Source organism: Haliotis cracherodii, unplaced genomic scaffold, assembly GCF_022045235.1.
Source record: "Haliotis cracherodii isolate W230 unplaced genomic scaffold, xgHalCrac1.p SCAF_7, whole genome shotgun sequence".
NCBI classification, from domain to species: Eukaryota; Metazoa; Mollusca; class Gastropoda; order Lepetellida; family Haliotidae; genus Haliotis; species Haliotis cracherodii.
The window spans coordinates 12,407,405-12,468,352 of NW_027266330.1; the positions used below are offsets into that span (position 1 = coordinate 12,407,405).

Sequence of the window (60,948 nt, forward strand, 5' to 3'; positions counted from 1 at the left end):
ATGACAGGTCATAACACACACATAGTAGTCACATATGGAATAATGACAGGTCATAACACATATATTGTAGTCACATAGGGAATAATGACAGGTCATAACACATATATTGTCGTCACATATGGAATAATGACAGGTCATAACACACATATAGTGTAGTCACATACGGAATAATGACAGGTCATAACACATAAAGTGTAGTCACATACCGAATAATGACAGGTCATAACACATATATTGTCGTCACATATGGAATAATGACAGGTCATAACACACATATATTGTAGTCGCATACCGAATAATGACAGGTCATAACACGTATTGTAGTCACATACGGAATAATGACAGGTCATAACACATATATTGTCGTCACATATGGAATAATGACAGGTCATAACACACATATATTGTAGTCGCATACAGAATAATGACAGGTCATAACATGGATATATTGTTGTCACATACGGAATAATAACAGGTCATAACACATATATTGAAGTCACATACGGAATAATCACAGGTCATAACACACATATAGTGTAGTCACATACGGAATAATGACAGGTCATAACACATAAAGTGTAGTCACATACGGAATAATGACAGGTCATAACACATATATTGTCGTCACATATGGAATAATGACAGGTCATAACACACATATATTGTAGTCGCATACGGAATAATGACAGGTCATAACACATATATTGTCGTCACATATGGAATAATGACAGGTCATAACACACATATATTGTAGTCGCATACAGAATAATGACAGGTCATAACACGTATATATTGTAGTCACATACAGAATAATCACAGGTCATAACACATATATTGAAGTCACATACGGAATAATCACAGGTCATAACACATATATTATGGTCACATACAGAATAATGACAGGTCATAACACATATTTATTGCATAGATGCGTAATGTTACCCAGTAACTCATCTGGGATACAACACTTGTATTGCAAAGATGCGTAATGTTACCCGGTAACTCATCTGGGATATAACACTTGTATTGCATAGATCTGTAACTAAACACAGTAACTCATCTGGGATATAACACTTGTATTGCATAGATCTGTAACTAAACACAGTAACTCATCTGGGATATAACACTTGTATTGCATAGATGCGTAATGTTACCCAGTAACTCATCTGGGATATAACACTTGTATTGCATAGATGCGTAATGTTACCCAGTAACTCATCTGGGATATAACCCTTGTATTGCATAGATCTGTAACTAAACACAGTAACTCATCTGGGATATAACACTTGTATTGCATAGATCTGTAACTAAACACAGTAACTCATCTGGGATATAACACTTCAATTGCATAGATCTGTAACTAAACACAGTAACTCATCTGGGATATAACACTTGTATTGGATAGATGCTTAATGTTACCCGGTAACTCATCTGGGATATAACACTTGTATTGCATAGATCTGTAACTAAACACAGTAACTCATCTGGGATATAACACTTGTATTGCCTAGTTGCGTAATGTTACCCAGTAACTCATCTGGGATATAACACTTGTATTGCATAGATGCGTAATGTTACCCAGTAACTCATCTGGGATATAACACTTGTATTGCATAGATCTGTAACTAAACACAGTAACTTATCTGGGATATAACACTTGTATTGCATAGATGCTTAATGTTACCCAGTAACTCATCTGGGATATAACACTTGTATTGCATAGATCTGTAACTAAACACAGTAACTCATCTGGGCTACAACCCTTGTATTGCATAGATGTGTAATGCTACCCAGGAACTCATCTGGAATATAACACTTCAATTGCATAGATCTGTAACTAAACACAGAAACTCATCTGGGATACAACACTTGTATTGCATAGATGCGTAATGTTACCCAGTAACACATCTGGGATATAACACTCATAGTGCAATGATGTTTATTGGATAATATTAACATATTTGAGATCTGGTTTCACCTTTATAACTTATTAACTATTTTACATGGCAATTTCAACCACATATTTAATGCATCTTCTCTCTATTTTCAGGCGTGGGGTTTGGCTTGAGTTACGCTCCTTGTGTGGTGATGGTCGGGCATCATTTCGTCAAGCGCCGATCTTTAGCCAATGGCATCTCTGTGGCAGGTAGTGGCGTCGGTCAGTTCGTGCTGCCCAACCTAGTCCGTTATCTGCTGAATGAATACAGCTACCAAGGCTGTATGTTGATTATTGGGGCGCTGATGCTCAATGTGTGTGTCTGCGGTGCACTCATGCGCCCATTGTCAAGTTACAAGAAAAAAAAGAAAAGGGAGACTGTCAATCCAAAAGTAGACAATGTCAAGGAGCTCCTGGGTAGTAGTCTTGAACAAAATGACCTCGGTGGAAGTTTGACCGAGAAGAATAGACTTCTTGATAAAAGAGTTGCACAGTTGACAAACAGTAACCAAGAAATGTCAGGGTCAAGTCATTCCTTAGAGTCTGGATCCCCTGACCGCTATTTACGCCACAAGAATCGCCTGATTGACAGCAAACAGCGCTACTTCTCCGAGGACGTGCCTGAGCTTCATGGCTCCAAGCAGTCTCTTGACAACAAACGGCAGCCACCCCAGAGGTTCTACTCCGTCGAAGAGGTCCCTCCTCCTTCCCCAGTACGACATCGTCGACTGAGACATTTATCAGAAACCAATTCATTCAAAAGCGAAACATCGCTCTTTGCCAGCACAGGAGACCTTGTGATAGCTTCGTTACAAAATATACCCGGTTCTGAGGTAGATGTTGTTGAATCTGATGAACCTGTGACAAAATATCGCTGTTGTGATTTGTGTCGTGTGTCCGAAGCCAAATCAAAATCCAGTGTGCCTCTGTTTGACTGGCCGCTCTTGATGAATCCAGTTTTCCTTGTGTATTTATGTTCAGTTTTAATCACCAATTTCGGTTATCCGAATGTTTTCATCATGCTAGCCTCGTACTGCCAAGAGTTGGATCTCAACAAAGACACAGCAGCCTTGTTATTTTCATTAATTGGATTGTCTGACTTATGTGGTCGATTATTTTTTGGTTGGTTTTCCGATCTCAAATTTTTTCCAAGAAGGTATGGATTTCTCGGCACCATGGCAATCAGTGGCATGTTGTCAATCCTGCTGCCCCTCGTTAAATGTTATGAAATGTTGATATTCTTTTGCTGCACGTACGGATTCTTCGCAGGGTCATACATAGCTCTGATAGCAGTGGTCCTGGTGGATTGTTTAGGGATTGAGAAACTGTCCAGTGCTTTCGGATTCACAACGCTATCGATGTCTATATCTCTGCTGATTGGGCCTCCAATAGTTGGTGAGTTTCACAACAAAGATGATACAATTACATGTTATAAAGTGTACCTGTGTGATTGGCTAGCCACTGTCTTGTCAATACCTGTACTCGTTTAGCTGGCTGGCCTTACAGATATAATGTTGTCATAATGTATGATGTATAATGTGACGTCACTCGCCTTCCACGTCACATTTGACCCTGTTTCCTGTTTGAGTTGTAATATCTCGTAACTTGTGAACTTGGAATGATGAATTTGTTATGTGTATCATGAGCAGTATGTTAGGTTTTATGAGCAGTGACCAATTGTCTATAAAACTGGATGCGACCCGTGAAGATCCAGGCTAGAATAGGTCTTCAGCAACCCATGCTTGTCGTAAGAGACGACTTACAAGATCGGGTGGTCAGGCTCGCTGACTTGGTGGATGCATGTCATCGTATCCCAGTGGCTTGGATTGATGCTCATGTTATTAATCACTGGATTGTCTGGTCCAGACTTGATTATTTACAGACCGCCGTCATATAGCTGGAATATTGCTGAGTGCGGCGTAAAACAACCACATTCTGTTGATAAGGCTAAGGAAAATAATAGTCTTGGTTCTCAGGCACCGCCCGCATCATCATAAAGTTCACTGCATCTTTCGTTTTTATATCCATTTAAAAAAAAAAAAATCCTTAAATATTCCAAGTCCAATGGTTATTCCAATACTGTGTTCCAGTATTTTACTCATCAAGGAATACATTTATGTAGGGAGGCCCTTTGATTGTACACAATTGTAATTGGTTACATACTAGTTTGAACAACCAAAATAAAGAAAGAAGACACACTGCCCGCCTGCTATATATTTTCAAAATCCAGTGCCTGAGAACAATTCTTTTATTTTTTTAAGTCTAACGTAAAGAGCTACCCCAAGCTCATCTTCAACTAGCCTTTGTATCCAAGCCTTGTTTCTGCCCTTGACACATCAAGCCCACTTTCCTGTGTTAAATATAATTGGTCTATCGACATAATGTCCAATCAGAGAACGTTTCACAAAATCAACATCCACGACTGGTACACCTTATGAAAGTGGTTTACCACTGCCTGTCTTTGTTGACACGAAAATGTCTTTTTCATCTTTAAAACCCACAACAATTGCCTATGTTTTTGTGTCAGGGATGAAATCGTGAATGTTTTCCATATCTGATAGGTCGTTGCCTATGGTAGTCACAATTTTTGTGAAGCTCTACGAGATAGGAACAGCAATCTGATTGGATATCATGATGGGACCGTTTACCATTTTGTCAGAGATAATCATTGACGTATAACCAGCCAGTCAAATGTCCATTCACAATAACCAAATCAGTGTGCCCGTAATGTTTGATGCCGTCCTGCACATATCGATCATGGTCAAGAATTGTTAGTAAGATGTTAGTAAGATCAGCATATACACACTAGTCCATAAACGAAAGAATTATGTGGAAACTAATGCCAAACTAAATGGAAGAGGCAAAAAAATGTCTAAATATTAAATTGTCACATTTATTCCTCGTCTGATAAAGAGATGCTTCTGTTTCAGGTGGTATACGAGACCAGAATCAGTCTTGGGACCTATCCTTCGTATTCTCTGGTATTTCGGGAATCCTTGGGGCGTGTATCGTACTTCTGGAACCCCTAGCTCAGAGGAAGTTGAAAGCATCAGAGAAGAAGAAATATGACAAAGAACTTGAGCTTAAAGCTGTGAAAACGGAAGAAACGTTGTTAGAGAAAAGTTGATGTTAGCTAGAGTTAATTAGAATAGAATATATAGAATAGGCATATATTTGTGAGGTTAATATATTTTATCAACACTTGACTTAATTAGCAATGATAATGTTGTAGTGAAATTAGTGAACTTTTTGCTGTGGTGAATCGTTTTGAGCATATAATGACTTGCTACACATTATACTTAATGTATACTTATAGGGGCACTGATCTAAAGCATTTGTTATTGATTTTTCACCGTGAGTACCCGGATGATACGCAACGCAACTGAGCATGACCAGAGACTGGGCTACCGTCTGCAAGGACAGCAAAATAAACTTGGAGGCAATATTTGTTTTACCCATTGGCTGATTGAACACTGATTGGTTAACCGTGATCTATAAAGATTTCGACAAAGGGCGCATGTTAATTAATTTCTTCAGCCTAAACAAACAGACAAAAAGAACGGCGGAGCTCATCGGTTGTACTACTCCCTTGTTGTCATCCATGTTTTCTGGTATAACCCTACACTTGTGTATTTGTCGTCATTCACTTGATGCTCAGTTAATGAATTTATTACAGGTATAATTAGTGTTAGTACCACTCTGAATACCTGACGAAGGTTCCCATTTGGCATTTTTTGTGTCTGGGGTAATTTTTCAATCTAAGTCCAGGTTTGAAGTGAGGTGAAATATTTGTTGTGTAGTATGCACGTGTCAGCCCACCAAGAGATGAATGTTCAGTTGATATACTTTTTTTGTAAATCAGCGGAGCGTTCGTAGTCATCAACCCAGCAAACAATTCTACGTTGTGACAACGTTGTGACAACGTTGACTTTTCGTTGCTACAACGTTATGATGTAACGTTGTCACAACGTCAATCTGTAGACTCCCAGAATGGTTGCTACAACGTTGTGCGTATACCAAAATACAACCAAATCAAGACGTTGTCACAACATCCATTTTTTACGTTGCTACAACGTTGTGATGTAACGTTGTCACAACGTCAATCTGTAGACTCCCAGAATGGTTGCTACAACGTTGTGCGTATACCAAAATACAACCAAATCAAGACGTTGTCACAACATCCATTTTTTACGTTGCTACAACGTTCATCCCAAACGTCGCGACAACGTAGGTATCGCATACATATGGCGACACTACAGACTTTGCAGCACGTTGTTGCAATGTCCGTGTCTTATTCCTCAATACCTCCCAGGCAGCCTGAAATGTTTGTACCAATCTAGTTAAGACATCAGGTACCAAGCAATACATTCTGCAAACTGAATTCACTTTAACCATATCCGTGAAACAGCAAGTCAATGAAATGCACTCTCTTTTGGCAGAGTTTGAAATACGGCCGAGATAAAAATCTAAATGTTTTAAATTACATGATTGTACAATTTGGTTATATATTTATTTTCCCAAACAGTTTTCAAGGCTATGTGCAAATTGTTCACAAATGTTTCAACACAATTAAAAGATATTTGATTTCCCCACGAATTTGCAAATTAAAAAACCATCAAACAATAAGCCCTGCACAAATTGAAACATTTAAATTTTCTTGGCCTTACCCCATACATTCAGCATTTAGAGCAACACTGTGACAAACAGAATAATCTATGCATCTGATGTCCTAAGATCCATTTCCCAGCAACGAAATGACAATAGAATTCTGGTTGAGGTGACCTTTATTTATTTATTAAATGACAAGTCAGAACTTGGGATGAGTGGCTGAGGAGCCTTTTCAGTCCTCAAATGAAAAGTCACAGGGATGATCTTCAACTGTATCCATAGTCTCTCCTTAAGCCTTGGTAACTGAATAAAAAATGACACAAATGTTATAAAATGGCAAGGCAAGGGACATATTTCTGACATAACAAAATAATGGTTGCATTCCCCAAATAATATTTTGATGTCTGATGTCAGTCTTTAAACAGTTAAAAACTGCTGAAAGTGCGAAGGCGCTGACAGTAATGCCATGATACTCTTGGATCATACATAAGCAGAAAAGCTTTTAGCACTGAATCATTGGTGTAACTTTATACCCCCGCCCTTTAGACTTTTGGTATAATTAAATAAGAATCATCTAAATTTTAATTCTTGAAGATGTTTGTATATATTATTGCATCATACATACCTTTCTGTCAGTGATGTACTTTAAACAAATATGCTCCCACAATACTGTTTTCTCCACCTAAAAGAAAAACAGAAACCACAAAGTATCACATTTTTAAATAAACCAGTCTTGTATAGATAAATCACATTTACTTAGAGTATGATGTAACTAGTGGTAGTATTGGCAAATAGTTTTATCAGTCAACAGATCAACTGTAGTTATTCAAACGCAGTAACTTTACCTCTCTGCTGTACATCACAAACTAGTGATTCAAGTGAATATGTTGGCCAAGTTTCTAAAACCTTATTTGAAAAATATATACATAAATGAAAAATATATATTGCCAAATAAAATAAATAGTTCCCATATTTGAAGCATGAATGTTGAATATGAATTATGAATAGAAGTGTTAACACTTTGGGGTATTTATCCTAATTAAAATTGTGATTATTTTTTTTAATACTAACCTTAATATTTTCCATATTAATATGCCAGGATAATTATATAGAATCTATGTTGTAATATTTACAAAGATAGATCTAGAAAACATGGGAAAATTAACAAAATGCAATAGCTTATACAATACCAGACGAAGTTGAAACAGCTCAGTAAATATTTATTTTTATCATTTAACTAAAGCATTTATCCATGACATAAGCTTATGACATAAAAACATGTATGTCATACCCCAATGACATAAGTATGCAAATTAGATAGCCGGAAGTGGGGCTTTTTTCGCCGGTGCACGTGAGTAGGTGTTTACAAACAACATGGATACCTTTGATGTTGGAGACATTATTTCAATTATTCTGCAAAAGTCTGTTCAAGTATTTTGTTTTAAATAATCCGAGGAACTTTTTTTCTCAGCGAAGGAATATGCCATAAAGGAGTTAAGAGGTTGTTAATTTTGGTTTACACGGCTTTTGAAAACATGTATCACTACGCACGATCTATACGTAAGATTTCGATAAGTTGCTGATGTTAATGTTAAATGCCATTATTCCTTAATTGGGAAGCAAAAATGTGAAAATGATCAATAGAATTCATCACTCGTGTTTTTTTAATATGGGAAATATCAACCTCGTCCCGTTAATCGGTATTTGCCTCGCCAAAGGCTCGGCAAATACCGATTAACTAAGACTCGGTTGATATTTCCCATATTAAAAAACACTCGTGATGAATCCTCTATAAATTTATTTGTTACTACGTCTATTAACATAATACAGTTTAATATCGTTATATATAATTCTGTAGACCTAGTATGGTAGCCTATACGTGGCAACATATGGAGATCGAAAACCGAACGAATAGGGTTGCTATCAATTCCATTGTATTTTTCATTGGTGCACATTGGCTACACCTATCTCACCTTAATAATCAACAAACGATGACCAACTCACTGACAATATATGGTGATATTTAACTTTTAACTATCGACTAGCTTATCATCACCAATATGACAATACCGCAAACACCCCGCTATAGCGCGCGACGAGAGACTCGTTTTACTATTTCTCGTTTTCATTAGAAGGGAGTCGGACATATATCTAGTTATCGGAAAATGATGAATTGATTCTTTTTTTGCAAATAATAAAATTACACCATGATAAGAGCCTTGCTCAAATAAAATGTATAGTCAGCACCAACAACCTGATGGTCCACATTTAGGCTACTTCAGTCTGTGCCAATTAGGCCTTTTCGGAAACGACAAGTATGTTTCTATCTCTTCCCGAAAATACAACTTTTCATAACATCATTGAGCGCATTAAGACTAAGGCTATAACTAGTAGCCTACAGAGAGTCGATCTGAAAATACTTCCATTGTTTTGATTCCCTCTCTTCGCTGTATAAGAGAAATCTACTCAACCTTTCCCATGGCCTGGATGAGCCACATTGTTTCACAAAAATCAAAGTCAGAATATTAGAACATGTCAACTTTCAGATTTCAGAAATAACACGGAAGAAATGGCAATAACTGTCAGTGGTCAGTAGGCGATGCATACGTTAGGCCTATTTAGGCCTACAGACCTTATACCCTTACGATCGAAACCCGAACATAATATGACGACCGCAAAACGCCGCCAGACTGAATTCTGGTCAAACATATGATATACCTACTGCTTGCCCTTGGTAATTACCCTTGGTATCCATAAAATGATGATATGGTAAAAAGTCATGGGCTTCCTTCACCTCTATATACATAACGTTCTGTGTATCAAATATTACTATCAACACTGACGCTCAGCTCATTGAAAGTGACCGGCAAACTACATTCTAAACCCCGCCACTCTGAATAATACGATACATTTAAATCATTTGACTATCTGCATGTACAGAAACATATCAACAAGCGGAGACTGCTTTTGAAAAAATAACTTACCTTACCCGAATTCACAGATCATCTGTCCAGTTCCCGTTGCTGCACAATCACTTGGTTGTAATATATCCAGAGTGAGTTTGAACTAAGATGGCTGGTGATAACAAATCTTCCGCGACAATGTGACGTCATTTTGACGTCACTTCACGAGGCAACAGGCTAAACTTTTCAGCAGTCGCTCTCACGCCGCAAAAAATGCGCGCCAAAGTGTTTTTAACTGTAATTTTGCTTTAGACAACATTTAGTAGATAGATAACTTCGTTCTTATGTTTAAAAAAAATAAAACTACGAGATGGTAGATCTACAAGTGGTTTCCTAAACATCATTTACGAAAAGTGTTGTAATGTCCAAAGCATAACGTTATCACAACGTTAATTTGCAACGTTGTTGTTACGTTGTGGAATAACGTTACAATGTAACGTAATACTAACGTTGTAATAGAGTTCGCAATTACGTTCTGGAAATTTTAGTATTAAGAGATGAAAATTCAAATGCCGAATATACAGAAAGGTAATGCATTACTGCCTTGATATTCTGACAAATTCATGTTGATTTTGATAAAGCAGTTCTATTCCTTTATGACTATCAAGAAGCAAACTTTATAACGTTTCACCGACGTTTCAGAAACGTAGTTACAAAACGTTGTGCGATGTCCGATGCACAACGTTTCCACAACGTGAATGTGCAACGTTGTTATAACGTTGTGAAATAACGTTGCACGTTGACGTTATAATAACGTTGTGACAACGTTATTTCACGACGTTACCAATCCACAAACTTTCCACAACGTTGTGACAACGTCGTGTGTTAGCTGGGAAAGGATTAACAGAAAATACATTGATTAATCACTGTTATCTTGCACGGTGGATATGTCAAAAGTGAGTGTTTACATGTCTAGGTTTACTAAAACAAAAAGAATACACTCATATCCTTGCGTGATGTGCCGATGTAAAAACAGCATACTTTGTTCAAAGGGTTTGATAACACGTTGATTAATTGCTCATTGTTATCGAACTCAATGGATTTTTTTAGGAACCGTGGACGTTATGAAAATAGTTGTCACGTGGGCTTTCTCAGCCGACCCTTGAGACTTGACACCTATGTGAAACACCTGAAACAATCCAAGTGATCAGTTGAGAAACGAACACAGGTTATAATATCCCGAAACGATATATATATTTTAAAATATTTGATTGTTACAGAGACACGTGACATCGAATACGTTTCTTTGTACAGCTGCAGACGTTTGGGATATTGTTCCTTTGTGTGGATATTCACGGATACATTCCTCGAAAAAGGAAGCTGTCTAAAATAATACACATAAATTTGGTAGGTTGTAATTATGATATTCGCATTTTGTTTTCCTTCATTTGCAGTAGCATTGGACAGATTCATTCTTGTTCCTCTACGTCTTAGTTGGGAAATTCTTCGATGCGCGATAGACGTTGTTTTCACAAGTCTTCTCCTTTGTATATTACAGTCAATTTGTAAAATGTGATTCTCTCAGGCAATTTATAAAATGTGTAAATATTTCAGTCATTTTTACTGAAAAATCTGTCCATTTCTTTAACAGATTGACCAAAATTGATTAAGACGATCAATAGGGCCTAAAAACATCACAATAGATTATTATGTAGGATTAGAAGCCAAACAATATAGAAATGTACTTTTTATTGTAACATTTTCAGTCTCTTGGTGATGATATTAAACATAAAAATGTTTGGAATTCGTTGTCATAATAATACAGATGAACATATTTTTCAGTCAGTTTGTAAAATAACTGAATATTCAGGCGTTTAATAAATTTCCTAAGTGAAAATTTTGACTGTAAAAATATAAACATGATGAAATAAGCAATGCTCAGGAGAAATATTTACTTTGTGTTGCTTGTCAAAATAGTGTAAATGTAAATCGCACAATTACCAAGCAAGTGACTTATCAAAACTTCGTCACCATTACCGATCCTACCCACAAAGCTACTCACATTTCCTTATTATTTCCAAACCTGTATTTCATTTTGTTGATCAATGTGACCATACGCCCTTATACTATCAATAAAAGTGACAAATGCGCTTACAAATTGCGCAGCACAGGTTGCGAACTAGTCTAGGTTTCTGCTATATCATCCAGGTACTCACGGGAAAAAACAATAACAAAGGCAACAACCAGTCCCGGGGAATTGCGTTAGATCTTGACAAAACATAATGATGTATACTGACAGAAAGAAATAAGGGAACACAGTTTATTTCTGCCTTCAGTATGAGTGATTGAGTATGGTTTTACACCGCTTTTAGCAATATTCCGGCAATATCAAGGCGGGGGACACCAGAAATGGGCTTCACACATTGTACCCATGTCGGGAATCGAACCCGGGTCTTCGGCGTGACGAGCGAACGCTTTAACCACTAGGCTACCCGACCACCCCGCCTTCAGAATGAATGCTCCATATCAACAAAAGAAGACACATGGTGAAGGTTATTTATGTGTCACAACACTAAAACAAACACTAGTCACCTGGAGTGAGTGAGTGAATGTTGCTGTTTTCCAGCTGTATGTCAGCAGCTTGTGTTTGGGCATGACAAAACATCTTCGCTGTGTGAGGTACATGGGGAATATCGTTTTAAATTATGTATATTTAAATCTATATCTGTTCCTTTATTTATTTCCATGAGTATATTTACCAAACATGATAAAAACAATTGATCAATTTGTCAAGAAGCAAGGAATGCTGGATTTCATCACATGTCGGGTGAACTGAGCAGCATGTCAGACACCTGTATCTCAAAAACGAAAGTAAATGGGCAGTTCTAAATTGGAATAATAATGTTGATACTTTACACACTGGCATTCCAGTTGCATCTTAAGAATTTATTTCAGCCATGTTTTCATTTCTGCTGCACCAAGCCAGTTTGACAATGAAGCCAAAATATTTGATATATCTCGAGTATTTTAGATTTTTATCGAAAAGATATAGTTTATTGTCAAAGATTTTATTTTAATGGAAATGACAGACCAGTTGAAGAAAGAAATCCAGATGAGAGAGAGAGAGATATTCAAAAATGGACTTATCTTGTTTTGCTCAGATGAACAATTGACTTGCAAACATGATATCATCAGTATTTGATTATGGTTCATAAAGACATATTTTTCTTATTTAAACATATTTATTCACAAGGAGTGGACGGGATTGGGGGACAAGTTCTTCCAACTTAAATTGCCTTCTCCCTAGTATTTGCAGAAATTCACAAAATCAAATTCAATATATATGCATACAGCACTATAGAGGAGACATAAAATGAGAGAGAGAGAGAGAGGAGGGGTGCTGCCAAACTTAGGAACATCATCAGGACAGATGGATCTGGGATTTGATTTAATGATCATAAACAGCACCACCCATGTCCCTAACTCATTATAAAGAATTATATCATAAAGAATTTATTTCAGCTGTGTTTTCATTTCTACTGCACCAAACCAGTTTGACAATGAAGCCAAAATATATCAAATATCTCGATTATGGGATGACTGTCTCCTCTGGGGGACTGTACAAAATCTGGAATGCTGCCAAACTTAGGAACATCATCAGGACGGATGGATCTGGGATTTGATTCTATAATCATAAACAGCACCGACCATGTCCCCAACTCATAATGAATAATACACTATATATGAGGTCAATATCACGAATGCTTTTTCTCTGGTCCTTAAAAACAGGTGTGGACCTCATGTAAAGTGGCTTGTAATCTCGGTAACATGGCGGAGAGACAGTAGTCCTGTTGAAGATAATCAATATGTTTTGTAATATTAATGTTTACAAATGTTCTTTATGGCTAATTGTTTTAGAAATCCAATATGTTTGTTCAGTTGTGGGGACATTAATGTTACTGATAGGTTATGTATCTAATTATTAACACTGGAACACTGCCATGGCAACAGATGGACTTGAATATGTCAGTTATTTATATAAAAGAATTATGATATGAAATACCTATGAGTTTATGCAACATACAGGTCATGTTTTTTGTAGTTGCTTTTTTTCGTTAGTTTTTGTTGTGTTACATTCAACAACAAAGCTTACCCTGTTTACAAACTTGAAAATTGTCTAAATGCCAAAAGGCACCACTGAATTACTATTTCCGACCCTAAACCAATTGCTCAGTCATAGGTGTATTCTTGTCAAATGTGTTATCATACCTCCATTTCAAAATAATTAGATCTGATTAATCTTGATAAAATACTATATCCAGCCTTAGAGGGAAATCAATATCTCATCTGGTGAATAGATTCCTTATACCCTGCCACGAGCAAGTCAGGCTGCACGTGGATTTCTGAGAAGCAGAATAAATCCCTTATACCCTGCTTCGATGCAAAATGACGCAAGTTATTTCCGATTCAGTGAAAGTCACATGATAGCACAAGTTAACCTCAGCTCAATCAAACAGCTCTTTTTTTATCAATTTTCAATTTGTTTTAATTGTTTTACAATGTCATTCCAAAACATACTGGTAAGTTAAATTTGTTGCAGCAGGATGACTCAGGGTTCGTGGGGTTTCTGCATTGCTCGTTAGGCTTTATACCAGAGTTTTCCAAGTTTCATGACAATCAATTAATGTTTCATATTTTGCTCAAAGAAAAACAATGTATACAGTCTGTTTGCTGTTGACAAAGATATCTCAAATAGTATGTTCATTATGTCATAAGTCAGAATTCATGTTATCTTTAAAGAGTTTAGTTTATTAGAGATGTTTTTTTCAAACAGAAATATATAAATGTTGTATTTTGATGTTAATAAAGTTTCATATCACCCTGGTGCATCTTTGTGTACTTTATACCATATAGTTGAGGTAATACACAAGTCATCCATACACTATTACAGAGAAGACGCAATGTTTGGATAACAACTTTATTATACTATTATGGGGATGTTTCGGTATAGATCATTATACCATCGTCAAGCAAGACCTTCTTGATAATGGTATAATACCGAAACATTGGTATAATACATAATATAATAAAGTAATTATCCATAAATTGTGTCTACTCTGTCTTCCATCAGCTTCTAAGAAATGTCTATCAAACAATTCAAGTCATGCCTACTGCACAACTTGGATGACAAGTTCAAGTTTGATGTGGGCCGCCTCTGTGATGAAGTGTTGGAGCATAAGGTCCGGAGTTTGATACCCGGCTTCATCATACCAAAAGATATTAAAAGATGGTACTTGTTGTTACCCTGCCTGGCACTTGGCATTAAGGGGCTAAAACGAGGACTGGTCGGCTCGGAGTCAGTATACTGTGTCTGAGTGGGGTATTCATGTTAAACTGCAGCATGGTATCTCTGAGGGCTAGCACTATAAAATTGGCCTTAGTCCGAACTAGTACAAGCCCACACACACACATGAAAATACAAGTTGCTTTATAAGTGCAATATTCTTGGACGCGACATTAAACCCCATTTCACCTCACCTCAAGTTTGATGTTCAAGGATAGACTCAAAAGATACAGATTCAGTTTAGTCCCAATGGATGTTTATACACTGCAAGTACATGCTCCTCAGACTGGAACTGGCTGCCACATCTTTTGATGGCTAAATACTGAATTTACTGTAAGTGGTACAGAAACTACAGGCTGCAGTTTGTTTCAAAACCTTGGAAGTCAAGTTGCCCAGTGTCACATCCCAGTGTTCTACACTAAAGGTCGGGGGAAATGAGTTTAAAGATCTGTCATCCATCAACTTCTAAGAAATGTCTATCAAACAATTCAAGTCATGCATACTGCCCAACTTGAATGACAAGTTCAAGTTTGACGAGGGCCGCCTCTGTGGTCAAGTGTTGGAGCTTAAGGTCCGGGGTTTGATACGTTCAAGATTAATGCACTCATATAGAGTGAGTGAGTATGGTTTTATGCCGCTTTTAGCAATATTCCAGCCATATCATGGCGGGTAACACCAGAAATGGGCTTCACATTGTACCCATGTGGGAAATCAAACCTGGCGAGACAAGCAAATGCTTTAACCACTAGGCTACCCGATCGACCACACACGCATATAGAGACATGCATGCAGTAGCGTATAGTGATGGGCGATACAGCAATGCATCAAGATACAGTCTCACACTAAGTAAACAATATCGATTCTTACCTTCAGTGTTTGCTTTAAACATAAATATTTTCATCCATTGTTTATTTGTTTTTGTTGTTTAAGGCCGCACTTAGCAAGATTCTAGCTATATGACGGCAGTCTGTAAATAATCGAGTCTAAACCAGACAATCCAGTGATTGACATCATGATGATCATCGATCCACGTAATTAGGATCGATGAAATGCGTCAACCAAGTCAGCGAGCCTGACCACCCGATCCCGTTAGTCGCCTCTTACTACAAGCAAAGTCGCCTTTTATGGCAAGCATGGGTTTATGAAGACCTATTCAAACCCAGATCTTCACGGGTATTTTCATCCAGTGTGCCCTACTTGACACTGACAACTGTGAATCGCCAATGTGCGAGGTATTTGGCCATCCTGTGTATGATGAAAAAGGCTTAGGAACCACAGATAAGAGCACATGCGAGTATCGGATCATGAGCAAGGTATCAGATCGCACAGTTGGTGTATCGTCCCAGTCCTAGTGTGTGCGTGCATGTTTTCTTGTACTTTTCTGGACTTATACCGGTTATATAGAGCTAACCCACTGAGATACCATACCAGTCCTTTTTTTTCTCCATTTAGTGCAAAGCATTAGGCAGAGAAAGAACAACTACCTTGTTTTAACGTCTTTTGGCATGTGTGGATTTAACCACTGACCCTCTGTTCTCCAGGCAGATGCTGTATAACCAGGGTATTTTGGAGAAAGGCTTTAGTATTAACTTAAAATGTTGTTTCTGAAATTCTATAAAGATCTAAGGCAAATAGGTAAATGGAGACAAGTAGGGAGAAGACTGGGAAGAACCATCGACCTGTGAGACCGAAGATTGATTGCTTCTGTTTCTCTTTAGAGTAAAATATTTATTCATGTGTCAGGAGAAAAGTAGCAAGAATGGGATTGAAAGTTGTCAGTTTGACGTGACCAAATAAGGTAGGAACGTACTGCTTAACTGTAATGGTCAGTTAGGGGTTTTCTGGCGCCTACTTATCTGATATCAATCTCATTAAAATCAGATCTTAGTTCTCGCTACCCATTTCTCGTTCAAGCAAACACACTTCCCACTGTGCCATCATGAATATTGTAGGACATTTGTGCTGAGAGCTCAGAGGATTCAGATGTTGACACAGTATAAGGTTTAAGACGATAGTATGTCAACTAAAGCAGATTTGGGGCAAGCAAACACTAGCCACTGAATATCACTGGTCACTGTTTTGCATCAAACAGTATTTCTATGAAAGTTTCACGGACAGACTAGCCCATGCGTTGTAAATGCAAAGTAAACAGGGATACCTTTCCGTTCTGTGTCAACACTGGCATGTCGGCATATAAAGTTGATAAACAACCTCTGCGCGAGTGTTGGGTAACAACAATGGTAAACAACACTGTTTGTGTGTTGGGTAATAATCATGACTGTTTAGGTCTTGCGTAATAACAATGATAATCAACACTGTTTGTGTGTTGGGTAATACTCATGACTGTTTAGGTCTTGTGTAATAACAATGATAATCAACACCGTTTGTGTGTTGGGTAATACTCATGACTGTTTAGGTCTTGTGTAATAACAATGATAATCAACACTGTTTGTGTGTTGGGTAATACTCATGACTGTTTAGGTCTTGTGTAATAACAATGATAATCAACACTGTTTGTGTGTTGGGTAATAATCATGACTGTTTAGGTCTTGTGTAATAACAATGATAATCAACACTGTTTGTGTGTTGGGTAATAATCATGACTGTTTAGGTCTTGTGTAATAACTGATAATCAACACTGTTTGTGTGTTGGGTAATAATCATGACTGTTTAGGTCTTGTGTAATAACCATGATAAACAACACTGTTTGTGTGTTGGGTAATAATCATGACTGTTTAGGTCTTGTGTAATAACAATGATAATCAACACTGTTTGTGTGTTGGGTAATAATCATGACTGTTTAGGTCTTGTGTAATAACTGATAATCAACACTGTTTGTGTGTTGGGTAATAATCATGACTGTTTAGGTCTTGTGTAATAACTGATAATCAACACTGTTTGTGTGTTGGGTAATAATCATGACTGTTGAGGTCTTGTGTAATAACAGTGATAATCAACACTGTTTGTGTGTTGGGTAATAATCATGACTGTTGAGGTCTTGTGTAATAACAGTGATAATCAACACTGTTTGTGTGTTGGGTAATAATCATGACTGTTGAGGTCTTGTGTAATAACAGTGATAATCAACACTGTTTGTGTGTTGGGTAATAATCATGACTGTTGAGGTCTTGTGTAATAACAGTGATAATTAACACTGTTTGTGTGTTGGGTAATAATCATGACTGTCTAGGTCTTGCGTAATAACAGTGATAATTAACACTGTTTGTGTGTTGGGTAATAATCATGACTGTCTAGGTCTTGCATAATAACAGTGATAATTAACACTGTTTGTGTGTTGGGTAATAATCATGACTGTCTAGGTCTTGCGTAATAACAGTGATAATTAACACTGTTTGTGTGTTGGGTAATAATCATGACTGTTTAGGTCTTGCGTAATAACAGTGATAATTAACACTGTTTGTGTGTTGGGTAATAATCATGACTGTTTAGGTCGTGTGTAATAACAATGATAATCAACAGTTTGTTTGTTGTTTAATAGTCATGACTGTTTAGGTCTTGTGTAATAACAATTATAATCAACACTCGGTGGTGGGTAATCCTCATGACTGCTTAGGTCTTGTGTAATAACAATGATAATCAACACTGTTTGTGTGTTGGGTAATACTCGTGATTATTTAGGTCTTGTGTAATAACAATGGTAAACAACACTGTTTGTATGTTGGGTAATAATCCTGACTGTCTAGGTCGTGTGTAATAACAATAATAATTAACACTATTTGTTTGTTGTTTAAAAGTCATGACTGTTTAGGTCTTGTGTAACAACAATGATAATCAACACTGTTTGTGTGTTGGGTAATACTCATGACTGTTTAGGTCTTGTGTAATAACAATGATAATCAACACTGGGTGTTGGGTAATACTCATGACTGTTTAGGTCTTGTGTAATAACAATGATAATCAACACTGGGTGTTGGGTAATACTCATGACTGTTTAGGTCTTGTGTAATAACCATGATAAACAACACTGTTTGTGTGTTGGGTAATACTCATGACTGTTTAGGTCTTGTGTAATAACAATGATAATCAACACTGTTTGTGTGTTGGGTAATACTCATGACTGTTTAGGTCTTGTGTAATAACAATGATAAACAACACTGTGCATTTGTAGAATAATAACGATAATCAACACTTGTGTATGTGTTGGATAATAATAATGATAATCAACATGTGTTTGTGTTAGATAATGCTAATCAACATTTGAGTATAGGTTGGATAATAATAATGATAATAAACTCGTGTTTGTGTTGAATAATGATAATGATAATCAACACTTGTTATGTGTTTGATGATAATAACAATCGACACTTGTGTGTGTTGAATAATGATAATCAACACTTGTGTATGTGATCGATAATAATTTTGATAATCAAAACTTGTGCATGTTGGATAATAATAATGATAATCAACACATATTTGTGTTGAATGATAATAATGATAATCAACACTTGTGTATATGTTCGATAATAATGATAATCAGCACTTGTGTATGTGTTGGATGATAATAATGATTATCAACACTTGTCTTTGTGTTGGATAATAAATAATCATAATCAACACTTGTGTATGTGTTGGATGATAATAATGATTTTCAACACTTGTCTTTGTGTTGGATAATAAATAATCATAATCAACACTTGTGTATGTGTTGGATAATAATAACAATCAATGTGTGCATGTGTTGGATAATAATAATGATAATCAACACATGTGAATGTTCCAGTCATTCCCTTTATTGCCTCACTAGAAATGTTACAATAAAACACAACATTCTTCTTCTAGTCATGAAAGTGCAGTGATACATGGACCTTAGCTATGACAATGGTTGTCACAGTAACTAACATGGTGAAGCGTTTCATAAAACTGTTGATAGGATAATATATTAACGTGTCAGTATTAGTTTGTGTTCAATATATCAAACCTATGCTTTAAAATTATACTCAAATTCATATGTAAAACATTGATTTGATAAAATGTTGAATTAGTGGGGAGTGTTAAAATTTAAGTACATGAGAAAGATAGGGGACAATATTAATTATTTCAACTACAAATATTAGGATTTTAATACGTTAATCACATTATTGATCAATGCTTATCTTATTTTGGATACAAAACAAATGGGGAAATCAATGTTATTTAGTTATTTCTGTCCTTGTTATACTAATTAGGAACAGCAGAATATTATTATGATCATATCCGTGAGATATCAAAGTCTGTATATGAAGGGAATAAATTATTGTGCCATTTTCATTTCTTCACAAAAACAATTCAGTCAACAGTAAATATGTCCCAATTTATCAACTTCATTTAGACACACTATAGTTACCATGGTTACAATATCAATGTTTAATATTTCTAAAATATCAAGTCGACTAAAATAACTATTTATCTGAGTTTTTTCCTTTATGTCTAGAATACACTGAACACAATGGGAAAATATTTGAACATTCATATAATATCATAGACATGCCTGCAGAACACACAAATCCTTGCTGGCTATGTTTCTTGGCTGTCTCAGAAATTCCACAATGAGTTTTCCTAATGATTGAACTGTTTACCTGAAGACCAGATGAGACTGGTTAAAAAGGAAATACACATTGTGGAAAAAACAGCTCTCGAGACAGCATGTACATAATTTTGGCAATCCAAGGCATATGGCTAAAGTTTGGAAAGATTCTGAAATGAAGAGGTATATAATAAATTATTATATCTGGGTCTGGGCCCACTTGCACAAAACGATCTTAGTGCTAAGACTATTTTAAGCCTATGTTAAAGTATGGGAGCACTAAGATCACTTTGTGCAAGCGGCCCTGGGCCAAGGAGCCAATTCCACATAGAGTGAGTGAGTAAATGTTGTGTTGTGGGAGCCCTGACATGGAAGTGCCAGACATTTACAACTTCGGTGAAACCCATGAGTATGATGCTGGCAAACCTAGAAACATAATCAGGGCAAACCAGGATGAGAGTGACTGAGTTGGGTTTAACGCCTCTTTTAACAGTATTCCAGTTATATCACGGCGTGTCAACTTAATGTGGGAGGAAAGCCCGAAGTGATGCAGGTCTCAGACGTTTACCCCTTGGTGAAACCATTCCACATAGAAACCCTGGCACTAGGACAATCATAACCCTCAAACAGACTTACAGAAGGAGCCTGGAGACCCTCTAGACTTGGGCCATGAGTTCATGTCCCATTGCTCTTGGTGAGTGGGAGTGTTATGGTTTTACGCCGCTTTTAGCAACATTCCAGCAATATCACGCAGGGGGACACCAGAAATGGGCTTCACACATTGTACCCATGTCGGGAATCGAACCCGGGTCTTTGGCGTGACGAGAACGCTTTAACCACTAGGCTACCCCACCGCCCCTGCTCTTGGTGAGTGAGCTGACTTCAACTCCGCTTGAAACAGTATTTCAGTTATAGCCCAGCTTGTGGATGTTTACCACGTCGATGAGACTCAGGAGCACGGAGATGGTGTGGGTGATACAAAAGATCACAATAAGTCCGAAGCTGGACTTAAAACCATTATCATAGGATCCTGGCATAGTTAGGGGACGCAACTCTGCGTCACTGATTATGACACGGTTCACAAGGGGGCTCCTCAGGCCCCCCTTGACTGTTTATAAGGAATATAAATGTACATTTCTATGCAATGATAAACTTAACAAATGCTTAACAAAACTTGTACCCCAAAAAGAAGCCAGTAATCTTGCTTCAAAAAAGTTTCTTTACATGAAACATCAATTCTCTGTTTCCAAAAGTCCATGAAGACTAAAGTTGTATGGTGTACATTATGAGTGTTTAAAATACCCGCCTGCCCGACAGTCCGAGACAGTCAATTTTGCTGATGGACGGACAGTTTTCTAAAGATGCATGCCCGAAAGTCGGAAGTTAGAGTTACTAAGTTGACAATCCACCAGTTTATTGTTATTTTCTGAGAACTAAAACTAAACAGTATTATTCTTATGTTTACCATTTTGTTACTTTTGTTCGATGGTCTAGAAAATTCTGGACTGGCATCATTTTATCTGGTCTGGTAACTTTGCAATGTTGCCAGTTTGGTTGTTGGACTGAAATTTGGGGGAATTTGATACACTGACATTAATGTTCAAACAGCTAATATTCAAGACCCTGCCACAGAGCTCCAGGGTATATACCCTGACCACATGCCCTGGATTGCCAAGGATGGTTCATATGATGAAATCCACTATAACACACCTTCATGTCAACATGACAGACTAACTTGTTCACACAACACGGGTGAAGCTGGAGAGAGCAGCTGATGTTCACAACACATCAGGTGACTCTTTACACGAGACGCAGGCAACAAGCGATGAACTCTAGCTCACGTACCACACTTACACTCAGATATCACCCGTTCATGAGGGACGTCCTAGAGGGACATCCTTGTGAGGGACAACAATGATTCGTGTTCGATTCAATAAACATTTAAAGAGGGACAATGCTCAAACCATCCTCAATTAACCAGGATATTAGATCTCCCTTCCATAAATACCCCGGACCCATTACAGCTTAATTTCAGAAGTGACATCAACGCCTCCATCGGTCATATCTTACTGAGTATAGAATATCTCAGAGAAATCAGTACAGCAATTTGATTGGTGGCCACATTTAGTGTCAGGTAATACAAATCGGGTTCAAAACAAAGTAATGGTGTGGAATGGATCCAGGGTATTTATCCCAATAGAATGGAAACGTAATTCCCTGGATGACCGAGGATGCTGTTCCATGGTCTGCTGCCATTTTCAAGTCTCAATTGGTGTATGTAACGACATGTAAGACTGAGAGATCTCAGAGAAATCAGGGTTATTGGTGACTGCCAGATTACATCATAAACTTTCAGGTAGTCAACAAATCGGATTTTAACATCTAAAGGGACCGACCATTTGATATTCTGGGGAAGGGAAAGAATTTTTTCAAAGAAAATATTTTCTTCCAGAAAAAATTTGTTTTGCTGCACAAACTGGTTGAGGTGAAAATAAAAAATTGTTCGTCTCCTTTCACAGATTAAATTTATATTAACCTATAAAGTCATCAAGGCCAACCATTTTATCATTTGAACCACAGACTTATTCATGTTGGACCCTGCAGATGGACAAAAAATAAAGAAATGGGCCTCAAAGAAGCAAAGAACATTAATTGTGCTGTTATCTTTGCTGACTAAGTACTTATACAAACACACTCTAATGGCCATCTACACCATCACCCTATACTTCCCCGTTTGTATACACTACGTTCCTCCATCAGCCGTGAGTACGCCCGTGTAGCCGCTATTCCTAACCAACCAATCAAGTCACAGTCTGGTTCCAGCAATAGGGAAACAAATGAATGCTCAGACCAATGAGCACCCAGACAACATTGGCAATATTTCTTTCGCAACGTCATAGCCTTGCACACGACACTGCTTCAATGTCAAGTAATTGTTATGTTTTGTGGGAGCCCCAGACATGGGTGAGTGAGTGAGTGAGTATGTTTTTTTACGCCGCTTTTAGCAATATTCCAGCATTATCAAGGTGGGGGACACCAGAAATGGGCTTCACACACTGTACCCATGTCGGGAATTGAACCCGGGTCTTCGGCGTGACGAGCGAACGCTTTAACCACTAGGCTACCCGACCGCTTCCCCCCTGACATGAGGTGCCAGACATTTACCACTTTGGTGAAACCCATGAACATGGTGCTGGCAAACTTAGAAACATAATCAAGGCATACCAGGATTAGAGTGAGTGAGTTGGGTTTAACGCCGCTTTTAACAGTATTACAGTTATATCACAGCGTGTCAGCTTAATGTGGGAGGAAAGCCCGAAGTGATGCAGGTCTCAGACATTAAACACTTTGGTGAAACCCACGAGCACGGGTATGGTGCTGACAAACCTAGAAACATAATCGGGGCAAACCGGGATTCAAACCCACAATCATAGGTTTCTTGCGCGCCAAAGAGACACAACTCTGCACAGCTAATGGCGGCACCTTAAACGACTGGGACACCCGGGTGTCGCTATTGGAGGAATATAGTGTATACAAACCTATATTGTATTGACAATGTTCTCGTTCAAACTGTTTGCAAGAGTTGAAGATACAAAAAGGGTTACAAACTAGACCGAAATAAAACCAAAAGCTTATCATTTTTCCAAATTCATAAATCGAGAGAGTGGATCCATGATCAAATTAACAAAATGCTGTTGGTCCAAATGCCTTTAATATTGTTGTGACTCTTGTTGAAATTGTAATGAAGTAATACAGATTATGTTTCAAAGATGTTTCGAACACCCGATTTTTTTAAATTACTTTAGTTAAGGCTAAAAAATAATAGTCTTGGTTCTCAGGCACCGCCCGCATCCTCATAAATTTTGCTGCACGTTTCGTTTTTATTTCCATTTAAAAAACAACAACACCAAAAATCCTTCAATATTCCAAGTCCATCAGTAGTAAAAAATACTGTATTCCAGTATTTTTATCAAGGCATACATTTATGTAGGGAGGCCCTTTCCCAGGTTGATTATACACAATTGTTTATTGATTACACAACTTTTATTGGTTACATATTAGTTTGAACAACAACAAAAAAAGACACCACTCACTTGACGCAGAGAACCTGAGAACCAATTCTGTTATTTTTTTAAGCCTTATCTGTCATGCAAAAACCATTGGGTGTCCTTTAACTTCTTTTGAGCAATGAATCTCTACTAGTATGTGTTGGTGCAATTTCCTTATAGGCTCCTTATGGAAACAAGATGAAAAACAATATTTTTCATTAATGAAGCAAAAACAATTATAAAAAATAATTATCAGTTATTAAAATATTTGAAATATTGATAATTGTTGATCTCAGTTCATAAGTGAATCGTTCATAAATAGTTGTAGTTTGTTGCCACAATGAAGGAACATGGTCGTTGCCACAACGTGTTGATTGTATGGCCATTGGATGGTTTAATGAGGTGAGGGAACCACTCAGACAATAGATAGAAATTTACAGCCAATCACAACTCCTGATACATATAATTGATGGATGTTGGATCAAGGCACAAAACGAGGTGACATTCTGTAAACGACTATATGATATATGAGCATGACTTGAGTCAACAGTGTGCATAGTGAGAATGTGTTAGTTATCTCCCTTTGTAGTGCCAGGACACAAGACGCTGGATGCTGCTGAAACTAAAGCCATCCAGTGATGCACAACACACACACTGATGGTCAGAGTTCCAGTGTCCATTTGATGGTAATGTATCCAAATAGATGATAATTACAATTTTGGTCTCAGAAAACATGCAACATAAATATTCTATTAATAATCTTTCTTGCAGAATGTTGTATTGTGCAAATATGTTTTGGGACGAACAAATTCAGAACAGGTTTTTTTGTTGTGCATGTAATCTTCATAATCTTGATAAAGTCGACATAACATAAACCCCAAATCCACAACATCCCCACAGTGTTAACCTGCTGAAAAGTCGGTGCAAGCGGGTTTTGTTTGATGCCACTGAAAGTATTTCAATTCTACGACTGAGTGTCAGCTTAATGTGGGAGGAAAGCCTGAAGTGATGCAGGTGTCAGACTTCAGTGAAACTAATGAGTAGGGGTTGTTGATGACAGACCAGGGTCATTATCTGGGATTTGAACCAATGATTAGTGAATCCTGGCTGAGCCAAGGGGAAGAACTCTTTACATAATAAAATGATGATTTTGTTTAAAACATTTACATGTCTCAGACGTTTACCACTTTGGTGAAACCCACAAGCACAGGTATGGTGCTGACAAACCTAGAAACAATTGGGCCAAACAGGGATTCAAACCCACAATCATAGGTTTCTGGCATGCCCAACTCTCAACAGATAATTGCAGCGCCTTAGATGGCTAGCGCTAAGGTATCTCATTTGTGTTACTACAAAGTTCTGACATAGTCTTTTGTTTTGTTTTGTTTGTTTGTTTGTTTTTTTGCTTATAGCCGCACTCAGCAATATTCCAGCTATATGACGGCGGTCTGTATATTATCGAGTCTGGACCAGATAATCTAGTGACTGACATCATGAGCATCGATCCTCACAATTGGGATAAGATGACATGCATCAACCAAGTCAGCGAGCCAGACCACCCAATCCCGTTAGTCGCCTCTTACGACAAGCATAGTCGCCTTTTGCAGCAAATTGTTTTCATCATTTTAAAATGCTGTCTTGATGAAAATATAATTTCTGATAAAATGTTATGTTTGAAATAAACCTTGGTTTACATTCTTAAATAAAATATCCATTAATATCAAGTATTTGGCAAACAACAGCATCCATGCCCAAGTGGTTTGTTTACATGAATGTGGATTATACCCAAAAGCACCCTTCATTACACAATGCTCATTGGGGACTTCTTCTCAGATGACATAATAATACCGTATTCAACGTAATAAGTGCCCTGCTCTAATAAGTGCCCACAGCGATATTTACTAATGTATTGGCTAGTGAACAATCCCAATTAGCACCCCTTCCAATTGATCAATGTACAAAAGACTTATTTATTCGCATATAATACGCACTAGCGTGCTTATGGGCAATTAAATTCTGGAAAAATATGTCTGGTATAAACATTTCAGGCTGTCAGAAAAATTTATCTTTCAACTTTGGTGGTTTTTTTGCACCAAAATAACATTCTAATAATAATCCCCTATTTCTAAATTTGAGAGCGCCCTGGATGCTTATTACGTCGAATATGGTAATCTTTTTTTAGTAGTTTGTAAATAATACAAAATATGGCCTAAATGTATCTAAATTGTCTGAATTCTTGCATCAAATGGACACTCACATCAAAGCGAAAAAGCATACACAGCCAGTTTATGGAAAACGATGATCGTGATAATATTGTCTAAATCTGATCACAACTTGCAAATAACACCAGAGACAGTTTTTAAAATTTGAACAGAAATCTTACCAAAACCTCTTTCAGATGATGTATTTCCAAAGTTTTAGAATACATTTTCAAAATCAGTATTTAGAGAATTTTTATCAGTGACTTCCAAGTGTTTTGTAACTATTATTCGATCAGTTATATCAACATATTTTTTAAATAAATCAGAAATGCTTGGAAACTGGAAATCAATATATTACTATATCAAATTTCTCACAGTTGGCCAAATTGGGATTTTCTTAAAATATTCCTTAAATACCTTCACGTTGGTCCTTCTAATTGAAGACTAAAACCTCTTGATTTCTTTTTAAAAGTGTCTGAAGAGGGATGTTTAAAATCTGATAACCATTATATGGTCTCCGACTAAGTACGATGACTGACCATTCTCTCTACTGCCTCTGAGATCAACCAAACAATAGCGAGACAATCGGCAGTTGTTCATGAATAGTAAATGCTGATAGTAAGTTGACAAACACAACAATGGTATACATTTCAATTTCTGCCAACCAAATTCTTGAAAAGTGCTGCCTTAATTTGAGTGCATAACAGAAAAATAGAGATAGAAGCTTTCTTGTGTTTTTTTCTATCACAATACACAGAAACAGTCATATCTGTGATAGGCTATGGTATCTGTGACAACTACAAGTGATAGATCTCAGAACACAAAGCCTACCAAGGATAAAACATTTGCTTTCATTGGTGATTGGCCCTTTTTTCTAATATGACCTTTTCCCAAACCATATGGCCAGTGAAGATTTAAAAACGTGTTCCTATAACATAATTTTGTGAGATTTATTAAAAGTGATGTCAAAAAGGAATTGAAACATAACTTCATTTTTTCAAATTTAATCAAAGGGCTGCATGTGTTCCTTCAATCAACTTGATTTTAAGTCTTTTCGATTTTTAGATTATAACTTTATTACTTTCAAAACTATTTTGTATTATTTTTTTGTATTGTAAAGGGAATGAAATTAAGAGACTGATCTTAAATCAAAATATCTGCATTAAATTTTTTCAATGGCTTCTCCTAATTCTCAATACAGATATGCTGCCCCATGTATTAAAATTTGGGAAATCAACTTTCTTGAAAAAAAAGTTCAAAGTCAATTTTTCACAACTGTATATATATTTTTATTCACGCAAATTCCTTAGGTTCAAAATGCACCCAAATAAAAACTTTCAAAATCAATACAAAAGAAAAATTGTCCTTTTCAAATATCTGATTGACAATAGTGAAACTCTCACATTCACATATAATAATAAGAAGTATACATCGTTAATATTCAAAGGCCAAACAAATTGTATTTCATAAAATTTAAAAAAGGAATTCTTCAGACATTGTTCGTCCCTTAAGTGTCAGTTTTTATCATAATTAAAAACAAATTTGATTTAAATGTATTTATAAATATGTTACATTTAAAAAGTAGTCTGAAATATGTTCATTTTTGTGAGGCCTGAGATACATGTATGAAATATTCACTTTTCTACATACTACCGGCAAAGTCCACTACATGAATATAAACAATCACGCCGTACCACACACCTACATACCAGTTTATTGGATATTTTTACAAAAAAACAATATCATAGAACATGAAAAACAGTCAAAAAAGTATGAATAGTAAAACTGAGAAAAAATATTCCTGACTCGGAAACATGTTGATGGAGAGTTGAAATGCAATGACGGCTTGATCTAGAGTCAAAGTACAGCTACAGTGGCAGCAATGGGTGTGGCTTAGCATGTGGGCGGGGCTTTGGGAGGGGCCAACACATCCACCCTAGCTTGGTATACAACCAATCAGATTCTATTTGTGGGAGTCACAACACACAGCCTCAGATGTGGTAGAATGGGATATTAAATATTTATGTTTTCATTTGATAGTTCTAACATATGCAATAATATATTTCCCAATTATATAAATTATTTTACTTTTTATCTTGAAATATAACAGCTTTACAGCCTTTCAAACACAAAATAAAAATTAAATTACTTTGAATCTTTGAAAACAAAAATTCTGCATAAAATCTATTGAAATAATCTTAACTTTGCATGTTCCTTTTCAAATAAAACCAGTATGTAGTGTGATCTCATTCAATCTACTTGTAAACAGTATATACTTGGTTTAATACATTATCATATCATTGTGATGTTTTGGTTTTGATCAGATATGAAGAAGTCCCATCTAACCAATCACAGCCAAGATAACATCCTGTGATGGTTGCCATGAAAACAACAGGCAGCCATTGAAACAAACATTCACTGCATTGTGTGGTTTACAGCAAGAACTTTGCTCATTTACCCAACAGTTATAACCAGTATCAGGAGGTCATTTACACCTATGAATATGACAACAAAGGGTTCAGTTATTCTTACAAAATAAATATCTTGATAATGTATCTTTGGCGTCAATGATTACATGAGATACTACTTGGCAGGCTTAACCTCCTAGTGTTGCATAGTTTGATCAACAATGGTCCCTGTGCAGACAGTATGGCGGGAGCAAATGCAGGGGAGAGTTAGGCCAGTGTAATTAATTCTCAGGTTATCATCCCTCATTTAAGACGTGTTTTGCTTCAACAACTTGATTTGTATACTCCCCGGGGAGCTGAGATTTGTAAACTCCCAAGGGAGCTGAGATTTCTATACTCCCCAGGGAGCTGAGATTTCTAAACTCCCCAGGGAGCTGAGATTTCTATACACCCCAGGGAGCTGAGATTTCTAAACTCCCCAGGGAGCAGAGATTTCTATACTCCCCAGGGAGCTGAGATTTCTATACTCCCCAGGGAGCTGAGATTTCTAAAATCCCCAGGGAGCTGAGAATTAATCTGTATGCACACTGCTCCAGGGGTCATAATAATGTAGCACCATGAACACTCACTTGGTGAATGGAATCTGCCGCATCATAAATGGACTTATTATAATATTTATTAATATTAATTAACATAATTGTTTTTTTGTTGAACTCAATTTTAAGTAAATGTGTTCTCGAAACGACTAATAAAGCATGATGTTTCTTCAAATTTAATAAATAAAATGTCTCCCCCATTTTTCAGGTAAATATGGATGATAATTCAGTAATTAATTCCTACGACCCTAACATAGCACTGTTTTTTTCGTATCATGTTAGGCAGTGTTTAACATATCTCTCTGTCCTTTTATAAGCACTTTGTTAGATCTGATACACTGAAGGCAAAATCTAGTAACATTATTTTGGTATAAAACTTTACTCATAAAAAACCCACATCTTTTGACAAATATTGCAGTTATTTTGAGGACTGATCTCTTATTTAAAGACATTTTTCCATTTCAACATCACCAGTCATGACTATACTTTAATTTTCAAAAATTTAATAGTTACTAATTCTATTATTATGAAATATATTATGTTATTTTAATAATAGTAAGACCACAAGCTATTTTACCACTGCCTTAGACGACACATCAGTTAATGTTCGCAAAAGTTTGTTATTCAAATCTGAAGAATTAATTACCTTCTTGTGCAAACAGTTTATAAGCACGTTTTAAGAAACCAAAAAATATTACACTAATCGTTACTTAGAGAGAAAGACAGTACATAAAAATGAGATTCAAAACCATTTGCAGATACTCTTAGAAAAGATTTACAATATGTATTCAAAACTCTCCTTTTTTTGAATAAAAAGAATGCCATAAACCTGAAAAAGGTAAATGTGATAATGCCCCTTGAAGTTAAAAACATCAGCTACTTTTGATATATTTCCAAAACAATCTAATCCAAACTATATTTTCTAATCCTATGTTGCAACTAACATACAATGGAGCACATATTGCAAATGTTAATTTACCAAAATTAATTTCTCTACATTCCCACCGATACAGACATGGGTATAATTTTCGCCAATTATCACATTCTGCAAATAAGTTGTTCCGACTGAGAAAACGTCCGCTCAGCGATAACAAGATGACAAGATTGTAGTTTGTAAGCCTGCCTTATGGTGAACATACAAAATGGCCGCCACTGTAGACTGTACCGCGGTGTCATCATGCATGGCCGTTCTGCTTTTGTGCCACATAGTCACTATAACTAACAGTCATTTTTTCACTACGGTATCGAATCAGTCGTATACTTTTCCGAATTTCTGCATTCACTGGACCCTTGAAACCGCCTTTGTGAAGAAGAGAGTCAATTGTTTGAATTCGGTCCCAGCCTAAAAACAAAATCTTGCATTAAACATTGTTTGTTTGTTTGTTTGTTGTTTAACGCCGCACTCAACAATATTCAAGCTATATGATGGCGGTCTGTAAATAATTGAGTGTGGACCAGACAATCCAGTGATTGACCTCATGAGCATCGATCCACACAATCGGGATTAATAACATGCATCAACCAAGTCAGTGACCCTGACCACCCGATCATGTTAATCGCCTCTTACAAGCATAGTCACCTCTTACAGCAAGCATGGGTTACTCAAGACCTATTCTATCCTGGGGTCTTCACAGGTCGAGTGAGTGAGTGACATCGGTTTAACTGTGTTTTGAACAGTATTCCAGTTCTATCACGGTGTGTCGGCTTGATGTAGGATGAAAGCCTAAAGCGATGCAGGTCTCAGACATTTACCACTTTGTTTTAACTAACGAGCACAGGTATGGTGCTGACAAACCAAGAAACATAATCAGGGTGAATTTGGGATCCAAACCCACAACCATTAGTCCCTGCATGCCGTCCTCCCAAGGCATGTGAGTTAACAGACTGTAAAAGTCCAGTTTCCACCACTGGACTTTTATAGTCAGCTAAATCCCTTGACTTAGGAAGATGCTGGTATGCTAAAGGTGAGTTAGCGAGTTGGGTTTAACGCCGCTTTTAACAGTATTCAGTTAAATCATGGTGTGTCAGCTAAATTTTGGAGGAAAGTCCGTAGTGATGCAGGTCTCAGAAGTTTACCACTTCGGTGAAACCCACGAGCACAGGTATGGTGCCGACAAACCTCGAAACATAATCCGAGCGAACCAGGATTAGAGCCCACAATCATAGGTTTCTGGCGTGCCCAAGGAAAGCAAGGAAAGAATCGTGGCCCCTTAGACGCATTTCCAAGGGAAGCAACTCTGCACATCAAAGTGCAGTGCCTTAGATGACCGTGCAACCCGTAACCCTGTTGCCAAGGAAGCATTTGATATCATTTGATGGCAATGTTGCATTCCAGTCCCAATGGAGATTCCGGGTTAGATTTGGTCTCCAGCAACCTATACTGGTTGTAAAGGCAACTTGATGAATCAGTGAGTGAGTGAGTGAGTATGGTTTTATGCCGCTTTTAGCAATATTCCAGCAATATTACGTTGGGGGACACCAGAAATGGGCTTCACACATTGTACCCATGTCGGGAATCGAACCCGGGTCTTCGGCGTGACGAGCGAACGTTCTAACCACTAGGCTACCCGACCGCCCCACTTGATGAATCAGACTTTGTGACCTGTTGAACATTTAATTGTTTATGGACGACACGTAATAATAATCAAACCTGGATCTTTCAGAGCAAATATTATTTGATGTCTCATTGTCAGGTGTATAGCAAATGTCTACAGACACCTCACAACAACCCATTGTACCACAAAGGTTGCAATAATACTGTATTTTCTACTTCACTTAGTGAAATTTTGACAAGAGACGCCTGCGGACATTGTGGGTACTTTCTAAATCACAGTCGAGTGATCAAGATATATATATGTACCCACTGTTCCGTATCTCGACACGGAGACAAAGTCGACATCCCCTGAATTCGGAGAGACAATAGGAGTCAAGCGGTGTGCAGACGCAGTGTGCAGAAGCGGTGTACAGACGCAGTGTGCAGACGAGGTGTGAAGACGGGTTGCGATGTCACAAGTCAGATAGTGTGTCTTTTGTCACAGTTCACGTTCTCGACAGATCTCGCGGTCAGGGATACAGACTATAGACCAGGCGCCAGAACAGTATCTACCTTGTTCTACCGCCACCTCCGGTAGGTAGGTGGCAGTTTTCTTGTTCCCCTTTTCATTGATGAACTCGATTCTGATGCCGTGCACGCCAACCTGGTAACATATTGGATTGTCATCAGAACTCATTCAATTAAATTCAGCCATTTAAAACACATTCTACCATAAATTTGGAAATCTCTCCATTCTGATTGGTCAATTAAAGGTATCAAATAACAACACTGCTATCAGAACCCATCCACATAAATTGAGCTATTTAAAACACTTTATACTGTGAATTTGGAAATCACTCAATCCTGATTGGTAAATTGGAGATTTCAAATCACATCACAAGAACCAATCCACTTAAACTGAGCAATATAAAACACATTATACCATGAATTTGGAAATCAGGGGTTTCAAATCACAAGTTCATCATGAATCCATCCACTTAAATTAAGCTATATAATACACATTATACCATGAATTTGGAAATCAGAGGTAAACCAGAGGTTTCAAATCACAATGCTATCAGGGCCCATCCGCATAAATTGAGCTATATAAAACACATTATAACATGAATTTGGAAATCAGAGGTAAACCAGAGGTTTCAAATAACAATGCCATCAGAACTCATCCACTTAAACTCAGCCATTTAAAACACAAAATGGCTGAATACAAGTTATGAGAGCTTCATTTTGATCTACATCAACAGACTGCCACAGTTTATACAGATACACCGATATCAGTCCGATATTGAAGCAAGTGTTGTCAGTGGTCAGTGATGTGAACTTCCTGGCAATCTGAATTACTGCTCATGTTTAAATTAATAATTTGAAAACATTCTGAAAAAATAGTTTGAAGACAGTCTTACTATCATCACATCAGATCAGACCTTTTGATCAGATTTGATACCTGAAGATCTGACAACCCTAAAGTCAGTGGTACCTTGAGACTTCAAGACAAAGTCACAATGGAAACCTTGGGACAACAAACAACCAAAACTAACAACACCTATTCTAAAAACACTATTAGTGTAGATCTCATATGTTGGTAAGACATCATGTGTCTGTAGACGTCATGTGACTGTAGACATCACGTGACTGCAGACATCATGTGACAGTAGACGTCATGTGACTGTAGACGTCATGTGACTGTAGACATTATGTGACTGTAGACATCATGTGACTGTAGACATCATGTGACTGCAGACGTCATGTGACTGCAGACGTCATGCGACAGTAGACGTCATGTGACTGCAGACATCATGTGACTGTAGACATCATGTGACTGCAGACATCATGTGACTGTAGACGTCATGTAGACTGTAGTTGTCATGTAGACTGTAGACGTCATGTAGACTGTAGACGTCATGTGACCCACCTCCCAGTCAAGGTAGTCAGCAGCATCCTCGAAGTGGGTGAGTATTGACACGGAACAATGGAGTTTGGGGAAGTCCTCCTTCTGGATTGGCTGAAATCGGCTATCTTTCATGGCACTGAAACATATCTCCCAAGTGGATAAATCTGCCATCTTTCATGAAACTGAAACACAGCTTTCCTATTTACATAGTGAATAAATCAGCCATCTATCACCACACTGAAACATATCTCATACATTACATAGTGAATAAATCAGCAATATTTCATGGCACTGAAACATATCTCCCATATCTACCAAGTGGATAAATCAGCCATCTATCATGACACTGAGACATATCTCATACATTTACATAGTGAATAAATCAGCCATCTATCACGACACTGAAACATATCTCATACATTTACATAGTGAATAAATCAGCCATCTATCACGACACTGAAACATATCTCATACATTACATAGTGAATAAATCAGCCATATTTCATGGCACTGAAACACATCCCCCATATCTACCAAATGGATAAATCAGCCATCTTTCATGACACTGAAACATAGCTTTCATATTTACCTAGTGAATAAATCAGCCATCTTTTATAGCACTGAAATATATCTCGTATATTTACCTAGTGGATAAATTGGCCATCTCTCATGCCACTGAAAAACTGCTCTCATATTTACCTAGTGAAAACTTGATAACATAACTCAATTGCCTAAAATTATTTGCCAAAAGTTTGAAAAAGACAAGCAACATGTGATATCAAGTGAACCCTCTAGGAAGTATCGCTACAATGAAATTGCATCACAATTCTTAGCACACAATTGTGACATCATCAGTTGCCATGACACCACAATCAAATGACATCTCTAGTTTCTCTGCCACTGAAGCTGGTAAGCTGCTCTTTTCAACACTCTAGACACTGGACATTAGCGTTTACAAACTGAAAAAGCTGGAAGAATCATTTTTGATGTTAAATAGAATATCACCCTTGTGTCACCCCAAGCTGACATATATCAAGACTTGTTCAAAAAAGTAAAAACAGCGATAGAAACTAACAGTTTTAGTACACTACTCCCCATAATGTCAACATATAGCTAATCACTTAAAAATGGCAAACTTCTACTAGTCCTTATGATACCTTAACTATTGGGCAGTAAATGACAGGATAACATCATGAAAAAGTGTATCCCAACATTTAGTGCTTCCCTTGGTCTGTTGTTCAGATGTTCTCAGACAGCAATAATTTGCAAAAGTCTTATGGCATAACTTTGCTCTTTGATTAAAAAAGATTGTGCACCTAATTCTTCAATATGCTTGTCAAGATGATCATTAATTTTTAACCTTAAAATTAAATGACATATTATACTCCTCAATGAATCGGATGGACCATGTTATATTAACAAGGTTGGATATCCGTGTAACTATGGTAACATAGAGCCCCACCTGGTGACAGCGTATTCCCTGAGACCTCCATGGAGGCTGGTGGCGGAGAAGGTGCCGATACACCCTCGCAGGCGCCGCTCACGCCCTATCTTCCACGTCACAAACAAAGGGCTGAAACAAACAAATAGGGCATAAGTCTTAGAACACCTAGGAAAACATATCACAGACATCTATAGAGGAAAATTATATTTGTGTTCATGTCATACTATGTTTATGACATGAGTGTCTAAATTTTGGTATTTCCCCGACAAGAGAGATGGAAATACCGGAATTTAGGCATGATTGTCGTAAACAGAGTATGCCATTAACACTCATATAATGTTCTATTTATTACCAAAGAAGATGTCTACATACAGAGACGAATTTTAGTGTTTTCTCTATAAGGACAGCAAGTTACAACAGCAGCGGAACCACTATTTGTCGAATGACGTTAACAATCTTCCGCTATGATGTCGTTTCTAGCATGTCTAGTGAGACATCATTCCAACCTCCCATCACAATAAGATTCAAATGATGTCAACAATGCCATCCGGATGACGGAAACAATACACTGTTGTCTTGTGACATGTCTCACATGACCTTAGGGCACATATGGTTTTTATGAATCTGATATGTTTGCCCTTGTAGGTAAATAGGAATCAATCAGCGCATGGAATCAATCAGTGCATGAATCAATCAGTGCATGGAATCAATCAGCGCATGGAATCAATCAGTGCATGGAATCAATCAGCGCATGGAATCAATCAGTGCATGGAATCAATCAGCGCATGGAATCAATCAGCGCATGGAATCAATCAGCGCATGGAATCAATCAGCGCATGGAATCAATCAGTGCATGGAATCAATCAGTGCATGGCAGCTGGTTGTCTTCCCAGTTGATGGAGGAAGTTGTGCATACAAGAACTAGAATTATTGATGATGTTTTCCGTTATCGTTTTTCCATTCCCAATGCTGGTTATAGTAGGGCTACATTAATACACTGAGCTTTGGACAAGGATGGGTGAGCGTTAATAATTTAATATTTTAATATCATACAGCGATTGGCAAGGACAACAGGACTAGTGCCAATTTCTAATGCTGTCATAGTAATGGAAGGCCGTTGTTAGCATGGTTAGCACACATGGTTAGGGAGGGGCACAAATATCAATACCGTATATATCTTGGCTCAACTATCTCTGTGGCAAACATTTACTGAAACTCACTGAAAAGATTTCCTGGTCACATAATTATATGCCAAATTTGATTTCAAGTTTGATGGATTTCATCAGCTACCAAGATGTAGGGTAAACAAAAGGGTTACCATGGTTACAGGTGACTTATCACCAATATCAGTCAAACACAGTTAAGGAATGTTACAATATTGTTTCATATTACTGTTGATTATCATGGATTATGAGGCAACTGCTAACATGAGTTTTCATTTTTTTTAAATGCAAACTCAAATCTTCACAATCCCAATTATCTTGCCCTATCATCCAACTATGTATTCATAAAATATTCACAAACTGTGACAAGGTACTTCTTGCCTCAAAAAGAAAAAAATCAACGAAAAGAATAATTAAAGGAAATTTAACTATTCCTGAAAAAGCTTCCAAGCTCCGTCCCACTGATCCCATGTTCTCAATATTGATCTACTTACCTCAACATGCTCAGTATCCTACCAGAGACTCTCACCATCAAAACTACACATTTATGACAGAATCAATACTACATTTATTCTCTAACTAATGGATGCAGAGCAGCTTCAGACATTGTTGAAGAGTAGGGCCATTGTCGGACAATTTCAATTCCACAATTTTGCTTAAATCTTTGATCGTAACAGATACCATCAAGTCTTGTTAAGTGACACTTCAGGGGACTGGACCAAAAGCGTTTAGGGAGTCTAAAATAGGAACCCGTCATTTAATTAAAATTCTTGGAGCTTTTTGTTAGCAGCGACAATATATTTTTTGGGTCACTGCATCAAAAGACGCAATATATTTCTGTGAAAGGATGAGCAATTATTTTTTTCAAACAACACATCCACTGCTCTGAAATGTAGTAGGGCCTGGGACCACCATTACTCAGAAATGAAATAGGGCCCAGGGGAAACTATTGCTCAGAAATGAAATAGGGCCTTGGACCACTATTGCTCAGAAATGCTCAGAAATGCTCCACTATTGCTCTGTAATGAAATAGAGCCTGGGACCACTATTGCTCAGAAATGAAATAGGGCCTAGGGGAAACTATTGCTCAGAAATGAAATAGGGCCTTGGACCACTATTGCTAAGAAATGAAATAGGGCCTACGGGAAACTATTGCTCAGAAATGTAATAGGGCCTGGGACCACTATTGCTCAGAAATTAAAAAGGGCCTAGGGGAAACTATTGCTCAGAAATGTAGTAGGGCCTGGGACCACTACTGCTAAGAAATGTAGTAGGGCTTGGGACCACTATTGCTCAGAAATGTGGTAAGGCCTAGGACCACTATTGCTAAGAAATGTAGTAGGGCTTGGGACCACTATTGCTCAGAAATGTGGTAGGGCTTGGGACCACTATTGCTAAGAAATGTAGTAGGGCTTGGGATCACGTTTGCTCAGAAATGTAGTAGGGCCTGGGACCACTATTACTCTGAAATGAAATGGGGCCTAGGGGAAACCATTGCTCTGAAATGTAGTAGGGCCTGGGATCACTATTGCTCAGAAATGTAGTAGGGCCTGGGACCACTATTGCTCAGAAATGTAGTAGGGCCTGGGACCACTATTGCTCAGAAATGTAGTAGGGCCTGGGACCACTATTGCTCAGAAATGTAGTAGGGCCTGGGACCACTATTGCTCTGAAATGTAGTAGGGCCTGGGATCACTATTGCTCAAATGTAGTAGGGCCTGGGACCACTATTGCTCAGAAATGTAGTAGGGCCTGGGACCACTATTGCTCTGAAATGTAGTAGGGCCTGGGACCACTATTGCTCAGAAATGTAGTAGGGCCTGGGACCACTATTGCTCTGAAATGTAGTAGGGCTTGGGACCACTATTGCTCAGAAATGTAGTAGGGCCTGGGACCACTATTGCTCTGAAATGTAGTAGGGCCTGGGACCACTATTGCTCAGAAATGTAGTAGGGCCTGGGACCACTATTGCTCTGAAATGTAGTAGGGCCTGGGATCACTATTGCTCAGAAATGTAGTAGGGCCTGGGACCACTATTGCTCAGAAATGTAGTAGGGCCTGGGACCACTATTGCTCTGAAATGTAGTAGGGCCTGGGACCACTATTGCTCAGAAATGTAGTAGGGCCTGGGACCACTATTGCTCTGAAATGTAGTAGGGCCTGGGACCACTATTGCTAAGAAATGTGGTAGGGCCTGGGGCCACTATTGAGTTAATGAGTATGGTTTTACGCCACTTTTAGCAATATTCCAGCAATATCACAGCGAGGGACACCAGAAATAGGCTTCATACATTGTACCCATGTGGGGAATCGAGCCCGGGTCTTCGGTGTGATGAGAAAGTGCTTTAACCACTGGGCTACGCCACCGCCCTGGGGACCACTATTGCTCAGAAATGCAGTGAGGTCATTTAGATAATTTTATCGGAATCAATGACCTCTCTGGAATTAGTAGCAGTATGCAGCCAGCTGAATCATGTGCACAACCAGATCCATATTCAGCCTCTTTAAATCAAGATATTACAGAATAGGAAGTCTCCAGCTATATTGATAAACATGATGAAAAACATCATTTGTAAAGGGTGACCCCAACAATTACAGAGGCATATCATTGATAAACCTCCCGATGCATATAATCTATTTGCTCTTATGTTTGCTGCTGATGTTTCTGCAGTTCCTGATACCATATTACAGTTACAAAAAAAGAAACCATATTCGACGTAAAGAGCGTCCCGCTCTAATAATCACCCATGGCCATATTTGCTGATATATTGGCTAGTGCACAATCCCAATTAGCATGATTAGCACCCCTTCCGATTGATCAATGTACACAAGATCTATTTATTCTTGTATAATGTGCACTTGTGTGTAACATGCACCCTTAATCATGGGCAGTTAAATTCTGGAAAATATATATGTCGTATGTAAACGTATGTAAACATTTCAGGCTGTCAGCACAAACCACGAGATTTAGGATCTTTCAACTACTTCTAATTTTGAGATCGCCCTGGGCGCTTATTACGTCGGTAGTTGGTTTTGAAAGTTTTTGTGAATTAACTGGTATGAAAGCATATGTGAAAAAGGTTAGGGTGTTTGGTAACAGCGGCCCACTACAACACTATTGGTATCTTCATGGCCAGAAGCTTGATGTGGTGTCATTTTAAATATATTTAGGTATAGTATTTACAACCAGACTAGTTTGGACTCAAGCACAGACCTGTCTTGAATCACAAGCAAATGAAGACCTTATGCAATATACAGGTATCAAAAGAGAGAAGGTTATATTAATTGTAGTCTGTCTTACAGACCCTGATACAAATATATATCAAATTTAGCCCATGCAAGTCTATAGTGTTTGGCAAGTCTAGATCACTGCAGTATTTGAAAATGAAGAGAGTCACTGGGCTCCTTTTTATTATATTTTTATTAAGATAACTGAGCAACTGTTTTTATGTACGATATGTTCATTTCAGAGACTAGATTTTAGTCTATATTAATTGTACTGATCTTTTCAGGATTTTAATGTAATTTTAACACCAAAATTTTGTTAGGGGTCAGAAACCATGGGAACAACATACTGTAAAACTGTGGAAAATATTCAGATACAAAATATTTCCTGAAAGTTGGTAAAACTACATACAATCATTTGGTACTGGGTGAATGTGGTACAGCTTCAAATTATGATGAACAATCAATGTTTACAAGGAATTTTACTGTGTGCACATTGACAAAGCGTTTCAGATAACTTGGCTGAAACCTGAATAATTGAGAACAGTTATCTTCTACCAGTTTGTTAAACAATTTCTCAGCTAGTCATATTGTCCATGTAAACTGACACAACAGATTTAATTAATACATCTATTTTTTTTAAATTTCTGCTTGCAGTAAAAATATAATATCAATTTTTAAATTTTTAGTCTAAATCTAAATGTCATGGTGATATAAACTGAGCAAATCATACTATCAGAATATTCATTATTATTCATCAGAGTAACTTTGCGCTATGTTGACCTGGGTTTCTGTTGTTATCCATTTTATCATGACCATTGCAATCTAGACATGTAGACCGACATCTTCTTTGTCTCACAGAAGTTTGAACGCACAGATGGGAAACAATCAAAAGTTATTTGTGTCAACGATGTCAATAAAGATTTTCAGATTTGCAGGAGTTATTATTGAGTATTTGATACTCCAAAATGTTTTTAAGAAGTGACTATTGAAGTGTGAAGCTGGAGCAGATACTCAGAGAGAGAGAGAGAGAGAGAGAGAGAGAGAGAGAGAGAGAGAGAGAGAGAGAGAGAGAGAGAGAGAGATAGTTTATCTATGTGTCAAGAGTTAGATAGGCTGTGTACATACCAAAAGATGGACACATCTTTTAAAAGGACCATAAGGTGTGTGTGTGAGTTGGGTTTAACTCCGCTATTAACAGTATTCCAGTTCTATCGAGGCTTGTCAGCTTAATGTGGGAGGAAAGCCCGAAGTGATGCAGGTCTCAGACGTTTACCACTTCGGTGAAACCCAGGTGCTGACAAACCTAGAAACATAATCGAGGCGAACCCGGATTCGAACCCACAATCATAGGTTTCTGGCGCATCCGAAGGGACGCAACTCTGCACAGCAAATCGCAACACCTAAGACGACTGGGACGCCTGTGCACCCCCAGCCAAGGCTTACGAGACACAATAAATACATGTGTGAATAAAACAGAAGAAGGATAATGTTCGTATACTAGGGAACCTATGGACAGTTCGTGTTGAAAAGAACTGGCCCACCTACATTAGCTACAAGCCAACATTGTTTCAAGCACAAAATAACATTCTTCCTACAGCTAGTTTTATTTGTTGAAATAAACAAAAATGATAAGGTTAGACACAAATATTAGCATATCAATTAACTAACCATTTGAAAATTGAGGTGTCCCAAATATCAATATCCTCTCACAGATAATTTTACTGCCTACAAAATACTACATTTGTTCTTCAAAAGGGGGATCCTGAACCCCTGTGCGTATGAACCCCCCTCTGGATCCCCTAGTCTGTCTTACTGACCCTGATACAAATATATGTCAAATACAGCCCATGCAAGTCCATAATGTTTGGCAAGTCTAGATTACTGCAGTATCAGTCTGAAAATGAAGAGAGTCACTGGGCTCCCCTTTATTATATTTTTATTAAGATAACTGAACAACTGTTTTTTTCTGTACAATATGTTCATTTCAGAGACTAGATGTTAGTCTATGGATCCCCCTATGCTACCATATAGCTTAGGCTATCAATTGTCCAATGTAACTGCTCCTAATAGCAAGCCCTGGACTATTTCTACTAGCCACAGGCCAGCAATTAAGTCTACTCCTCAGTTTCATGAATGACGAAATATTTGACCTAACATTACCATGTAATTAATCATCTAGAACTGTTTCCACAGCAAATATATCGCTTGAGTGAGATCAAACAATATCTTGGCAAGCCTTAGGGTTATACACTTTTATGTCATCCACAGTCAATCAGAGAGGCTGACATACAATCTTTCAAAAACGTTGACGCCCAGTGAGAATGCATAATACTTGACATGCTGATCTGAACGTTGACGCCCAGTGAGCGTGCATAATACTTGACATGCTGATCTGAACACGACATGACTCACAGAACACTGCTCCCTGAGAGCGATGGAGAATCAAAATGTTGTAAAAACGTTAACATAAGACTATTGGTAAAATTTAATGTTTTTCGGACCAAACCCACATGAATCTACAAAGTAACAATTTGCCTTGATCAGACACACCCAGTCTGGTGTTAAAGCTGACGTGACAAATAGCTGTCACTCACAACATAACCAGCACCCACATTTTATATTTCAAGGTTCCTGATTAAATAATGTATAATTTAGTGATGAAATAGGTGTCATTACCTTAAAATAGAAAATCAATATTTCACTCAAGTGAAACAACACTAATGTGACAAGCTCCTTCCCAGTGTGCGACACCTTCGTAACACTCTCAGTAACATCGCTGCCACCAGTGTGGACGCAGCCATTACAAGAATCTTTACAAGAAATTTCCCCTCTAACCCCAAATGTAGAAATGTTTATACTTTTGTTTATGTCTTTGGGAATGCCATCATAGTGAATTTTGAAAAGGTTTACGACTGACCATATTTCCCAGATGAATTTACCTTTTTGTTTGTGTGATCAGATTAGTTCAAAATTGAAGATGATATACATACTAAAATAATTTAGCAGGGGTAAGACTATTCGCGTCACAGCAATCATCACTTGTTTGTGAACATAACGGTCAGTCGGCTGTGATTTCAACTCCAAGCATGGTTGTAGCCACCTATCACAGTGGGGAGTTTTGACTAGTGGCAGCGATAGTATAGAGAGCTCTGCAAACGGGATATCGTTGTGAGGAGCTTGCTAATATCATTGCTGCAGAATGAAAGTAGTTCCACAATAAAGCCAGGACTACTTTCAGTCTGCCCAAGTAAGATTATGGTTTTCAGAGTAAACATGTCTGTCACCATCTTCCCGAGGCAAGAGAGTTAACGGACTATAAAAGTCCAGTTTCTACCCTTGTCGTACTAGGCTGGTATCACGGAGTTATTTTTTGGCTGGACTAACGAGGCTTTGCATAGTCCAATCAAAATCGCGCAATGAAATCGAAATCAGGTTCGTAAACTGAAATGCAGATTTCGGTCGATTGCAAGGTTTGCAAAGCATGTGCACTGCCAACTCGTTGTCAACAGATATTTTCCAAATCTTTTCATGTTTTTAATCAAGGTGCTCGCGTGATTTGATGAACTTCGCGATGTGAGACCCGTGTTATCACGATATAGACCTTGATTATCGATCAGATCGTCTTGACTGTAAGCCGCCATTTTGTTTGAAGCAAAAGCAAGTGATACAAGAGGTGGAATCTGATTGGTCCATAGGAGAGGCTTAGAAAGAACATAACTCATAGTACCCACTGGTGGTGCTACGATCGAGCCCAGGAATTCCTGCCTAGTTCGGCAAGGGTGGAAACGGGACTTTTAAGTCAGTTAACTCTCTTGCCTCGGGAAGACGGTCTGTCTCATCTCATGACCACACTCAGGCCCAATAATGATAAAGCATTCCACCACGGCCCCAAGCTAATTTGCATATCACGTGACCAGACTTTTATCCTGTTTGTAAACAAACATGCTTATTCTGAAATACGCAGACTGGCTTACTGGAAGAAGTTTGGCGTGTTTTGCATATTGTTTTGCATAGTACACAGATATGCTACTACACCGGCAACATAACATCAAAGTGACAGTTTCACTAGCTCCCCATAGGCTTCGATGACAACACATGGAGATGTATAACTCATATAAACAAAGGATAAATATGCAAATGGAAATAGTCTCATATGTCTTAGGTTATTTTCTCAATGAAAGTCATTTTATGAAATATTTTATCTAAACGTGTAGACGCTTAAAAAATGAAACAGCTGAAAAATATGTGTAATGTGTTGAATGAACTGTGTAAGATGTGATGAATCATCACATCTCGCTGGCCTGTGGCAGAGGTACTAGTAACATGATGGCATGGAACTCTGGGAAGGAGAGTGATCTCATTACCTCAAATAATTTATGACATTTTCACTTGAATATACCAAGTTTATCTGGTAATGAAATGAGATAAACATGTTATATCAGGCCATGATGAGAAGAAAATATAAATCATATCAATATGTCATATTATTTTAAAAATAATATCTATTTGTCATGACATTTTAATATTTTTTCTTCTACCTTAAACCTGTTAACACTAGTTACTTTAAAAAAAATTGCAAGTGATTTCACAGCATTTGATTGGTTAACCAAGGTATATTTTTGTGTGTTTATGTTTACACAAACCTAAATTAAGTAGGCCATGCCCACTTGCAGACTGTTTCATAATTTGCTATCATATCATCTGCACGTTTTTAGTATTAATGATTAAAAAAGCAGTCTGTGAGGTCATTATCATTGATAAATGTATTTATCAGAATTGATTTCATACAATTTTTGTGTTTACAGAGGTATTAACTAAAGACCAGGCGTGCACAAACATATTGTGTTGACTGCATTGTAGAAACGTAGCCTCAAAAAAAGAAAATGGTGTCAAACACAGAAAAAGCTAAGCAGATAGTTGTCCGAAGTTCAAATCAAAATATTTTGGTGTACTTCATGACATAAAAACATGGGACTCAATATAAACCGAGTGTGAAATCGGCAACAGCAGAATCGCTCGTTTAATCTCCAACATCATCATAATCAATATGAAGATTACTGTAGGATACATTCTTAAAGCTACGTGTAATGAAAGTTAATGTGAGTTTTAACCATGGTACATAGACTTGCTCAGTCTTGTTTGATCATTCACATCACATCATGTACTTCTTACCACTGATGCACCCATCAGTCTCCCATGGCAACCACTCACAGAATCTCCCTACATGCATTTATCTCAGTCAGGCAATTCATCACGTTCATGACAGATGCAAGAAGGGAGATCAGGCCTCATGAGATTTGGTTAGTAGGCAGGCTCGAGTAGAAATCTAGAAATAGTATGGAAAATAATTCTTTCAGAATTAGAAATACTGCTTGCCAAACAGACTCTGCCAAGTAGACTACAAGCAGGACACAGGAGACATCTAATTTACTTGTATCTTTTCTTTCATTTTGTTAAAAAAAACTATTTTTCACATTCTGTTCTCCGTTTTTAAAGGCCATTTCCTTTGGGTTTTGATGATTTTATTTATAAGTAAATTGAAATTATCTAGTTAAGTGTTGAAAAGCAGATTTGATTTTGAAAGTTGTGAAACAAACTTTGATAATCAAATAAATATTTTTTTCTACATTTGATGATGCAAACACATAGTTGATTAATGCAAGGATTTAGGGCAATGATCATAGCAAACAGTGTGTATCAGATAGACAAACTATCACCAAACATAAGGATGTCGTTAACAGAGGCTTACCTACATTTTTCTCTGTAAAATCATTTATCAAAACATCATGAAGAAACACCGTGCCCAGTATGCTTAACACAATATACTGCCATTTTAGTTGCCCAGGAAATCAGTAGCACAATCACTAAAAAATAGAGATATTCTAATAGAGCAAATTTTCTATGAAAGCCACTTCCTTATATCAATGTTCATATCACGACCTATAAAATGTCCAAAGTAAAATAGGTTTGTACTGTTACTGGACATACAGATTCAAATTAAGTCCATTTCTGACTTCGATGTCCACTCAAACCCCTCCCTTAAAATTGTCACAAATGACCATAAATCATGTACAAAACACATGATGATGAAGATGTGTTGATAACTTCTAGACAACCAGCTTGCACAAATTTGGTATATGTATTTATTAATTTGCAAAAATCGTCAAATCAAGTGAACAAATATAAAAATTCCTCATCCCTTGCTAAAACTCACAGTCATAATACATATAAATTAATTATGCAAACCTTTAATTCCATGGCAACCATGTATTAACCTAAATTCCAAAAGAGTTTTATCCCCACTTTGTAAATGTGTTGGCAGTACATGGATCTATAAACAAACATATCATTTCATGGTTGAATTCCCGGTCAAAGGGTCAATGAGCTTAGCAGTATGCATATAGGTTGGTCACCAACAGCTGATTCAGTATCTAAAAATAGCACAAAGGCATATCACTGTTATGGTATACACACAGGAAGATTATTCCACTGATTTTTGAGAAACTAAAAACTTGAAGATAAAACTGTTAGTTTTATTAAAGAAGTACATTCACCATGTAATTCCTTCATCATGCTATAGTGTTAACAAGTGGACCAGTTCAATCATTCATTAGACTGCAATTCACACCACACCCTAGTCAAGTCACTGTCTTTCCAATTATATTTTGCAGTGAACTTACTTGGACATTTTAAAGGCATGTCAGAATGCAACATTATCTAATTTGGTCACAAATCTTTAACAACATTATCAGAGTAATCAAATATCACAGATTATATTATTTGTTTTGAATCCACTTTGACCTTTCTTTCAATTTCTCACCTTCCGATACAAATGGATTCGCCCAGTTATCAACCCGAGTAGAGTGTCAACAAAGGCCTTACCGCTTTCAAATGCACTACTGTGGCTAAAACTACTTCAAAATAGTTTCATAATTGCTATATGAATCTGTTACGTATGAAAACTGTATCAGAATCAAACTTGTTACTAAAATCCACTCATCATTTTCATGATAAACAGGCACTAAACAACTCGTACTGGGCCATACTCACTATGAATCGTTGGTGAAAAGGGGAGCTTTTGGTTGTTCATAACTGTACAAATGACTATGGAGTACATCAAAACAGAAGTAACACATTTCTGGACTAGCAACTGTGTATCCATTTTTGTGGTAGTTCGGGTAGACGGCGGAGCCATTGCAACAAATGGAGGGAAGTGAATTGTTCAACTTCTGTTTCTTCACTCCACAACAGCTGGCCGCCATCTTCCCCCTGTGGTCTCGCGACATTTTAGTGTAATCACGCGAGAAATAGAGGAACTAGGATCCGTCTAAATCGCAGAACTACACTTCGTATTCATGAACTAGACCCAGTTTACATTCTATACCTTCTTGTCTGTTTTTATGTATCTCGGAGTACAATGACGGAAATATTGACGTTCCCTCCCGATATTCTCCGAATGTAAGTGAAGCTTCCTTCCGGGCACATGGACTGTTAGAAGCTACTAATGGCTTGATCAGAATATATATTTGCGTCTTAGTGCTGATAGGACTTCGTCAATGCAAATCGAGTAAGCTATTCTCAATTTAAGACGGTTAAATATTATTGGAGAACTAATGTTTATCAAGGAGGACAAATTGTCACCAAAATTTTTCATAAACATCTTCACCCTTGCACGACCATGAGACCTGGAAATATCCTTCACTTCAGTATCAACATGTTTTAAATGAAATCTCTGTTTCTCGACAAACGCCATTGATTCCGTTGATTATATTTAAAAATTATTTTCTAATGTTACCAATAAACGCACTGTTATGTTTGTGTAGTGACAGTTTTAGAGGGATAAATAATGAATCTTTTTATGTCATAATTAATGCACTTAGTCACACATTATGGGGATAAAATCTAATGTAGGTGACAGTTTTACATTTCATTGATAGTCCTTTTCAAACTTAATTTGACGTTTAAATTCACGTTTGTTTAATTTCGAAACAAAAACATTTCTTTTGTGAAAATATGTATTGATTAAAATAATGAAAACACAAGTGTCAGTGGCTACTGTTTACGAACTGTTATTGTTTCCCTTTATCTTAAAATTGTTGTACCTGCTTGTCTGTGAGAATATATCGTACCGAAAACTAAACAAACGTTTTCACAATCTCATTAAAATCAGATCTTAGTTCTCGCTATGCTAAACAAAGATCCGAGGACATCCCGTTAAGGGTCACGTCAGAACGACCTTTCATCCAACCAATCAGAACGTCGCTTACCAGATCAAGAAAGTAACTGTCAGAATGTGTTTTCTAATCATGCAACCACGAAATATTTAACACGGGGTATTCTGAACGATTATATCCATACAATCTAGGCCATCTATAAGCCATTCCAGAATGTTCTTCTTGTCTGTTTTAATTTTTATAATCGAGAATACCTCAAAATATGTTTCGAAGCCTAGTCGTCAGTTTGAAAAAAAGCTTGAGAAAGCTGCCTTTTGATTGGCTAATGTCGATTTCTTGTCAGTCATTTCATTGGTCGGTCAAAATTCGCGAAACTCGTTCTGACGTGACCCGTAATGGGATGTCCTCAGATCTTTGTTTAGTGGTAGCGAAAACTAAGATCTGATTTTAATGAGCTTGAACGTTTTCACAAACAATATGTTTGGATCGAAGGGTGCGTTACAGGGAAGACCAAGAGAATGAAGATAAAAAAATGTTTACTTTACAGACTGTCAAGAGGTCAGGATAGCTGGCTGTATTGTTGCCATAACCATGATAGCATGAAAGCTTAATAGGTCATATTCTCAGCTACAGAGATAAAACTGAAACATTTGAAGGCTGTCTAGAACCAGAATAGGAACCAGCATTAGCATTAACAAACAAATTTTTTTTTAGCAAAAATGAACACACACTTAAAAATTCAAAATGGATATGATGTCAAGCACAAGTATGGTACCCAGGTCATGCCTGTCATTTTTTTTTTTTTTTTTTCCTTCAATTTTATAGATATATATATGTCTTTTTAAAGTGTTTTTAAAAATTCATGTCTGGAACCACAAGACCCAGAAAGCTGGGACTCGAGAATATGTGGGACTGTAAAAGGCCTTTGTGTAGATTATGATGGCTATATAGTGTATCAAGATTCTTTGAGCTTAGAGATGGATGTTTTGATTTACGTGTAATCATTTTAAAGAGGGTAAATTTACAGAAATCTTATCTCAGGAAAAGACAGTTCCAACTTTTGTGAAGAGTCAGTGAGTTAAAATGTATATTCAGTAAGCAGTACTTCAGCAAGATACTTCTTACTAAAGAGATAATATCTGTATGTTGTTTGAAAACATGTCAACAATGGATGCTAAGGTGTCTGTTTGTGTTGACAGATAATGGCCCAGGTACTGAACGGCGGTCATACCGCCACTGCCCAGTGTGTGGACGTCCAGGCCACAAAGTCGCGTGTAGCGACCGGAGGTGAAAACGGTGAGCTGTGCCTCTGGTCCCTCTCTTCGGGGGAACTCCTCGACAAGTTCGTCAAACCAGACACAGATTGCACCTCCGTTCTGTTCTCAAAGTCAAAACCAAACGTCCTGTTTGCGGCATTTGGACAGGAAGTTCTGATATTTGATACCGATGCCGACTTCCAGATTCCCATTCACACTTTTCAGTACAACCAAGAGGAGATAAATCAAATTCAAATGGATGACAAAGAGGACTTTTTAGCAGCATGTGATGATTCCGGTGAAATTAAAGTCATCAATGTCAATGAAAGAAAAATATTTAAAACCTTGCGTAATAAACATACAAACATTTGCTCAACGCTTCATTTCCGACCAGGAAAGCCATGGGACTTGTACAGTGGGGGCTTGGACTGTAAACTTATTCACTGGGACTTCGCCAAGCTGAAGGCCCTGAATCAGTTCAACATGCAGGAAATGCAGGTAACGAACGTGGATGCTTCGGCCTATATGGTGAACCCACCGTTCGTTCATCACATCGACACATCACCCAATGGCAAATATCTTGCGTGTGCACTGGAAAATGGCCAGATCGAAGTGTTTGATACAACCCGGAGACACATACGAGAGATCTTCAGTCTCTATGCTCATGGTCAAGGGGTTTCTCAGGTCAGCTTCCTCAACGATGATGTGTTGGTGTCAGGCGGAAATGATTGTCAGATCTCACTGTGGGACTTGAACAAATCGGAACAATATCAACCTCAAGAACATCAGTTGGTAACCAACGGCCATGGATCGGTCACCTTGGACACCAAAAATGCCACTATTTCAGAGCTTTGTAAAATACGATCCATCAACCACAGTGCTAAGATCAACTGGTTGAAACCGTACACGGTCTCGGGGCAGAATTTTGTCGCTGCTGCAGATCAGACATCACGCATATCGCTGCTGTCATTAGTTTAGTGGAACAAACAGAATGACGCTGCCTCTCTCTTCCAATTAATGGCCTTTTTCAACTACACCTGATTGACAGTTTCATTTACAAAAGCATTGGAACTGTGGTATTCTTAGAATGGCTTCTTTAAAGTATTTATGATTGGATGAAAAGAAAGAGAGAGAAAAATGTATGTAAAAAAGATAAGTGAAATAGTTAATTCCATTCCTTGCTAATCTTCAACAATTTTCATTGCATATATCGGTTTTAAAAAATTATATCTGTTTTTGAAAAAGACTCGTGAAGTTCATCTTCCCAAGGCAAGGGAGTTAACTGACTATAAAAGTCAAGTTTCCACCCTTGCCGAACTAGGCTGGAATTTCCAAGCTCGATCGTAGCACCACCAGTAACTATTCCCACCAGTTATGTCCCTTCCATGTCCCTCCCATTGACCAATTAGATTGCACCTTTCATATCGGTTGCATTTGATTCAAACGAATTGGCAGCGCCCAGTCAAGACAATCTGATCGATAATCAAGAACTTTATTGTTAATAAAACGTGTCTTACCTCGCGAAGTGCATCCAATCATGTGTGCACCTTGAATAAAAACATGAAAAGATTTGCAAATACCTGCAGACGTTGACGTCCAGTTGACAGTGCACTTGCTTTGCAAATCATGCAGTCGACTGAAATCTGTACATTGAAATGCATGTTGTTTACAAACCGAATGTCTAGTTCGTTATGCAATTTTGATTGGAGTATGCAAAACTATGCATAGAATTGTTAATCCAGCCAAAATATAACTCCGGAATTCCAGCCTAGTTTGTCAAGGGTGGAAACTAGACTTTTATACAATTAACTCCCTTGCCTTGGGAAGATGGTGAAGTTAAAAGTAAATAATCTCAAATGTTTTAGTTTATTCCTCAATTGTGAAAATTTGAGTCCATAAACTAGATAATGGAATACAAAGTGTCTTCGTACTATGTTCTGACACAAAATGTTATTGCAACAACATGCTTCAGATTGCCATGGGTCCGAGGTCTTGATCCCTGAAAGTTTTTATGACACTACATCTCTGAGCACGATCAGCCTCACCGCCCACCTGTGATTTACATAATTAGCATGATTGATCAACAAGTCTACCAGCCGGAATTTGTAATTTGGCATTATTTTCAGTAGATTTTAGCATTAGCAGGACTAGCATGAGCTGATCTCACTAGACCAGAAGAAGCTTTACTAGACTCAGGGCTTTGGACCAGTGTCTAAAGTCCCAGACTGTATTTCATGCACAATTATTAATAATAATTAGGTTCATAATAATGCCATTAGTGGTATGCAAAGATAAAGTCAGATTGTCTCCCCTTGTTCATCATGCATTGCTGCATAGATGGCCAAAAGAAGCGTGAAACCAGGCTACCACTGTCAGACCCGTGAAGATCTGGTGTGGAATAGGTCTTCAGCAACCCATGCTTGCTGTAAAAGGCGACTATGCTTGTCGTAAGAGGCGACTAACAGCATCGGGTAGTCAGGCTCGCTAACCTGTTTGATGCATATCATTGTATCCCAATTGTGTGGATCGATGCTCATGATGTCATTCACTGGATTGTCTGGTCCAGACTAAATTATTTACAGACCGTCGTCATAAAGCTTGAATATTGCTGAATGCGCCGTTAAACAAAAAACAAACAAACAAACAAACATGGTAACTTTATCAGTAATTTTATCAGTCGGAAGCTGTTGTGTCATTATTTTTACTCCGTTTTCTGCTTCAGGTCCATGCTGCAACTTAAATACAATATCCAGTGTGTTACATCTTCTTGTTATTTGAATATACTGTAAATCTGGAAAGTTTTGCACCATGAAATTACTGCGAGTGGCTCACAATAGCCTTAACTGAAGAGGCTTTGGTAAAACCATGCACCTTTATTACAGTATTAATGGTAATACCAAACCTGTTGACAGCCATAGAATATCAGTATTTAATTGAAAATATTTCATCAAAATCCTTGTTTCATCATTTTCATGATTTTATGCGATTGTATTTTAAAAAATAGGATTGTTTTGTAATAAAACACGTTTCATTTTATACCCAAACTGATAATTTGTTTTAACAGTACATGAGATGGTATTGACATTTTCAACATCATCACCATCAATCTATTTTCCTGTGAAGGGTTGAGGTGGTGATGTGTGGAGTCAGGGTGAAATTGCTCCACTAGTTATCTCCCTTGGTTGATGTGGATGTGAAGCACAAGTTGCTATGGTTATCAACATGTATCTTGTCGAGTGGTATGTCCGATATCAGAGCGGATTGTAATTCGGAGTAGATTGTAAGAGGAGTTACAATCATCCGTCCTGCAAAGCATGTTTTTGTTAATCTGTATACCACAACTAATTGAATTTAACAATTTACATATACCAGCAAACTAATATAACTTGAGTTTATTCAAGCTTTTTGTAATTGACTGCTTCAATTTATCCAAGTATATATAATATTTATTTCTTTGAAATTGAATGTGAAGTATCTGGATTATATATACTACTCCCCAGTTGAGGTGAATTTTATCTCTCCATGATACATGAAAATGATTCTCATAATATGTGAAGTGTATATTTAAATATATCTAACATATCTGATTATCCCTATCAAAAGTTGAGTAGTATAGTTATACTTTTGTTTCTCATAACTAAACCAGCTCAATACATCCAAATTTGTATCACATCTGTAATTAGTTGTAAAGAACGCCCCATTCAAGTACAGCCACAAATTCACATTGTGACATTATCTACTGATCACTCACTGTGAGGGGGGTGGTTGGGTAGGTAGCCTTGTGGTTAAAGTGTGCACTCGTCACGCTGAAGACCTGGGTTCGACATGGGTGCAATGTGTGAAACCCATTTCTGGTGTCCTCCGTCGTGATATTTCTGGAATATTGCTAAAAGGGGCGTAAAACCATACCCACTCACTCACTATGGGCATGTTACCTTGAAACACAAGTGTATTTCTTGGCCATACAGGTATGGCATTATAAAGAGCCCATGTAATTTGTCTTTAGTATTTTGAAAACTAGAACATGGTTCCGGTCACCTGATTTGGCGTTGATAGATTGGCAGCTTTTCTTGCCACAAAGTAAGGATAGTCTCTGCCTGTGTATTTAAGTATACATGTATAAGTCAAACTCATTTCAAGAAATGAATATCTTGGGCTTCAAAAGACAATTTGCGCAAACACATCAAAGTGCCAATGTACTCGGTGGGACTGGTGTTTTTGTTTATAGTTGTTTATGCATGAACATGAACATATGCTGTACTTTGAGAATAAAATATGCTGGCAAGTAGAGGAATGTGGACTTTGTGTCTGGAACACTATAATTTGCACTCTCATCAAGCAAGAACTGGAGTGTCTCCCAAGGTGTGAAGTCTACTGCCAAGTCAAAATAAAAAAATTTCATTCAGTCAAACTCAAACCAACCTTGTCTCAGAAGTGCTGATTATGTAGAAATAGGATCGTGGCAATATGTTTATTATAAATAACAATTCTACCTCTGTTCAAGACATTTGAATAAGAATTGTTGCTGTAATTGGAACCACAAGGGAACTAGTCCTCGCCATTTTAAAACGTCTGTGGAATCGGTATTATTACAACCTGAAGTAGTCATTAGGTAAGGCTGAAATGATGCACCAATGTATCACAATATTAAGACTTAATGTCATGATACACATTGCACTTTATGATGTATTTCATGACATTTTGAGTACATTATGAAACTTGATCCGCTGTCATGTAGTTCGAATATTGCTGAGAGCTGTGTTAAGCATCAAGCAAACTTTTACACTGATCATTATTTGTGTTGTCTTCCAATAACATGTTCATATGGAATTGGATAAGGTAGTGCAATTTTATGCAGTTGTGTGTCATGATGCGATTTGTAAACAGAGTAGGACTTCAGTGCACTGTCTCAGTCCTACAATTGTCAAACTGTTTTGAAAAATCCATTTCAGATCTTATATGTTAAAGTAACTAACCACATGTTGTAAGGTGACTATACAGTGTGAACTAGATGTATTGTTAAACATTTGATAATAAAATTTGAAAAATACTGTCATAAATAACGAATTGTGTTTTGTCTGAGATGCTGTTGAAAGATGAGTAAATGGTGTTTGTTGCTGCCGTCAGCAATTGTCAAAGCAGCCAGCAACCGCCTCCATCGTCTTGACAATCTAGTGAATAGTGTCTGTCTGGAGAGCAGGTCTGAGGTTCGATCCCTGGCCGTGTCATACCAAATGATGTTAAAAGATGGTACTTGTTATCCTGCCTGGCACACATTTACAGTTTACAGTACAAGCAGGCAGGCATGCACTCACACACATGCATGCACATGCAACATCAATGCAATAACCTTAAAAATGATGTTAAACCCATTTCACCCCACCTTTCACCTTTGAATGGCACAATCCTACAAATAGCCATCCAATCAAACTACTCTCATGACCAAGAGATATTTTGTGCTGAGTGAGTGAGTATGGTTTTACGTCGCTTTTAGCAATATTCCAGCAATATCATGGCAGAGGACACCAGAAATGGGCTTCACACATTGTACCCATGTCGGGAATCGAACCCGGGTCTTCGGCGTGACGAGCGAACGCTTTAACCACTAGGCTACCCGGCCGCCCCTTGTGCTGAGAGACCAGAGCCCTGGATGTGGTGATCTGAGATACACAGGGTAATGGAGGGCGTCCTGACAAATACCAAACGGAGTCTTAGGTGCTATAATTTGCTTTACTGATGTGTCCCCTAGGAATGCAAGAAAGTTATGTTCTGGGTTTGAATCCCTGTTCGCCCTGATTAAGTCTCAGTACCATACTGGTAGGTGGGTTTCACCAAAATGATTATAGTCACTGACCTGCATCACTTTGGGCTTTTCTTCAAAACCAAGCTGACAGGTTATGTTATCACTGAAATACTCACTCCTAACTGGCTTACTCATGCACAATAATTCATTGGTCAAATAGAGTTACTTCAAATGCTTGTGTTGTATTCCTTGGGTTTGAATGTCGGATTTGTCCTAATGATAATTATTGGTTTTCTGCTCCAAAGTAGATAAATGTCTAAGGGCTCAGTGACACATTCAGGATTTTTACTGCCGTCCTTGATAGGACAATTCCCGATTTAAATTTGTCAAAAGGCTGATCAAGATCCTGTGATTCGTCCGATTCATCCGTTTCCAGCCGAATACGTCTGATTCTCCAGTTCTCAATCCGAGTCTGATCCGATTTGTGTCTTCCGCATGGTAAAAAAACGATCGAATCTGTCCTGACAGCGTCCCGATTCTCCCGAATGCGATCCGACAGAGATCAGATAGTGACCGGGCAGTGAACCGACAAAGACGGTTCGCATTCGGCAACATCTGACGTAATAAGGAACCTTCGACAAGAAATGGCAATGAACAATTCATTCCCGTTCATGACGACAGCGTCCCGATCCACAGGAACCCGTCCAGACAACACAGGACATTGTTATGATTTTGATCCGATACAGCAGAATCTGTCACGACATAGTAATGGGACTAGACAAAATCGGCTGAGTTTCCCGAATGTTACGGGACGCATCATACTCTCGGGAGTGCTTGGCCAACCTCTCTGGACCTTTCCCGATCCGTAGGACTCTGTTACGAACGTATACGACTGCGTTGAGACAATGATAGGACATTCCAGATCATTGAGGATAGTAATCCGACCTTTTCACTTTTCGTGTCATAGCGCTGTCTGATCTCAAACGGGAGCCATAATCGGCACTGTGTGAACCTGGCCTTAGACCTTGGCCTTAGGATTCCCTGCACATTTCAACTGACAGCAGTCCAAAGCGGTGTCAAAACCTAACTCAATTCGAGCGAAGACCCTACAGTGGCGGATCCAGAGGGGGATGTTTTTGCACATCTGATGTATCTTTTATGCGCATTGCCTACCGTGATAATATGTTGATTTGACTGTTAAAGTAAAATTAATAATGATTTACATATAGTGTATACGTAATCTTGTTGGGAACGCTCACCCAAATAAATGAACCCCAAAGTGAGCCCCTGTGCCCCATGGTTGTCGTAGGAGCGTACCAAAAGAGGGTTGGATGGTCACACTGTAGGTAATTGTTGATTGAATGTCTTTGTACTCCAGCAACTAACGGGATCGGGTGGTCAGGTTTGCTGACTTGGTTGATGTATGTCATCAATTCCAATTGCGTGGATCGATGCTCATGATGTCAATCACTGGATTGTCTGGTCCAGACTCGACTATTTACAGACCGCTGGAATATTGCTGAGTGCGGCGTAAAACAACAAACCAAAAACCTTGTACACCATCAGCGTGGAGCATTGTCGTTAGTATCAATAAACACAACATTGTAGTCTGCAGGGTAACTCATTCACTTACTCTCGCATTATAACTTATAAACCCATCTTCCCCAGGCAAGAGAGTTACCTGACTTTAAAAGTCCAGTTTCCACCTGCAGTCGACCGAAATCTGCATGACACTTTACGAACCGGATTTCGATTTCGGTGCGCGAATTTCTGGGTAAGAGCAGGTATGATGTTTTACTTTTTCTGGGTAAGACCGGGTATGATGTTTTACTTTTTCTTGGTAAGACCGGGTATGATGTTTTACGTTTTCTGGGTAAGACCGGGCATGGTGTTTTACCTTTTCTGGGTAAGACCGGGCATGATGTTTTACTTTTTCTGGGTAAGAGCGGGTATGATGTTTTAATGTTTTTGGGTAAGACCGGGTATGTTGTTTTACTTTTTCTGGGTAAGACCGGATATGATGTTTTACTTTTTCTGGGTAAGAGCGGGTATGATGTTTTACTTTTTCTGGGTAAGACCGGATATGATGTTTTACTTTTTCTGGGTAAGACCGGATATGATGTTTTACTTTTTCTGGGTAAGAGCGGGTATGATGTTTTACTTTTTCTGGGTAAGACAGGGTATGATGTTTTACTTTTTCTGGGTAAGACCGGGTATGATGTTTTACTTTTTCTGGGTAAGACAGGGTATGATGTTTTACTTTTTCTGGGTAAGACAGGATATGATGTTTTACTTTTTCTGGGTAAGAGCGGGTATGATGTTTTACTTTTTCTGGGTAAGACCGGATATGATGTTTTACTTTTTCTGGGTAAGACCGGATATGATGTTTTACTTTTTCTGGGTAAGAGCGGGTATGATGTTTTACTTTTTCTGGGTAAGACCGGGTATGATGTTTTACTTTTTCTGGGTAAGACCTGATGCATAGCAGCTGAAGTTTTCTGTGGTCCAATGTTCTAAACTCGAAGACAAGAATTAAAACTTCATTATGGAAGATGGGAATCGAACCTCAAACTCGTGATCAATTGTCAGACTTTCTAACCTTTAGGCCACTAAACTGGTTGAAGATGGGTGGTTCTGTAAACGTACCATGTTCAGTGTATATTTCCTGGCTAGATATTTGTTCCGAGTTTTTCCTTAGTGACGCATTTTTATACATAAACAAACTCGGAATAACCTAACATTTCCTGAAATCATAGTTTCTAGTAATAGTTGTATGATAATAGTGAATGAGTTGGGAACACATTATGACCGGTAGTAAAGTATGATAGTTGATGTTATGACCGCTAACGATCTCGAAGGACGATAGGGGTAAGATGAGAATTTTCAAAGTTGATGTTTTTGGATCAGTAGTGTGTAATAACGCCACGATTTGTCAAAAATTCATTCACTCGAAGAGGCATTCCGCGTATGAATCCTTTTGCAGCGCCTGGCCAAATACTTCCAAAGAGTTCAGCGCCTGTAGCGTTGACGCACGTCTGCCTATCATGTCCAGACGTGTTCATTGGGGGAAAGGTCAGGGCTCATAGTTGGCCATGGATTTCTATGGATATTGTTCTGCTGGGGGTGAGCGTTGACAATTGACTGGGTAAGCTCAGTCCTAGCGATGCCACCCCACACCATAACCAAATCCCCGACAAATCTGTCATGAGGTCTCAGCTGCCATTGGCTTAACGTTCATTTCGACGTCACCAGACACGACCACCCCTATCAAGGAAGCGCAAAGTGAGTCGGGACTCATCTGAAAACATGACAGGTGACCACGGGTCACCTATATAAGTACGCCAACTGATACTTTTGCACAGACCACTTTCGCCCCTTTCGGAAACACATTAAATGGCCTGGCCGGGCCCGTGTGCGAAATACGCATCAGTCGGAAAGCGCACGTTAAATCTCCAAAGTAAGTAAGTAAGTACTTTTGTAGCTTTTGTAAAGAGTCTGCTAACAAATAAGTGTACTCCGTTATTATTAACCTTTTCTCATGGTTTCAACTTCAGAACGACTCAACACGCAATACTCTCCTGTTTAGCAATACTCTCCTGTTTAACGACTAATTCGTGCCAATCTGTGAAGATCCGGGGTGGAATAGGTCTTAAGCAACCCATCCTTGACGAAAAAGTCGACTATGCCTGTCGTAAGAGGTGGCTAACGGGATTGGGTGGTCAGGCTTGCAGACTTGGTTTGATGCATGTCATCGTATCCCAAATGCGTGCATCGATGCTCATGATGTCAATCACTGGATTGTCTGGTCCACCCTCCATTATTTACAGACCGCCGTCATATAGCTGGAATATTGCTGAGTGCGGCGTTAAACAACAAACAAACAAGGAGAAACTTATTCTTGCCGGTTTGGTTAAAAAAAGAATAACAAGATAGGATATGTACGAATGTGGTTACGTGCAGATGTGCGGGTTAATGCCGTACGCATAAAAGCTCACCAACAGTGTAAACAATCACTTTGCCTATAGTCAATGGAGCGAATGCCGGAAGTTTCGCTGTGTGGAGCTCCTCAACACATGCCCGTTAGATTTTCTGTAGATCTACCTTCATTCAGATCTAACACACTCGTTTATTGTGCAGAACTGTGACAAGACATCAACATGAGACTAACAAACGAACTATGCAGACGGAATATGGTACGTGTATGGAAGAAAGCATGGAAAAAATATGGCTCCTTTACCGAGTATCCTGTCAAAATATCGCGCGATAGGTTGAACCAAGGGATTGAAATCGTTGACCCTTCGAAGTCGCAAGAGTTGCCTAAGGTGACTTGGACGCCACCAGTGGAAGACGATCCGCGTTTGTGGCGGCCTATACCAATGGAAGAACAGATAAACTACCACGATGAACCAACTCATCTGGTCACTCCCAAAACTCGTCTTCTGAAAGGCGTTCAACAGGCTAGTATCCTAGCCAAAGCTCACCAAATAAACGGATTTCCGTCGAATGTTGAAAATCTTGTTGGGGCGGTTGAAATTCCAAATCAAGATAATCTTGTTCAACGGTATGTTATGCAGTCACAAGTTTGGGATCCAACACGCGACAAGCTGCCAAAGAGAATAGACACACGTAAAGTAGGGTGGCATTTCCAAGCAGCGTATGGCATAAAGAATGAAAAATCATCAACCATTTTACTCCGCAATATGATTCGTCTCTGCCAGTCTCTTGCTGGAAGGTATCCAAGCATTGCTACAGATCGGCGCCTTCTTTATAAGCCATATATTGGAACCCACTACTTCCATGAGGACAACATGGTGTCGGTTCAAGGACTATATGAATATCTTATATCTGGTCAGAAAGGTTTGAATCCTTTTGCAAACGAAGATGAGGTTGATGCAACAGTAATGGAACGCCTGGCAGACATAAGTCCGATATCTCCCTTGATTGATCTGTCACCAACAAGCTGTTACAGCATGGACACAATCACACATCTAAAGAAACCTCACAGTCATGGAGTTCCACAGACACTCTTCATGCTCAACAAGAATTACTGGAGCACAGACCAGCGCCAAGCTCGTAGCCTTCTCTTCTGTCTAGCTTCAGCTTTATCACAGGCCAGGAAACTGTATGGAATAGATGTCAAACAACTGCCAGAACCTGTCAGTGTTCAGTGTGTTAACATGGATCCTACGACTATCAACTTTATTTTCTTCCAGCTGAACACAGCAGACTTTAAGTCCAGAGATGGCGTAAAGAACATGGCTTGGTTCAGTGGGGATCATCATTTGTTTAAGAAGGAGCTTTCACAACCGTGGTTAGGCGAGGAATATGAAAAGACAAAGTACATAGACTATGAGGCAGATGTTTTCAAAAGATTTCTAGCCGTGTTTCTCAATGGTTTGCCTGGAATTCATTCTGATGAAATCCAGTCAGAAGTGAATGCAGCACGGTCCTAGCTTGAGTTGTAGGAAGATGTGAGAGCACATTATTTAATGAAGCGGACATAGGTTTGAGTAGTGTGAATTCCTGACAATTGTTGAGTATGTGCAGTGTTCACATAGACATTTATTCAAGTTTGAAGAAACATGGTTGAAGAATTATATCCTTCACAATGTTCTCTGAATTTATTGTGTTATAACTAATATAAATATCTGTGTTGCCAAATCTGAACATGTATAGTGTCTTTGTAATAAACATAGCTGGATGTTTCTGTGCCCCTTAGGAATCTCAAGTTAGACTAGGTTCCGGGCTATCTCTGCCAGTTATGAGAGGCGACCAAATGGTTTGTGTTGTTGCTCATTTTGTTAACCACTAGGTTGTCTGGTCCAGACTTGATTATTTACAGACTGCAATCATATAGCTGGAATAGTGCCGAGTGCAGCAAACACAAGCATATTGCAACAGGTACATGTTTCAGGAAGTAAACATTACG

General features: G+C 38.1%; 4 protein-coding genes across 5 annotated transcripts in view; 3 read left to right on the forward strand and 1 right to left on the reverse strand.

The window, feature by feature from the left end:
* Positions 1–5,725, forward strand: part of LOC139447623 (monocarboxylate transporter 12-like) — a 17,785-nt gene extending 12,060 nt beyond the window's left edge. For both annotated transcript variants that reach the window (XM_071229034.1, XM_071229033.1), the window contains exons 5-6: positions 2,051–3,331; positions 4,867–5,725. In XM_071229034.1, coding sequence (XP_071085135.1) covers positions 2,051–3,331; positions 4,867–5,063 — 1,478 coding nt within the window. In that variant the 3' untranslated portion in view covers positions 5,064–5,725. The remainder of the gene's footprint in view (positions 1–2,050; positions 3,332–4,866) is intronic.
* Positions 5,726–21,184: 15,459 nt separating this feature from the next.
* LOC139447177 (nuclear protein AMMECR1-like) lies at positions 21,185–47,132 on the reverse strand. The gene is made up of 5 exons (XM_071228384.1): positions 46,897–47,132; positions 35,474–35,584; positions 34,033–34,147; positions 32,676–32,766; positions 21,185–30,911 (listed from the first exon to the last, which is right to left on the reverse strand). Exons 1-5 carry the CDS (start codon positions 47,130–47,132, stop codon positions 30,745–30,747), a joined length of 720 nt encoding a protein of 239 aa, XP_071084485.1. The 3' UTR covers positions 21,185–30,744.
* A 192-nt stretch (positions 47,133–47,324) lies between these two features.
* Positions 47,325–54,321, forward strand: LOC139447734 (WD repeat-containing protein 53-like). Its single transcript, XM_071229202.1, has 2 exons — positions 47,325–47,413; positions 49,220–54,321. The coding sequence occupies exon 2, from the start codon at positions 49,223–49,225 to the stop codon at positions 50,252–50,254; it is 1,032 nt and encodes a 343-aa protein (XP_071085303.1). The 5' UTR covers positions 47,325–47,413; positions 49,220–49,222; the 3' UTR covers positions 50,255–54,321.
* Positions 54,322–59,109: 4,788 nt separating this feature from the next.
* LOC139447778 (large ribosomal subunit protein mL37-like) lies at positions 59,110–60,714 on the forward strand. The gene has a single exon (XM_071229273.1). It carries the CDS (start codon positions 59,177–59,179, stop codon positions 60,470–60,472), a length of 1,296 nt encoding a protein of 431 aa, XP_071085374.1. The 5' UTR covers positions 59,110–59,176; the 3' UTR covers positions 60,473–60,714.
* The last annotated feature ends 234 nt before the right edge of the window (positions 60,715–60,948 follow it).

Coding starts and splice junctions, on each gene's coding strand:
- LOC139447177 (XM_071228384.1), bottom strand. CDS start 47,132: ATGTCGCGAGACCACAGGGGGAAGATGGCGGCCAGCTGTTGTGGAGTG. Junction 34,148..35,473: donor AGGGAATACGCTGTCACCAG/GTGGGGCTCTAT, acceptor GATATGTTTCAG/TGCCATGAAAGATAGCCGAT. Junction 30,912..32,675: donor GGAGGTGGCGGTAGAACAAG/GTAGATACTGTT, acceptor TTTTGTTTTTAG/GCTGGGACCGAATTCAAACA.
- LOC139447734 (XM_071229202.1), top strand. CDS start 49,223: ATGGCCCAGGTACTGAACGGCGGTCATACCGCCACTGCCCAGTGTGTG.
- LOC139447778 (XM_071229273.1), top strand. CDS start 59,177: ATGAGACTAACAAACGAACTATGCAGACGGAATATGGTACGTGTATGG.